This window comes from Pongo abelii, chromosome 7 (assembly GCF_028885655.2).
Source record: "Pongo abelii isolate AG06213 chromosome 7, NHGRI_mPonAbe1-v2.0_pri, whole genome shotgun sequence".
NCBI lineage: Eukaryota > Metazoa > Chordata > Mammalia > Primates > Hominidae > Pongo > Pongo abelii.
In genome coordinates, this window is record NC_071992.2 from 10520684 (window position 1) to 10575409 (window position 54726).

The 54726-nt window shown below is 46.1% G+C and overlaps 3 protein-coding genes across 4 annotated transcripts; 1 reads left to right on the forward strand and 2 right to left on the reverse strand.

Moving 5' to 3' along the window:
* Nucleotides 1-4103: 4103 nt before the first annotated feature.
* On the reverse strand, nt 4104-6524 carry DEFB135 (defensin beta 135). Its single transcript, XM_024251644.2, has 2 exons — nt 6397-6524; nt 4104-4357 (listed from the first exon to the last, which is right to left on the reverse strand). Exons 1-2 carry the CDS (start codon nt 6458-6460, stop codon nt 4188-4190), a joined length of 234 nt encoding a protein of 77 aa, XP_024107412.1. The 5' UTR covers nt 6461-6524; the 3' UTR covers nt 4104-4187.
* A 10482-nt stretch (nt 6525-17006) lies between these two features.
* On the forward strand, nt 17007-17669 carry DEFB136 (defensin beta 136). Its single transcript, XM_002818797.1, has 2 exons — nt 17007-17061; nt 17488-17669. The coding sequence occupies exons 1-2, from the start codon at nt 17007-17009 to the stop codon at nt 17667-17669; spliced, it is 237 nt and encodes a 78-aa protein (XP_002818843.1).
* A 12883-nt stretch (nt 17670-30552) lies between these two features.
* LOC112134718 (uncharacterized) lies at nt 30553-41026 on the reverse strand. 2 transcript variants are annotated; one of them, XR_008527744.1, is made up of 4 exons: nt 40861-41026; nt 35220-35527; nt 32443-32694; nt 30553-30692 (listed from the first exon to the last, which is right to left on the reverse strand). XR_008527744.1 is itself a non-coding variant. In XM_063726405.1 (3 exons), exons 1-3 carry the CDS (start codon nt 35222-35224, stop codon nt 30581-30583), a joined length of 369 nt encoding a protein of 122 aa, XP_063582475.1. In that variant the 5' UTR covers nt 35225-35564; the 3' UTR covers nt 30553-30580. The 2 variants fall into 2 exon arrangements, 1 of the variants encoding a protein (XP_063582475.1); XM_063726405.1 differs by lacking the exon at nt 40861-41026 and having other exon boundaries at nt 35220-35564.
* Nucleotides 41027-54726: the final 13700 nt, after the last annotated feature.

Genomic DNA, 54726 nt, shown 5'->3' on the forward strand with positions numbered 1-54726 from the left:
ATGTTCTACTTTATTGTAAAAACTTTCCACTGTATTTTGTAATTCCCTCAGTGTGTCTTTCATTTCCAAAAGTTCCAGTTGTTTTTTTCTTGATGATATCTATCTCTCTGGAAAATTTTTCATTCAAATCCTGAACTGCTTTTTAATTTCTTTCTAAGATGGTTTCCACCTTTCTCCAATATCTTCTTGAGTAGCTTAATAATCAATCTTCATATTTCTTATCTGGTATTTCAAAGATTTCATCTTGATTTGAGTCCATTGCTGGAGAGCTAGTGTGATCTTTTAGGTGTGTTATAGCACCTTGTTTTGTCATATTACTTGAGTTATTTTTCAGGTTCCTTCTCATTTGGATAGACTTTCGTCTCATTATTCTTGAATTTATATTTGATATGACTGTGTTTCTCTTATTTGTCTGTTTGTTTTTAAATTTCTTTTTTCCCCTTAAGGATGAGACTTTAATTCTTATAGTTAATTATAGCCTAATTCAGTTCTTGGTGCTTTAGGGGGTGAAGACCCTTGGTTATAGAGAGTCTTTGTATGATGATTTTCTTATATGCTAGTTGTAGTAGCAATGTGCTCAGTGTGTTAGCAAGTTCACCGTGTCCTACGGGGTTGGAATGGTAGAGGTCTCTTAAAGCTTATCCCATTCCCCCATAGTGTGGACTTTTTTATTTATTTATTTTCTCCCAGTATTTTATTTACTAATTTGATAGTTCAGGCTTCAGGCCAGTAGAGGAGGTGTCCCTGGGTAGGAACCAGCTGTGGCTAAAGCAGGTGGGTGAATGATGTCCCAGGCTTGACAGAGGAGGCTGGAGGAGCTCTCAGTGAGTTACGCTGGGGTCTTATTGTGGGAAGGGTTGGAGCCACCTCAGCCCCGCTGCCAGATCACCAGGAAAGTTACCCACCTCTCAGGCATGCTCCTGTCCCAGTGTTCCTGATGTCCAGGAGATGACTGACAGGACTTTTTTTCATGACCTTTTTTTCATCTGTAGGAATGTTGACGTTCCAAATAGAGAGGAATTGTGGCTCTGCTTCTCCTGCAACCTTGAACCTAGAGGGTGCTCCTCCTGTGGGGATGTGTTCCAGGAAGACTGTCTATAGTTGCACCCACACTAAGCTCCCATGGGAGAAGCCCAACTCTGCCTATGGTGGTGGACAACATGGGAAAGACTTCCTTTTCTCCAAGACCCTTCACATGCACCACAGCTGTCTGACTGTTGGGAGAGATTGGAGACTTTCCCTGCTGACCCCAGCACGTCAACTGTACATCTACTAAAGGAAGCCTTCCATCTGGTGCTCAAGGCCTGCCTCCTGGATTCTTTTGTCCCACAAGGTGTTCCCTTGATGTGGTGCACTCCTCCTTCCCCTGAAAGTGGGACTCCCTGGAAGTCCCTGGGAGCCAGGTTACTGTGAGTGTTCTTGCTCCTCTGGGTCTAGCTGCCCAGAGAAGTTGACACACTGCAGCTGGTGTTGGGGAATGTCTGCAAGGGATCCAGTTATGTGACCTGCGCTGAAGTTTCCCCGCAGTGGGTAGCAGCACCAGCTTTAATGGGGGTGGCAAGGTTGTGACATAGATTCTGCGAAATTCCTTGGTTATTGATAGCCTTAGTGTGTTAGCTTTCTTGAATGCGGGTTATAGTAGTAATGAACTGGTCATGTGGACAGACTCAGGACCTCCTGGTTAGCCAGAGTGATGCAGGCAGCAGTGATAGCTGAGATCCCATAGCGGTTTTCTCCTTCCTAGGTGCAATGTTAATCTACCGGGAGATACTGTCAGGGACTGTGTGGGTTGGCCTCCAGCTAGGAGGCAGCGCTTGCAAAAGAGCAGCAGCTGCGGTAGTAGCAGTGGGATTTTTGCTTGCCTGATGTTGCCCAGAGGGGGATACTCTGGTTTCTCCGGACATGGGCGGGGCCATGTAGCTCCCAGGGGACTCTGTCCTTTGCGTTGAGTTGCCAGGGCGGGTGGCGGGGCAAAGACAGGTAGGGGCTGGGTCGGGCGGGCTTGCACACTGGTCTCCATGTGCAGAGAAAGCAGGAGCTTCTATGGGTGTTGGGGGATAGGAGCGGGTCTCAGGCCACCGGGTTGATGTTTCAGAGGGCAGCGTTACTGCCCCTGCTGCATAGAAGAGTCTGTGCAAGGAGTAGGGAGTAGCAGGCGGTGGTAAGCTTTACAGTTCCTACCCACTTGACAAGGCAGATCCACTCCCATGGTGTTCCACTGGAAGCAGCGAGCTGAGTTCCAGTCAGCCTGTAATCAGAACTCGCGGCTGCCGGGAGTCATAAGCTTTCCCGGCAGAGATTGCAGTCCAGGCGTTCAGGCCACGCCCCTCCCTGTCCGCTGCAAAGCCGGCGTGCCCCCTTGGCTCCTGCACTTGCAGTTTCTGCACCCACGACTCCTGCACCTACGGCTCCTGCACTTGCAGCCCACTTTTCACCCTCCCCGCCCCCGGCCCTGGCCAAGGAAATTCGTCCCCACACGAGGTTGTATTGTGAACCCCGTTGGGAGGTTCTTTCAACCTGCAACCAGCGCCTGAACTTTGTAGCTGGCCGCAAGGCCTCCTGTGAGGAAGAGTAAGGAATGGCTGCACTCAGTCTACGCTGGGATCTGAAGTGCATGCAAGGGTCTCCCCCTAAAAGTATGGAATAGTTTATATTACATAAACCTCCCCAAGTCGGTTCCTGCATTAGTTCGGGTTAGGGCTTCCCCGCCAGCACCCCCACCTTTTTTCCTGGACTTTCAGGATCCCTAGTGGGGATGTGTATCCCAGAGGCAAATTCCCTCTCTCACACTCCGGGGACTCGCAGCCCTTCGACTGACTCAGTGTAGGCTGCAGTCTCCTGCTTCCTTCAAAACATCAATAGATTACTGTTTTTTTCCTGTTCAGTTATTGCGTTGCTTCTTGAAAAATAGTTCACAACCTGAATCTGTACGCACTATTTTGTCCTTCCAAGTGAGAGAGGTATGCTAGCAGTTCCTCTAATCCACCATTTTGGAAAAGCATTCCTAATTTTTCAAGCATAGAAACATTTTTATGGCCTGGTCATCCTAAATAGCACCAAACGTCTTTGTCCATTGCAAACTATAACATACTCAATATTTCAACTTAAATATTTTCAATATGACTTTCACTTCATTGTTTTCAACATCAAACCACGAGTGTTCCTTAGTAGGTTCCCAAGTTAGACAATCCGATAGAAAAGTGGACGAACGTCTTGAAGGGTCATATCACAAATATGGATATCTAAACGGCCAATAAACATCTGAAAAGGTGCTCAGCTTCATTAGTCATCCATGCAACACAAATTAAACCCCATATGTCATCACTGTATTCTCCCTAGAATATTTTTTAAAAGGCATAAAATACTAGATGTGGACAAGAATGTAAAGCGACAAGAATGCTCACACATTGTGGATGACAGCATAAATTGGTACAACCAATTTGGAAAACAATCAGATGCTATGTATTTACTAAAACTGAATGTATACGTAGCCTGTGCCCTAGCAATTTCTCTCCTAGGTATATAACCCCCACAGAAATCCCTGCACCAAAACCTATTTATAAAAGCGAAAACTGGAAACTACAAATAAGACCATCTTCACTTAGAATATTCCAATAAATTGTAATATCTTTCCCAATGTATTACAATATGCCATTGAGAAGGATAAACTACAATTACATGAAACAGATTAATAAACTTCACAAAAGTAATGTAGTGTGGAAGACGCCAGACACAAAGGAATACCTACAATTCCATTTATATAAAGTTCAAAAATAGATGTCAGGACCTTCCTATTAAAAGTCAGGCTAGGAATTATTTTGTGTGGAGTAGTGACTGGTACTGCCTGGGATGTTGTAATATTCTTTTGTGGGGGCAGGGTGCTGTTTACACAGGTGTGTGAAATTTGTGCAGTTCATCAGGATGATGTTTACTCTTGATTTGTACATTTTGTAATTGTATGTTATACTTCAAAAAGTTCTTAAGAGACTTTTAAGAAGCGATAAATTAATAAAAAGAAAAATACTAAATACAAGGAATTTGAGTATTTCTGTAGGAGAGACAATAAAGAGAAATACAGCAGACAAAGGAACACTGATAGACTAAAGCCATTGTTTTAATCGAATGGTGCAACCGAGAGGGATCTGGGTTCCCAGAGGAAATCAGCAACAGCTTTCAGGTACTCACAACTATTTCCCAGTCAGTATAGGTAAATATTTTGGGTTTACACAGCACAAACGTGTAGTATCACAAAAAATATGATATTGTTCGTTTTTTAAACATTTTGTCCGGCAAGTACCGTGCAGTCGCCAACATGAAGCAAAGATTTTTTGTATGTAGACATTGGGTCCACTTCTACCTGCCAAGAGAAACAAAGGTTAATACACAGTTAGTGTCCTGAAGTGTCATGTTGTCATGGATAAAATTAGACCTCAGACCACACTTTTCACTTTTTAATAATGAATTAGACACAATCAAAGATACGCAAGACATTTTATAGCTGAATGCCCCTTTTCAGTTGCTCTTACCTTGTTTTCCAGGGGCCCTATTATAAGCCATTATATGAATCCACAATTAGTTACATGAATTACTGATCAACTACGTGGAGTTAACAGGACCCAGCATATTCAGCTTGAGACTATTTGCTTCAGAAAGAATATTCAGACATCAAAGTCATCCCAGGAGCCTGCAGAGGTCCCATACCAGGAGGCATGCAGGGTCTGGAACAGCTACCTGAGGCAGTTTGTGATTATCAAAGTGTCAGCATAAAGAAAGAAAAATCACTGAACTGGAATTTTAGAAGCCTACAGTTCTACCCCTGTATTCCCCAATAACAATCTGCATGACTTTTTGTCAAGTGCTTAATCACAAGGTACTTAAGAAGTACCCATTCTCCCATGGGTACTTTGCACCCATGGGAGAATGAGTGTGAAATGGTTTGAAATACCTGAGACAAATATGGAAATTTATTGCTAGTAATTTTTCTACACCTTAAGAACTGGGAGCCTCTGGAAACCAGAGGGTGGAGGAGGGGTAATAGGAAGGCAGTTTAAGAGGGCAAGGGTGGCCCTGAGTTGCCCCTACTGAATCATCTGCTCTTGCATGCTGAGTCTTATCAGTTTCTCCACCCAGGTGCCCCCACGAGTCCATGGATTGAAACTTTGTGGTGTGAAAATAATCAATGTGGTATGGTCAAGGGCCATTAGCAGGCAAACTTGCCCACCATGTGCTCACTAGACCTCAGGCACCTTTCTGGGGACAAAGGAGTCCAGTAGAGACACATTGCAGAGTATCAGAGGTCCCACCATGCAGGACATCAGCCATCATCTCAACATGGTCCTCATTCATATCTGTCTTCGTTTTCTTTTTTTTTACTTAATTTTTTTTTTTTTGAGATGGAGTTTCACTCTTGTTGCCCAGGCTGGAGTGCAATGGCACCATCTCAGCTCACTGCAACCTCCGCCTCCTGGGTTCAAGTGATCCTCTTGTCTCAGCTTCCCAAGTAGCTGGGATAGGCATGCGCCACCATGCCCGGCTAATTTTGTATTTTTAGTAGAGACGGGGTTTCACCATGTTGGCTAGAATGGTCTCGAACTCCTGACCTCAGGTGATCCACTCGACTCCGCCTCCCAAAGTGCTTGGATTGTAGGCGTGAGCCACCGTGCCCAGCCTCATATCTGTCTTTTAAACACTTCACACTTGGTCCTTGAGTGATATACTTTATATATGAAGGTTTGAGGCAAAGGGTAGGGGCTCCCTGCTGACCTCGGAAAACCACAAGCAAAACAGTTTTGAGAACCTCCACTTTAGTGACTGAAGTAGACTCTTCTCATTACCACCAAGTTGCTGGCTTCTGTCCAGAGAATGTAAATTCTGACCTCTCAAACTGATGTTTCATAGGACCTCATCATGCTATAAGTTAGTGTAATACATCTTACCCAGCTGTGTCTGTGGATTCTGCTCAGCATAAAATTTACCTTGGCTTCTAAATGAGTGAAAAATAACATGGGTGGCTGACTGTGGAAGGCAAGTTCTAAGAGTCCTCAAAGAACAGTCTCCTTCTTATCCCCAAGTCCTCCCTGTTCTTTGAAAGTCTCATCTTTTTGCTGTGCCCTACTTCTGCCAGTACCAACAGTCCAGCCTTCCCTTCAAACTTCACCAACTCCCCAAACCAAAATCTATAACCAGTTTCTTTTCTGAAGAGAGCCACCTCCTGTTCTATGTCCTTTGGATCTTTTCTGCATTCTCTGGACCAGCCCAGCATGTCCATCTCTGCTCACCTTCCTCCCTGTTGGAGCTTCCTTTGTCCAAGTCCTGCCTTTTTCTCACTCTTGTAGAACCTCACACCTTTTTTCCCTTTACTATTCCTAATTCTACAAGGAGGGGACTCCATTTTACCTGGTGGAATATAGAAGAGTAAGTCAAGGACCACGAGGGCCAAGAGGACGCTCCTTGTGGCCATACAAATCAGCAAAGAAGCAGCTGCGATGCACGGGAGAGTCACTCTCTATGCAGCTTTGAAGAGATGGGGAGCTGCATGGCTAGTGAACCTTTTGGAACAAGAACATCTGCCTGCTCCACTGAGCAATCCAATCAGCAAAATGTCTGTTTGAACATGACATCCCTTCATTAAAGCACATTTCCTGGGTGCCACATGCATGCTAGCAACTGCATGAACACTGTGTAGGCAGCCCTATTCTAGGCCCTGGTAGAGTGCTGTGTAGGTGTCTGTGTATCTCCATTGTACATCCACTTAACAAATGCCTATAGTGTGCAGAGAACCATAAGGCTGCCTTATATAGTTGACAAAGAGTTTTTTTTTTTCAATCTTACACACACACAAAATCCAGGTAGGCATGATTCTCTCCATTTTAAAAACAAAAATAAAGAGTCTCAGGTAGAAGAAATGACTTTCCCAAGCTCACATAGATCCTAAATAGCAGCAACACGACTTATAAGCAGGCTTCCCTGACTCCTATATACAGAAGTACTAAAGTATGGCCTTGCCCAATTCTGGTACAGCTGCAATGTCTTTAGGAAAATAAGAGCTCCTCAAAAACAGCATGGAAAAAGCAAGTCCCCATAACACCCGCAACATGACCCGGGGAAAAACACTGAGTCTATGGATCCCCATTGAGCATATGCTGTGTGCCAGGTAATGGGGGGCATACAAAGAATTTATGACAAAATTCTCGCTTGGAGGGACTAAAGTCGACAGTGTTTGACAGCTTTTGAAGTGTTTTAAGTTTTTCAACAACTTTATCTGATACTGTATGAAGAACACAAAACCCAGAATCAGAAAGTCTTTCTGGTCTGGACTTTGCATGCAGTAGCTTGACAAGCTTTTAATAAAGCACTTACTTTACCTCACTGACCATCAGTTTTCTCACTTGTAAAGAAGGTTGTACACCTGGCTGGGTGCGGTTGCTCATGCCTGTAATTCTAACGTTTTGGGAGGCCAAGGAGGATGGATTGCTTGAGCTCAGGAGTTCAAGACCAGCCTGGGCAGCATGGCAAAACCCCGTCTCTACAAAAAATGCAAAAATTAGCCAGGCATGATAGTGAGTGCCTGTACTCCTAGCTACTCAGGAGGCTGAGGTGGGAGAATCACCTGAACCCAGGAAGTCAAGGCTGCAGTGAGCCATTATTGCACCACTGCACTCCAGCCTGGGTGACACAGTGAGACTCTGTCTCAAAAAAAAAAAAAAAAAAAAAAAAAAAAAGGGTTGTACTCCATGAGTCCCACCTGTCAGGAAGGCTTGTCACAAGGCCAAATGAAGTAACTCTTAAGGACAGTCCTTTATAGAACATATATTTAAGGAACTGTTAGAGCCATGTAACAGAAGAAGACATTTAAAACTATAGATATTGGCCAGGTGTGGTGGCATGTGCCTGTAATCCCAGCACTTTGGGAGGCCGAGGTGAGAAGATCGCTTGAGGCCAGGCATTCAAGATCATCATGGGCAACATAGTGAGACCCCCTTCTCTATTTAAATAAATAAAACTAGAGATGTTGCTTCTCCAGCTAGAGAGTGAAATAGCCGGGACTAGGAACACATGCTTCTCTCTCTCTGTCCTTGTTTTATTCACAAGAATGCATCAAATATATGCCACTTCAATGGACTCTTGTTTTCCAACTTCAGGATGTTTGTGATGTGGTTGAGATTGCACATCTGTGAAAGACTCATAAAGAACTGCAGAGCAGAAAATCAGTAAATAGAGAAAGAATAGAGGACCTGAGTTTTGAGGAGCACAAAGAGAAAAGATCAAGCAAGCACAAATGCATTAAGGGACTCTCCTGAGACCCACTTTCCAACCTGCAGCATTAGGCACAGCCTGATTTGCACTCTCTCAGCTGCCATGGTCCTGATCTTCTGTTCTCCAACAAACTCCCTCTGTCTCCATCTCAACCCTTCCCACTGTGCCATCCAGAACCACAGTTCTACTACAAACACACCTTCTACTTTATGTCTTCCCCAAGAACACTCTTCCATCTCTGTGTCTTGGCAAAATGCTAGGTCCTTCTCTAAGGACACTGCTTCCTGGCAGCCTTGGCGACTGGAAGCTGTTCATTGACCCAGGCTCCACACACCAGAGGACAAGTAAGCCCCACTTCACAATCTCCTGAACGATACCTGACATGATCCTGACACCACCTTTCCCTCACTCTGTCCACATTTAATTGCTCATCGACATTCCAAGTTGTGCCTCTAACATACAGTTCACACTCGCCCATTTCTGTCTCCACCGCTGCCACTGTGTCCATGTCATCACTGTCTGTCACTAAACTCAGTAAATGGCCTCTTAAATGGCTCCCGTATCATTTTAAATATTTACCATTTATCCTATTTATCCTCCACTTGGTAACCAAAATGACCTTTTTATAAAAACTGAAATTCATTCTTGCATTTGCCCTGTGGAAAACTCTTCAGGATGGCTTCCTTTTGGGTTAAAGTAGAAAGTTCTTAGTGTGGATACTGGCCTGGCCCCTGGCTTATCCCCCACCCAAGTCTTCTCATTTTTTCTGTCTCTCACTGCATTGCACCATACTGGCCTTCACTATTCTCAAACATGTCGACCTCAAAGCTTTCACATGTGCTCTTTGCACAGCCTGGAAATCTGTGCAACTCACCTTCTCATCCTCACCTAACATTTAGTCTTATTTAGAGGGACAGTATCCATCTGTTCCACAGAACGGAAGAAACCCAAAAATAATTAGGTTCTGTCTTGTAAATCTCTCTCAAAGGACGCTTTCTCATCCTGAGCATGTAGAATATTAGAATTTTATATTTGTGCATTTGTTTTTCTTCGACATTTGCTTCCTCCACTTGACTACAAGCTCAATAAGAGTATGGACCTTGTTCTCACACATATGTGATATCAGGTCAACAAAATCCAATTTTTTTGTTAAAAAAAAATGTGAGTTTTCTAGGACTGCCATAACAAAGTACTACAAGCCAAGTGGCTTAAACAACAGAAATGTGTTGTCTCATCATTTTGGAGGTTGGAAATCTGAGATCATGTTGTTGGTAGGGTTGATTCCTTCAGAGGGTTCTCAGAAAACGAACTGTTCCAGGCCTCCTGCCTTCTGATAGCCACTGCATTCCTTCGTTCTGGGTGGTATTCTCCTGTGTCTTCAATCGTCTTCTCTCTGTATATCTGTGTTTGTGTCCAACTTTGCCCTTCTTATAAGGACATAGTCATATTGGATTAGAGTCCACCCTAATGACCTCATCTTAACTTGATCTATGTAAAGACCCTATTTTCAACTAAGGTTGCATTCACAGGTGATGAAGGTTAGGACTTCAACATCTTTTGTGGGGTTACAATTCAACCCCTAACAAGTGTTAGTCTTTGATCTTCCTGAGTAATCTCTATGACCCAAATGACATCAAAGCAACCAAGTCTTTTTCTAGAACACTGATTAGTTTTCATTTTTCTTTCACCACATTTACCCAGAAGAAAAGCCATCTATAGAACTGCTTCTGCTCTCAGGCTTTTAAAAGCCACTAGAACATATCACATGACTCCACAGGAAAGCTGAGTTTAGAAATTTGGTTGTCCTTTTTTTTATACATTCTAGTCAACCTCAGATGCTATTTGCCCTCATCGCTCCCCACCCCCATCCTACTCTCAGCAGAACCTCTGGCTTCCTATTTCACAGAGAAAATTGATGTCAGAGAATTTAAATTCACTTAACTTTGCACACAATTCCCATCAAAATGCCACCATCATTCTTCACAGAACTAGAAAAAGCAATCCTAAAATGTATATGGAACCAAAAAAGAGCGCACATAGCTAAAGAAAGACTAAGCAAAAAGAACAAATCTGGAGGCTCCACACACCAGGGGACAAGTAAACCCCACTTCACAATCACCTGCCAGCCCCATGCCGTTTCCAGAACGATACCTGACATGATCCGGACACCGCCTTTCCCTCACCCTGTCCACATTGAATTGCTCATCAAACGTTCCCAGTTCTGCCTTCAACATACGGTTCACACTCGCCCATTTCCATCTCCACTGCTGCCACTGCGTCCATGCCGTCACCTCTGTCACCAAACTCAGTAAATGGCCTCTTAAATGGCTCCCATATCATTTTTAGATATTTACCATTTATCCTCCACTTGGTAACCAAAATGACCTTTTATAAAACTGAAATTGATTTATGCATTTGCCCCGTGGAAAATCCTTCAGGATGGCTTCCACCTGGCCCCACCCTTGACACGTCATTACTATTACAATTCAAGGTGAGTTTTAGGTAGGGACATAGCCAAACCATATCAGCATCCTCTCCAAGTATTTGCTTCTTAAGATGATGTTCTTGTTCTGTATCACATCACAATCTTCCTGGATTGCTTTGTACCTTTCAGGCACATTGTCAGAGTCTTTTCCACAATTCTACCTCCCTTTTCTTGCCATAAACGCTGATGTGAGATTTGCTCCTCAATCTTATTTTCTTCTTACTCTTCTAAATCTCTCTTGTTGAATTCATCCATTTTTATGACTCTTTGACTATTGATTCTAAAATTTATATATGCAATCTCAGTTCCTCTTTTAAACTTCCAGGCTGCCTACTTGGCTGCTCCACCTAGACATCCTACAGGAAGCTCAAACTCAACCTATCCAAAACATTACTAATTGTTTTCTCATCCTTCCTCCCAAAACCTCTGGTGTTTCCAGTGAACTTCACCACTGAACCCACAAACTTAAATCAGAAACATGGAAATTATCCTAACTACCTTTCTCTTTCTAAATTCCACAGATAATAAAAATCAAATATTTATTTATTTTTATTTCTTATTGCTGTTGAGATGAATATTCTCCTTTTTACACTACTGCCAATACTCTTACTTTACTTCTCACTTGATCTTGGAGTCATAACGCCTTGTAATGGGTCTCCATGACTTTGATTTTACAACACCATAAACCCATCTTAAAACAAGTGTGGACTTGATTCCCCTAGCTTAAACTCCTAAGCACAGCACTAAAATACCCTTAGTGACATTATGCTAAGTGAAATAAGTCAAGCACAGAAAGACAAATACTGCATAATCTTACTTATATGTGGAATCTAGAAAAGTCAAACTCAGAAGCAGGGAGAAGAATGGTGGTTACCAGAGGCTAGGGCCAGGAGTGCAGAGAGGGGAGATATTGGTCAAAGGGTACAAAGTTTCATTTTGTCAAGGCGCCTGAGTAAAGACATGGGACACTCTCCCTCTCCAGAAAAAAAGAACCAAAATTGTGAATTACACCTAGGATAGAACATCTGTGAGAAAATTCCAGAGTTCAACAGAGAAGTCACAGGAAACACTGGAGGCATAGAAGGAGAAGGATGTGGGTTGGCTAGGAGCCTGGAGTGGCTCCCATTTGCTGGGAAAAGGTAAGTGAGAGCCTCTCAGTGGTTCACATCTCCATCTCAGGCTACTGTAACCCTAGCAATGGGAGGGCTTTTTTCCCACGTGGGTCCTGAGATTAGCGTGGGTGGTGATCAGGATACCTCTCAAGGGCATTGCTCCACACAGGGAAGTCATGTTGAGTTATACACATCCCCTGAGATCTAAGCAGCTGCAGCACAGTGCTATTGCAAGAGCCCAGCCTCCACCAGACTGAATCCTGTCCTGGGAACCAACAGGCCCCACATCTCCACAGAGGAGAACCCCCACTGATATCCCCTGATGTCCACCCAGATGGCTGCAGTGGCTCGGCACTGGCTGAACCCAGTGATGCTACAGAGTCCCCAGCATTCTAGCCCAAGTGGAGTACTACTCCCTGGGGAAAGGATGGTGCAGTGCACCCAGGAGACTCTCGCAGGGACAAAGGGGGCCCTACTGTGAGCTTTCCAGAGCCTGACAGCTCCCGTCTGGGACTGTGAGAAGCAACCCTGCCCCCACCAGTAGAATGACATCTATGCTTGTGCTCACCCCCTAGGCCACTGCAGCAGCTGCTGGTACTGCCAGGAGTCAAAACAAGTTGGCCTGAGAGCTGCCTCTCTGGGTCTGTGAATAACACCCTGCCCTCACTAGCAGCACAGCCCCTGTGCTCAAGCCCATACACAGAAGGTGGGGTCTCTTCCTTCACTCCCATGCACAACACTACAGCGGCTGCTGCTGCTACTGGCAGCCAGTGTGAGGGAACCCAGGAGCTGCTTGTCTGCATCTGTGAATAGCGACCACTCCCTGACCAGTAGCAAGGCCTTTGTGCTTGAGCTCACATGCAGAAGGCAGGATCCCTCCGCTGCCCTGGACAACACTGCAGCCAGGAGCTGAAGCAAGCACTACTCAGAGCCTGAGAATTTTCTGCTTAGGGCTGTGATCACCAACCTCATCCCTATCAGAAGCACATCCTCTGTGCTTTCGTGTGTGTTCTAAATACAGGCTTCCTCCCCATATACACCATGGCAGCTACTGCTACTGCTGGAAATGAAATGTGAACTCCCAGAGCCTGAGAGCTCCTTGAAAGAGACAGTTGATAGCAACCTTACCCATACCAGCAGCAGGATTGCTGTGCACTAGCACAGCCTCTGAGGTCAGGCTCTCCACTCACCACCACAGATCGCTCAGCCCCACCTGCTACAGCCTACACTCCTGCATGCCACCAAAGCCTTGACATCATGCCCCCAGATACTGAGCACCCCATCTGAGGATTAGGAATTACCCGATCCCTTCCACCATCTCTGGTCCTTGTATACTCCTCCTAGGGACCTGAAGATGGGCCCACCTAGCCTGCTGCCAACACCACCAACCACAGCCACCCACATGTGTTACCTAGGAGCCTAGAGAGTAGCCTGCCAAGCCCATCACAACCACCACTAACATTAGGAAGTGCACCTGGGAGCCTGAGTGTCATCCTGCACCACTGCTACCCTCACTCTCACCATTCATGCTGCCCAGGGACCTGAGAACCTACCCACCCATCCAGCCCTCCACTGCCACTTCCAGTACCAAGAAATCTGCCTGGAGTTGGCCCACCTGGACCTGCTAACACTGGTGCCCACATACACCATCCAGTGACCCAAGGTCAAGTATGCGTGGTCCGTCATTTTCACCACAAGGGCTTGAGGACTGGCCAACCTGGCATCCCGACCTCCAGCAAAGCCTGACCATAGCTTCCATTAGCAACTTCAGCCAAGCCACTGAGGAAATTACAGATACCACTGATGCTATTCACAGCCAAAGAAATCATGCAGAGACTATACTGCTGCATGCACCAAGAATCAAACACAATCAAATCCTACTAAAGCTAATAAATTGATTCACCTGGCTACACAGTCCCTTCCAGGCAGGTGTGTCTCTTGATCACTTGGGACAACCAGATCTTATTCTTCTCTCTGAACCGTTCCAGGTGCAGAAAGTAATTCCTTTGTTAATCTCTTGTCTAATTAGCTGGTATGTGAAGCCAGACGGACTCTTCCTGCTTTGGTTTGGGCTTGGGTTTTGGTCTGAAGTCATCTCTCAGAGCTTTAACCCTCACTCTAAGTCCTATCCCAATATACAGTTAGAGGAACATGCTGAATGAGTGGAGATACCTGAAGCAAGCCTCAGAAGAGCCAGAATTTAAGTCCAGCATTGCCAGTAGCCTGAAGAACCAGAGGAATGTTATGTTCAGGCCCTTTATTCTTCTGGGTTGAAATCCTCCAGTTTTTAAGTAGTGGGAAGCAATATAGGAAGCCATTCTTACTTTCACCCTATAACTTCCCTCGGTTCTCCCATCAGTTCTATATGGCAAAGTAAAGCCACACTACAGCCCCAATCACTCCCCAGATCAATGGAGAGGTGTCCCCACCTCCTTCTGGAAATTATCCAGATCAATGGGACAGGTGTCCCCACCTCCTTCTGGAAATTATAGGCTCTGGGATCCCCTCATCAGACATGAGATGCTACCTCTTTGCACTGAGTCTGATCTTCTTTTTGACATAAGTGATTCCACCTGAAGGGATAGGCGTGAGTTAAGCAGGGCCATGGGAAGGTATCCCTGTCCTTCAGTAAGGCTGGCATCTTCAAGAACTCTCCAGGAATGAGCTGGGTATTAGGATAAAGATCCTCTAAAACGAGGATTGTCTAGGAAAAGGCAGTGAGTCATCTTTAAATCATCTGCCTTGTGTTACTATGCTCTGTTATGAAACTTGGAGCTCTTGGTCAGAGCCCCGGACACTACCCCTCTCCACTTCCAGACTCCCTAAGCCCCAGAGATTAACCAGGGAAGTTAAGGTACAGGAGCTCTGTGTACCCACTGGTATCTTCTGGGATTCATGGGATGGGGAGACAGGTCCTTGGGATTTTACTGTTCTCTAGGAAGCAGAATCTTTTCCTACTTTATTTCATGTAAAGTGTTCATTACAGCATGAATACAAGATGTATTCAATCCACAAATACAACAGCCCACAGGCATTCAGGAGGTTGTACATCACAAAAGAGAAAAATCAAGACTAACAGCATAATGAACTGTTGTTTGGGGGAACTTGACCATCTGATTCTAAAATCTCTATGGAAATGAAAAGAACCAAAAATAGCCAAGACACTCACACACACAAAAAAAGATAAGTGGGAAGAATTGGCTCTGTTGGAGACAGACTCATAAATAGATAGAAGGACAGATAAATAGATAGATAGATAGATAGATCTTATTTAAAAGTTTATTAACATTATAAAGCTATAGCAGTAAGACAGCATGGCATTAGTGCAAGTATAGACAAATAGAACAATAGAACAGATTGTTTTCCAGCATCAGACTCACGCATATGTGGAGCCTGATTTAAAACAAAGGTGGCACAGCTAGACAGTAGAGAAACAACAATCTTTTCAATAATTTTTGGTCTTGAAAGAATTGGTTTTCCATAGGGGAAAAGAAAACTAAATAGGACCCCTAATTTACACCATACACAGAAATCATCACAGGTGGTTATAGAGCTAAATGAGAAAGAAAAATAATAAAGAAAAAAGAAAGATAATATAGGAAATAGTTTTATAACCTGGGAGTAGGGAAAGATTAGTAAGCAAGAACCACAAAATTAAGAATATGTGTGCTTATTGTATTGGCTGGGTGGGGTGGCTCATGTCTGTAATCCCAGCACTTTGGGAGGCTGAGGCAAGTGGATCCCCTGGGGTCAGGAGTTCCAGACCAGCCTGGCCAACATGGCAAAACCCCATCTCTACTAAAAATACAAAAATTAGCCAGGTGTGGTGGTGGGCACCTGTAGTCCCAGCTACTTCGGAGGCTGAGGCAGGAGAATCGTTCCAACCCAGGAGGTGGAGGTTGCAGTAAGCCGAGTTTGGGCCACTGCACTCCAGCCTGGGTGATGAGCGAGACTCTGTCTCAAAAAATAATAATAATAATAATATTGAGTACCTACTGTATGGCAGTGTGCGTGCAAAGCATTTTATAAGCTGTATCTCATTTCATCCTCAAAAAAATAAAACACGCAAAACCTTCCAATGCACTTTTTGAGGAGATCTTGAGGCTGAGATGCTAAATAATGCATCTGAGGGTGTAGGCCTGCAAAGCAGAGTGTAGCCAGGAACGCCATGCTCCACTGCCACACCACACACTCACAGCCCAGTGGTCGTTGGCTGCCTGGGTACAAGCCTGCCTTAAGGATCAGAACAAAATCAAAGTTAGTGTTATCTTCACTCTCAGACATCCCTCATTACCCCAAGAGAGACAGGCCTAAGGGCCCTTCCCCAGGGCTGAGTCTCTGTCACTCCAGAGAAGCCCTGTCTGGCTCCATCTGGACGCTGTGCGTCTGACCTTGAACACAGCACTGAACCGACTCTTCTAAGGGAGAGTTTCAACTCCTCAACTCCAAAAAAGAAATCTCTCCTAGAACCTTCAGAGTCCCCTAATCCTAGCCAACATTTCATACCAGCCATTTGGAGAACAAAGTCCATCAGTGAACTTTTCCAGGACTTTTTTTTTTTTTTTTTTTTTTTTTTGCAGTATCTGTCTTCAGCCAGGTAAACAAGTCAGCGGCCAGATAAGGAAGCTGTCCCTTCTGCACTAGTTCTGAGCCCCTACCTTCTCTTGGTCAGGCCACTGGCTGACAACTTGAGAGACTCCGTGTGTTGGAACTGTCTTTCTAGGCTTAAATTCAGCCTGTGTTTCATAACACCCTTTCTCTGCGCTCCTGAGCTTTCAGTGGTGCTCCAGAGGAAAGGAGAGACAGAGCAGACATTTTCACTGCCATGTTTATATCAAAGTACATTTGAAGGGAGAGGGAAAGTGCTCAGGCCTAGGCATGGGGATCCTGGTCTTTTCTCCTGTTCTGCTGTCAGGAAACATGAGAGCCTTAGCTGAGTCTCTTCTTTTCCTGCGGTTTGTAGAAAAGGAAGTAGCACTGAAAGGCCCGGGGCCTTTTCTTCCTCGAATTCTGCAGAACCCTGTGATCTCCTCAGTCTGCCCCTCCAGGAAGAGTGAGGCTAGTGTCCAGCCCCACCCAGCCCAGCCCAGCTCTATAAAGGAGCCTCTCAGGCAGCCACCACTGGGAGTTCCAGCTCTGTGCCCTCTTCAGCCATGAACCTCTATCTTTCTGCATTACTCTTCTTCCTGGCGATCTTACTGCCTTCAGGTAAGACAGTGGGTGTGGGTCTGAACATAAAAGTGGGGGTTCCCAAAGATTGAGATGCTTAAAAACCCCTCTAACTATAAGCCCAGCAACAGGACACCAATATCAGATGGGCCAGCACGTTAGGGGTATGGTGAGTGGAGCCCAGCTCCTGCCCTGCTCTGCTGTTGCTGCAGCTGGAAGATCTGTCAGGGCACCGGGGAGGGGGGTGGATGTCATTGTGCACACAGATCGTGCAGCCACCCAGATTCCTATCTCCCCTCCAATGCCTCTGGCTACCCTGAGCTTTATCTGCCTTGCTGAGATGTAATAAGAGGTGAGGTAAATCACAACTAACAAGCCATCCACCAGGAGGTGATGGCAAGCCTAGGATTTCTCCCAGCCTCATGAAGATTGATTTTTCTTTTCTGTGGTCTCTCCCCGCTTCAGGAAAAGGTATGTTTGGGAATGATGGAGTCAAAGTTCGCACCTGCACTAGCCAGAAAGCCATATGTTTCTTCGGGTGTCCGCCAGGATACAGGTGGATTGCGTTCTGCCACAATATTCTGTCTTGCTGTAAAAATATGACACGTTTTCAACCCCCGCAAGCCAAAGATCCATGGCTTCATTAAAATGATATGTGAATGGCTCAAAGTACTAAACTCCTAATCTGTGTGTAAGGACCTTAGAGCTCGTAAGTGAACCATGGGCAGCAAAGGAGGACCACATTCTGACAATTTACTGGCAAAATTCCAGAAGCATTTTGTAAAGGGAACACTGCCATGAAATGCATCCCCTGTTATTTTTCCTACCCTCCCATCTCCAATCACTCATTCCTCTTTCAAATGCAAATTCAGGCCAGGCACAGTGGCTCACGCCCGCCCACCTGTAATCTCAATACTTTGGGAGGCTAAGATGAGCGGATCACTTGAGGTCAGGAGTTTGTGACCAGCCTGGCCAACATGGTGAAACCTCATGTCTACTAAAAATACAAAAATCTGCCGGGTGTGGTGGGCACCTGTAATCCTAGCTACTCAGGAGGCTGAGGCAGGAGAATTGATTGAACCCAGGAGATGGAGGTTGCATTGAGATGAGATCACAACACTGCGCTCCAGCCTGGACAACAGAGTGAGATTGCATCTCAAAAAATAATAAAAAAAAATTCAAATTTTGTTGATTAATACAAGTTCACAGGCCCAAGCGATGATATATTCTGGGCATAGAAACAAGAGCTAACCACGTACCAGTCACACATTTGAGTGGTTTACACCTATTAGGGAACTTACTCCACACAATAAAATCTAAAATTTCTCCCATTTTGCAGATGAAGAATATTTTCCAAGGTCACATGACAAGAGTTAGTCCCAGGTTTAAACCCAGAGAGTCTGCACGCAGTGTCTTGAGTGTAAAGTTGCACCACCTCTCCATTAGTAAGTATGGGAATCAAGCTAGATTGTGGTTCCAATGAGGAGGCAAGAATCCAACTAGACCCCCCAAATGGCAAGACCCTCAATGCTCATCCTGTGGTTTAAAGCCATCATGCTTCTGGTTGCCAAGTTGCTTTCATGGCTCTGTACTCAGTGGCTTTCATGAGTTACGATCAGTGTCACCCTAAAATCCCACACACCGAACATGCTACTTTCACCACTGTGGTGACACACTGGACCATACACCCATTCCAAACCTGCAGCTGTCTGAAGGCAGCACTGTGCAACAGCACGTCCTCACCATCCACTCCAGGGTTCCCACCTGGAGGCAGAGGCCTCAGGTCTGCATTGAGACCCTCCTCATTCTCTACTAAGAAAAGAGAAGGGTAGCTGAGTTTCAGGATCTCCCTCCTCCATGAACGTGCCTGGCAGGCACACTCTGAAAGTCTGCACTGGATGCTAAGCAGGGGTGAGCTGACTGCTCAGAGCCCAGCCTCAACATCAATCACCCAAATTCCAGCAAAGAAGAAAAATCAGAGATCATCATGGTCCATGACGTGAGTCTCCGAGGGCATCATGCTTCAGCTGATCCCTTGGGGTCTGTGAGTCTACAGTGGTCCTGTGGCATCAGACCACCTGCACGTGCTCATTTCAAACCACCCCCTTATCAAAAAAAAAAAAAAAAACATGGAAGGACATTGCAAAAGTTCACAAAACAATATAAATGCAATGAAATTAACATAAAAATAGAAAATAAAAGAGAAAACTGGGTGAAGGGAAAAAGCAGATATTCTTTCACCAGATGTCAAAATGATCTAATGCTCAAAAAAGCTAAAAACCCCAACGCTTTTCTTGCAGATTCTAAGGCCATGGTCACTCCAGCCTGGTGGAGATGCTGCTGTAACTTTGACAGTGGGGTGCAGAAAAGACACAACTCTCTCCAGCAGCATTCAGAGAGGACTGAAACATTTACAATTACTTTTGCTGAAAACCCACACAAGAAACAAGAATACTAAATTATCACACACAAACAGCATAATGTATTGACCCTGTAGCCCACTGGGTGTGGACTTTGAGTCAGTGGGCAGCATCTCTGAGGGGGCCACAGGTGTCAATCTCACTCTCCAAGTCCCAGGACAGCCATGAGGAGGGTCCACAATTTAGGCTTAGAGACCTATATCCCCAGAAATTTCACTGGGGTGAATGACAGAATCACATGGGTGCCATTGAGATATCGGTTCATCCCGGTGCAGCAAACTGTTTCAGGACCATGATTCAACAGAACATCCCTGCAAAGCCCCCTTGGTTTATAGGCACATCTCACATCTATTCTGTGGGGGTAAGATATATTCCCAGTACACTCTCTGTATGCTTAAGATATCCAGAGTTAATGTCTGGTACTTGAAAGCAAGAAATCTGGCCAGGTGCAGTGGCTCACACCTGTAATCCCAGAACTTTGGGAAGCCGAGGTGGGCAGATCATCTGAGGTCAGGAGTTCGATACTAGCCTGGCCAACATGGTGAAACTCCATCTCTATAAAAATACAAAAACTAGCCGGGCTGGTCTCGAACACCTGGCCTCAGGTGATCCATCCACCTCGATCTCCCAAAGTGCTGGGATTACAGGTAGACCCACCGCAACTGGCCAAATCACATTTTTTCAAAAGTACTCAGCTGTCAAATAATAATCACTGAGGACTCCCCATCCTGTGTCTGTCAAGTTACATTAAAGTGTTCATATCTGGAGCCATGGCACTTTTCCAAAAGCCAGCATCTCTGCCTTTCAAGATCCAGGTATGCAGAAGCTCAGCTTTTGTTCAACAAATGTCAGACTCCTCTTACCACCCAGTTCCTGATGTTGCATCTCAAGAACTCCAAAAACCATGCTGGAAACAACCATTTTTAGTGGAATGAGCAAGTGGGATGAGAGGAGTGAAAAGGAGAGGGCACTGTTGTATTATTGCCTCTGTGGGGCCCTTCTAGAAACCAGTTCAAGTTCTCCCTCTGGTCATTGGTCTGGGAGTGAGGGGACCTGAGAAGAGCAATCAACTTCTGCACAACAGAACCAGGTCATGTTGTGTCCCCTGAGATCATTATGATGTCCACCATCACTGAGACGGTGTCAGACCCTAAGAAAGGCAGGATTCTGTTAGCGACTAGCTGTCCCTACCATTGGATGTTCAGAGATCCCAAATAAGAGCAGAGGTCTCATCAGTTTCCTGAAACTGGCCTTTGGCAGGGAGCACACGTCTGCCATCTCCACAATAACTGCCCACTGTGCTGGGCTCTTGCCCAGACATCCCAGCAGATGGGACTGAGCATGGCATGGCTGGTGGGTCACAGGCAGAACCTGAGGTTCAGGCCTGGCCTATTGGAAAGTACGGTCAGCCACAGCAGTATAGAAGCTAAATTCCCTGCCTTCTTTCCCCCGGCCATCGAGCAATAGTGAGCTCCACCTGTCAGATCCAGGTGGTGTGTTATCCCCACAAAATCTAGGCAGAAGCCTCTGCTGCTCAGTCCTTCTCCGCTAGCACCAGCAGAAAGCTTCTGACCCGATCAGGCAGAAAAGCCTGGAGTCAACCTGTTGGGACAACAGTGCCTTCTTTATCTGCTGATGCTTTGGTTTGGGGACACAGACAGCTTTTTTCTCAAATTATGAGATATCCCAGCTCTTCTTAGCCCACTTATCTGCTTCTGAGGACAAAAGCAATTCCATCGCACAGTGTTGATGGGAGTAGCAGTTCCTTAAGCTCCCTCCAAAAGATACCTGATTGCTTCATATTGCAGCATATTTCACAAGCCGTGCGAACCCTCACAGTTTGGGGTTTAAGCAGGCAATGCCAATGGCCATATGCTGAAGGGACAATGACTTAGTATTCTAGACTTCAGTCGTGGCTTCTTCTTTTTTTCTTCTTTTTTGAGATGGAGTCTCGCTCTGTCGCCAGGCTGGAGTGCAGTGGTGCGATCTTGGCTCACTGCAACCTCCATCTCCCAGGTTCAAGCAATTTTCCTGTCTCAGCCTCCTGAGTAGCTGGGACTACCGGCAAGTGCTACCACACTCAACTAATTTTTTTGTATTTTTAGTAGAGATGGGGTTTCACTGTGTTGGCCAGGCTGGTCTTGAGCCCCTGACCTCAGGTGATCCACCAGCCTCGACCTCCCAAAGTGCTGGGATTACAGGCATTAGCCACCGTGCCCAGCCTACGTCATGGCTTCTTAACTCAGGCTGGAACCAGGACCAGTGCACAATACAGGAGCAACTGACTGTGAGCATGAGGTGTTCAGACGGATTCCTCTCCCTGATTCCTGAGGTTCTATGTGAGGAAGTCTTCCAATCTTGTTCTCTAAAATTGAAGCAAATTGTCCGGGCGCAGTGGCTCATGCCTATAATCCCAGCACTTTGGGAGGCCAAGGCGGGCAGATCACGAGGTCAGGAAATCGAGACCATCCTGGCTAACACGGTGAAACCCCATCTCTACTAAAAATACAAAAAAAATAGCCAGGTGCGGTGGTGGGCACCTGTAGTCCCAGCTACTCCGGAGGCTGAGGCAGGAGAATGGCGTGAACCTGGGAGGTGGAGCTTGCAGTGAGCAAAGATCGCACCACTGCACTCCATCCAGCCTGGGTGACAGAGCGAGACTCTGTCTCAAAAAAAAAAAAAAAAAAAAAAAAATTGGAGCAAATTGGCTGGGTGCAGTGGCTCATGCCTGTAATCCCAGCACTTTAGGAGGCCAAGGTGGGCAGATCACGAGGTCAGGAATTCAAGACCACCCTGGCCAACATGGTGAAACCCCGTCTCTACTAAAAATACAAAAATTAGCCAGGCGTGGTGGCAGGTGCCTGTAATCCCAGCTACTCAGGAGGCTGAAGCAGGAGAATTGCTTGAACCCGGGAAGCAGAGGTTGCAGTGAGCCGAGATGGCACTGCTGCACTCTAGCCTGGGTGACAAAGCAAGACTCTGTCTTGAAAAAAATATATTGAAGCAGATTACTCAACTAATTGCCAACCCATCGGGGACCTGATAGTGTAGAATCTTTCATAACTAAAGTACAGGTGTAAAACCTAACATTCAGAGCAGGCAAGACATTTTCCCAGGACCACACAACTCATCAGTGTGCAAAACTGGGATTCAAACACAGATCTAGCCACTCCCTTTCTGCTTCCTGATCTGTAACATGAAGCCTCGGTCTCTCTGAGAGCACTGCTGGAACAGGAAGGGGAAGAGGTGAACTGCAACTTTCTGGAGATGCGGAGTCAGGTTAGAAAAGCATGGGTCAGGATGTCAGGAGAAATCCGCCCTTCAAACCAGACCATGAGGCAGGGATCCTTAAGCTCACAGCCTGGGACTTTGACAGGACCTTACAGGTTGAACCTCGTCTGAGAAATTCCCTTCCCAGTATCTGGGCAGGAGATTTCTAGCTTCTGGCTGGTTTTCCCCACGGTTAGCACTGCTCAGCTCTGCTCAACTGGGGAGCTAGACAAGAGAGGAATTGAGAAGAAGGAGATGCTGCAGAAGAAACTGAACTTTCCTTCAACTTCCCTGGAGTTAGCTCACTCCCAGAGGGATAAAATACCTTGAATCAAAGTCTTTGGGCTGCACTTGATGGTGCTTTTCCTCCCACAACCTCAGGGGCAGGCTGACTCTCGGGTGCCTGGCCGGCTCCAGCCTGAGTCCTGACAGGTGCAACCTGTATCTTGATGGCCTTCAATGGGCCTGGAAAAGGGCAGAAGGAGTACAAATGTTGCTGGTGTCCCAGGTCTCTATCACAGACCAAAAACTCCCTGGAGTGGGGAAAGGCATTTATTGGATTTGGCAGAACATCGAAAGCCTTACACTCTCTCCGTGTACACTCATGAGGCCCTGTCATCTGCAGCTGGCCTCCTGACACTGACCAGGTGTTCTGTATAGGATGTGCCCTTCACACACACCAGAAATAAGTGGCTTTCTGACTTTACAAGCAGATGTCTTGTGGGCTTGGTAACCACAACCTAAATTGCTTCTAGGGAACCCAGCCAAATCAACTTTCTGAACTTCTATTTGCTGGGTTTGTTTCATCTCAAATGCTGAGAACTGTGAGCCAGGCCCAAATGTAAAAGCCCCTTGGGGCTGAGTGCAATGGTTCATGCCTGCAATCCCAGCACTTTGGAACTCCAAAGTGGGGTGGATTGCTTGAGCACAGGTGTTTAAGGCCAGCCTGGGCAACATGGAGAAACCCCGTATCTACAAAAAATACAAAACTTAGCCAGGTGTGGTGGCTCGCACTGGTACTCCCAGCTACTCAGGAGGCTGAGGTTGGGGGATCGCTTGAGCCTGGGGAGATTGAGGCTGTGGTGAGCCATGATCGCACCACTGCACACAGCCTGGGTGAGACACCAAGACCCTGTCCCAAAAATTAAAATTAAAAAAGCCCCTCAGGAGACCCAGCCTAATATTACTGAACATACTTGTGCTTTTCTTCACCTTTGGTCTAGGGGAATCTAAAATCCCTCCCAGTTCTGCAATTCCCTACTGTGGGCTCAGAAGCCTTAGTTATTCTGGAAGCAGCAAGAGGTTCATTTTAGGCCAAAATCTATTTATTCTTCTCTCAATGTCTCAAAGGAAAATGGAAAGTAATGCAACGCTCCACGTCTTCATTGAGGAAGAACATGATGTTTCCCCTTCATTTCTCTAAAGGAAAGGCTGCTTAGGCGAGTGTCTAAGCCATGAAGATCCCCCACCCTCACTCTCGCTCTCCTTCTCTTAGTCCTCTCTGTCTCAGGTAAAGCAGAATCTTTGGAGGATACATAGAGTAATTACAAATAAATACTGGGTTGTGCTGGCCCAGAGTATGCTGACTTTCTGCTCAGCCCATGGCAAACCACCATGGCTAAGAACTTGTTCTCCACACCCCTCTACCCGCTTAGCCCAGGCAGCATCCTGACCTGTGCCTGCAGGACACTGGTGTGGGACTCAAGAAATATCTGATGACAGAGTGCATGAGAGGCAGTAGGGACAGGGCAAGCGGGGAGCACATGCTGCTCCCAGGGCTGCTGGCTGCCTGTCCTGGGAACAGGGGCCTGGGATGCCACCCAAATCTCATCTGTGGCCACAGGGCCATGGGCTGGTTTTGAGTGGGCTTTAGTATTGAACAGCTGGATCTCAAACCTGATTCTTCCTGAGCCACTTATTAGCTGGATAATCATGAACGAGTCATTTAACCTCTATCAGCTTCAATGTGCTCTTCTCTAAAACAGCATTAAGAGAAGTTAATTCACAGGACTGTTGGGAGGATTAAGTGAGATTAAAAAGTACTGAGCATGGCGGTTGGCAAATAGCAAGTGGTCAATGAGTATTAACCAGTAAGTAAGCACTCAGCAGGTAGTAGCTGTTGCTGCTGCTGCTGCTGCTGCTGTTATTTGGAAGTGGTTTTTGCCTTCTAATTCTTGCCGAATTATCTTCTCACTGCACCACATCAATGGCACAACGGGTCAGGGCAGCCACCTCCAGTGCCCCGTAGGCTCAGATTCACTAACAGTTAGAAGGACATGTTCCTAGATGTACCCATTAATGGACAGGAATGTCCGCAGCCCACCCATTAGGGAGAGAGTTCCCACAGCCATCCTGTCTTCCCAGCCACAGCAGCACCCCTCCCCCAGAAGCACCCTTCCCTTAGCAGCCTCACACCTGCCTGCTAGGAGGTCGCATGGCTCATGAGCAAAGCCCAGGTCTGGGAGCCGGAGGTTTCCTCACCCATGCACTGACTGTCTCTATGACTCTAGGCACGTCACCTCAACTGCCTGCAATGAGAAGAGTTGGACTGAGGTACCATGGTGCTCCCTACTGAAGAAGAAAGAGGGCACCAGTCTAGAAAACATCTGGAGACCGTAGACAGTACGCAGGAAGCACCAGCTCATGACTAGAGTGGAGGCATTGCAGAAATACGCAGTGCAGGGCCAGGTGCAGTAATCCCAGCACTTTGGGTTGCTGAGATGGGAGGATTGCTGGAGCCCAGAAGTTCAAGACCAGCCTGGGCAACATAGTGAGACCCTATCTTTACAAAAAATATACAAAATTAGCTGGGCGTGGTGGTGTGCGCCTACAATCCCAGCTATTTGGGGGTCTGAGGTGAGAGGATCACTTGAGCACTGGAGGTCGAGGCTGCAGTGAGTCATGATCATACCATCACACCAACTGGGCAACAGAGCGAGACCCTGTCTCTTAAGAAAAGAAGAAGAAAGAGGAATATGCAGTGCCCCATGGTCAGTTTCCCACCAAGGGTGAAGGGAAGCGGCATTGTCACAAGAGAATTTCAAAACAATCATAAAAGTGACTAAGAATCAGTCTATTATTTATTATCACCATGCTCCAGCAGTTCTAGAAAAGGTCAGTGATAACACTCCTGGGGGTTGGCGAGGGCAATCAGTCCCACTGTCCTCCACCTTGGTGTGCCATCGCCCGGGGGCCACAGCCTCCCACCTCTCTGATTCATGCATTCCCTAAAATGCTCCATGCCAGGGCCCAGCCCCCTTTGCCAGAATCATATTATTTTTCTCTCTGCTCTGGCTGCTGAATGCTCCCCACCCTATCTCACTAAGATCACCTCTAGCTGGGAGCCCTCAACCCTCTTGGGCTCCTGGTGTTCCTTTCACCTTTACTTCCTGACTGCCCACTCCCTGCTCTGGACCTGGCACGGAAACTGGGAAAGTTTCTGGCATCAAAATGGAGTCACTTGTGTTAAAAAACCTTAACAAGGCCGGGTGTGGGGGCTCAAGCCTGTAATCCCAGCATTTTGGGAGGCCAAGGCGGGTGGATCACCTGAGGTCAGGAGTTCAAGATCAGCCTGGCCAACATGGTGAAACCCCGTCCACTAAAAATGCAAGAAAAAATTAGCCAAGCATGGTGGCACATGCCTGTAATCCCAGCTACTCAGGAGGCTGAGTCAAGAGAACCGCTTGAAACCAGGACGTGCAGGTTGCAGTGAGCTGAGATTCTGCCACTACACTCCAGCCTGAGTGACTCTATCTCAAAAAAAAAAAAAAAAAAAAAAAAAACACCTTAACAAATAGAGCCAGGGCAGGTTGAGAAGGGAGGGTTCTCTTGCACAAATGCCCAATCAGAACTATCAAAAAACACTGTAAAAACCGCAACCTTGCACAAAAGCCATCACAACCTTATACACACACACACACACACACACACACATATTTTTGTGAGGGCATCTGCCCAGCAGCTTCCTGTTCAGCCTCAGACAGGTGCCACCCCTGTTACTGATCCTTGTAGCCAAGGATCATTATCTGAAAACAATTATGTGATCTTCCTCATTTTTCCTTTAACAACATTTGTCCCCCTTTTCCCAATATGCACATAGTTTACTAGGACACATGTAGACATGTAGCCCCATTGCAATGCTCTATTCCCCCCACATAAACATGATTTTTCTAGAAAAAAAAAAAAGGAGAGAAAAAACATTGTTTCCCAAACCTGCATTACACTTCTCAGTTGCATGTATTCCCATTGCAATTCCCATTCCTGAATAAACATCATTTTCCTTCCGTCTGTTATCTAGGTTGAAAAAACATAGCCAACAAAAGACAATATAGGCTTGAATATTCATTGCACCAGCTCTGAAATCATGAGCTATTCAAATAGACTCTCTGAACCTCGATTTTCTCATCTATAAGTGGAGATGGTTTATGCCATACCCACTTGTGAAGATCTACTGAGGTACTATATATATGAGTCTTTGAAAGAGTTACACAAGTATGAGTTGCTTTTTGATTTGTTTATCACCATTTTCATTATCTTGCTCAGCTCAAGCCCAGCGCTGGGACCCTGACAAGTGCTGGACCAGGCAAGGCCAGGGCCAAAGATCTGCTTGGAAAATAAGTGGGAGGAGTTGCTGGAGGAATGCTTCCTCTTCTCTCTTTATCTATGTGCTTTCTGCTGTCCAGGTCCTCCTCCCTGAGCTGCCCAAGAGCTTCTGGGACCCAGGAGGTTTGGAGTCACCTTCACACATATACTTAGGCCTCCCTGCGTCACCCACCTGCAGAGTCAATCTCAATTCTCTAAGAGTTGCTGGAACCAGGAAGAGGGGCTGCCCAATGTTCCCGGGTGGAACAGCCCTGAGGACATTTCTATGGGAATTTCCCGGGTACCCTGGAGGGAGATGATACCCTTTCTCACTGAGAGAAGAGGTTTGGGAAGGAAATGAGGGGGATGGGAAAGGTTCCAAAGTGGAATCATGGGTGAGATCTCAAGGGAACAGGCTCAGATGTAAATTTCATCATCAGCTGATCATCTAGAGCCTGCCTGGAGTCAGGGGCAAGGCTGTTTCTCCAGATGCTGGGAGAGGGGATGCTGATATTGAACATCTGCATCCCTGCTGTGAGTGGCCCCAACAGAGAGCCCCCAAGGGCCTTGGCCATCACTGCCCCCTGCATCTGGAGCCCTCCCCAGAACCCCTGAGCCCCCAGCTGAGTGTCCAGGGAGCTGAGGAACTGCACCTAAAGGCTTCTTCCAACAGCACTCTTGAGCGAGGCCCTCACCCACAAAGCACGGCAGGATTCATGAGCTGCTTTCACATAACGTGGACAGAGTTCATTATTCCATTTTCTTTTAGAGAAGGAAACTGCAGCTCAGACAGTAAAATGATCTATAAAAAGCCATATAGCTAGTGAGTAGGGGAGCTGGGGAGTCCAGGCAGCTGTCCTGACTCACAGTCTAGTGCTCTTTCCATTTGAATGCTGTGAAAAAAGAAGAACCAGGTTGATTATTTTGGCCTAAGCTTTATCACCTACTAAAAGCTAATTCCAACCCCATCTCCCCAAACTCTCTTGCTGCCCAGAATGTGTCCAGAAAGTACTCGTGGGCTCAAAGATCGAACTTCCAGGGAAGAGAGATGGACATTGCAATTTCTGCCCAGAACTTCAGGACACATATTCCACATCCAATCCTGGGGACCTCCCAAGACAAGTGAGCTCACTCCTCTTCTCAGCCCTCACTCTGCTCCGATCTCCAGGCTAAAGCACCCAGCTGCTTTGATTCCCAGGACACTGCTCAGAGCTGTGTCTGAGCGGCCCCCACTCCTGCTGGGCTCCCATTTGTTTCAAGCAGGATATTTCACATCTGGTCCAGCCTGAAGACAGAGAAAGAATGCGATGCTCTTGTCTCTAATCTCAGATTCCAAAATTCCGTGAATACAGCTTGAAACCAAACTCATTTTGTGGGAGTCACACCACCGACTACTAATATGAATTTTCCATCTACAAAAGCCAGTCATGCTTTGTCTCAAAGATGGTAATTAAGTTTTATCTTCCCAAAATGGATGCTTATGTTACTGATTTCGGTTTTACCTGAGGGCACAACCTTCCATTTATCCCCGTTTGACTTCATTTTATTAGACTTCTAGGTTTCAGATTCTGCCATCCTCTGGTATGGCAAGAAACTCATTTTAGGGATGGGAGAGATGGACAGCACCTCTCCCAGGATTTTTTTCTTTAAGAGACAGAGTCTTGTTCTGTCACCCAGGCTGGAGTGCAGTGGCACCATCATGGCTCACTGCAGCCTCAATCCTCTGGGCTCAAGCAATCCTCCCATCTCAGCCTCCTGAGTAGCTAGCACTATAGGTGCGCAAGACCATGCCTGGTTAACTTTTTAATTTTTTATAGAGATGGAATGGAGGGTCCTACTATGTTGCCCAAGATGGTCTCAAACTCCTGGCCTCAAGCGATCCTTCTGCCTCAGCCTCATGAAATGCTGCATTTGGATTATTATTATTTTGGTAGAGAGGTGCTACCAGCTAGGCTTAGGGAACGCCTGTACCCCGGGACTTCATCCTGGGATTCCTGTCTTGAGTTGTGTAAGTTTGGGGCAACAATGAGTAAACTATGAGGTGGGGGAGGTCAAGCTTTATAGGCTTCTGCCCTTGTCTACTGCTGGTTACTTCCTCCTTCAGCAGAGCACCTGCCACCCCACTCTCAGCAACGTTCATCTCAAAGAGGCTGAGACAAGCTGAATCCACAAAGGGAATCTCAATTGTAAGGATCAACAAACTTTTTCTGTGAAGGCCAGAGAGTAAATATTGTAGGCTTTGCAGGGCATGCGGTCCACATCACAACTACTCAACTCTGTGATGGAGTGAAAGTAGCCATAGACAATATATGAGTGAAGCCGTGTTTCAACAAAACTTTATTTATACAAACAGACAGTTGTCAGATTTATCCCACAGGGTGCAGTTTGACAACTCCTACTCCAATGGGACATTTCAGGTGCTGTGGCCTACCACAGAGCGCCATACAGAGAAGCTTGCACCAAGACTCTGCCCTCAAGCAGCTTCTAATCTACACGTTTGTGAAAGATGAGTAAGTATAGGAAGGGGGAACATGTAATAATATTCTTTCATATCATCACAGCTTTTCCATTCACTCCCAGAGGGTTTGCCCTGCACTCGCTGTGTGCCAGGCACTGTGCTCGGCATGTGGGAAGGTAGAGATGAAGTCCCCACGCTGCCCCAGGGAGTGCCCCACTCCCATTGGAGCTCTGTGAACAAGGCTCTGGTCTTCTCTCCAGGAATACCAAAGGGAGCACAGCGACCAGAGGGCAAAGGAGGAACAGCAAGAAGAGAGTGCCTGAATCACCCGCACACCTTCCATCCTCAGCCCTCCAGTATGACTTTGGATGAGTTAGGAACTCTAAATCTCAGCTTCTCCTCCTATTTGAGGAAACAATGCTTATCCCCAAGGACTGTTATGAAGCTTAAACGACACATTTGCAAAGCACAGGGCCTGACACATGTTGGATGCTTACTAATTGATATTTTTGTTTCCTTATCTATGAAAGAATAAAAAACACTTCCCAATGGGGCCGTGCAAGATGGATCAAGCTTGTAATCCCAGCATTTGGGAGGCCAGGGTGGGAGGACCACTTGAACCTAGGAGGTCAAAACCAGCCTAGGCAACATAGCAAGACCCTGTCTCAAAAAAATTTTTTTTAATTTAAAAATAATTTTAAAATTTTTCAAAAAGCTTTCCGATGAACACTACTCCTGACCATTCCATGCAATTCTGAGTAGTGTTATTCCCTCTAGAGCAAGAATAAAGCATCCCAAAATGCCAAAATTCATTCGTTTATTCGTTCATTCAGGTATTCATCTTACAAACATATAATTCACGCCTGCTATGTAAGCAGACACCCTCCAAAAAGCCTGGAGGTCTATCCTCTTTGAGTTTACAGCATAGTAGAGATGATAAACTAAAAAATAAATAAAAATAAACAAGTTAATAATTACAAAAATGGCAATTGTTTTGAAGGAAGAGTGCAGGGAAAGATTTATATATGTACATGTGCAAACATGTATACATACATACACACGTGTAATGTGCTGCACAACATAAGTACCACACTCAGATCAAGGTATCAGATGTTCCCACCACCCCAGAAAAGTCCCTCATGCCATTCTCTGGCATTAACCCTACCAGAGACAACTACTACTCTAAATTCTGTGACCATCAGTGAATTTTGTCTGTGGCTGAACTTGGTGTTAACGGAATCACACTGTGTGCAGTCTCGTGTGACTGGTTTCTTTTGGTCAAGGTTATGTTTATTAGGTTCATTCTGTTTGTGAAAGAGCAGTTCATTCTTTTTTATTACTGTCTATACCACAGTGTGTCTGTTCTCCTATTGATGAGCATTTGACTTGCCCCCACTTTTTCGTTATTAAAAATAGAGCTATTGGCAGGGGGCGGTGGCTCATGCCTGTAATCCCAGCACTTTAGGAGCCCAAAGTGGGCAGGTCCCCTGAGGTCAGGGGTTCGAGACCAGCCTGGCCAACATGGTGAAATGCCGTCTCTACTAAAAATACAAAAAATTAGCTGGGTGTGGTGGCGGGTGCCTGTAGTCCCAGCTACTTGGGAGGCTGAGGCAGGAGGATTGCTTGAACCAAGGAAGTGGAGGCTGCAGTGAGCCAAGATCATGCCATTGCACTCCAGCCTGGGCAACAAGAGTGAAACTCTGTCAGAAAAAAAAAAAAAAAAAAAGCTACTATAAACCTTTTTATACACATATTTTTTTAAAATATATGCACTGATTTCTTAGTAAATACCTGAAGTTTCCAAGTTGTTCGCACCAATTTAATTCTCATCAGCAAAGAGGGAGAGCTCCAGTTGCCACACATCTTCACAAACACTCAGCATTGTCTGTATTCTACATTTTCACCTTCTGGTGGGTGTGTAGTGGTAGCTCATTGTTTTGTTTTCATGGGTTTTGTTTTGTCTTGTTTGCGACAGAGGTTCCCTTTGTCACCCAGACTGGAGTGCAGTGGTGCGATCTTGGCTTGCTGCAACCTCAGCCTCCCAGCTCAAATGATTCTCATGCCTCAGCCTTTTAAAATTATTTTTTGTTTGGCAGGGCACGGTGGCACATGCCTGTGATTCCAGCATGAGTAGCATGCCACTACACCCGGTTAATTTTTGCATATTTTATAGAGACAAGATTTCTCCATGTTAGCCAGGCTGCTTTCAAACTCCTGACCTCAGGTGATCCACGTGTCTCGGCCTCCCAAAGTGCTGGAATTACAGGCATGAGCCACCGTGCCCTGCCAAACAAAAAATAATTTTAAAATTATCCAAATGTGTCTCTTTAAAAATTTTTGTTGTTGTTGTTTTGAGACAGAGTCTCCCTCTGTCGCCCAGGCTGGAGTGCAGTGGTGCGATCTTGGCTCACTGCAACCTCCACCTTCTGGGTTCAAGCGATTCTCCTGCCTCAGCCTCCCTGAGTAGCTGGGGCTACAGGCATGCGCCACCACGCCCAGCTAAATTTTTTTGTATTTTTAGTACAGACGAGGTTTCACCATGTTGGCCAGGCTGGTCTTGAACTCTTGCCGTCAGGTGATCCACCTGCCTCGGCCTCCCAAAGTGCTGGGATTACAGGCGTGAGCCACCGTGCCTGGCCAAAAATGTTTTTTCACTTCCATTTATCCAACAGTTCCTGCTGTTTTGCATACCTGGCACTAAATGTCTTCTTCCGCTTTCCTGTTCCCCTTCTCTTCTGGGATCCACTTGAAGCCTCCCTTGTGGGCTGTGACTCTTTCCTGCCACCAGGTGGCAGACTTTGCCTGCTCTGCCACCTCTCCTGCCTGCTTAGTGTCCGTGGGAGTTGGGGGAGGACAAGCTGATTGAGTCCTGTATCTTTTCTGAAGTTCTGCTTGGCGATCAATTGCTTCCTTTTCTTTTTGGTCCTGGTGGTCAGCACAATGCTTTGGATAGAGTCAGCATTCAATAACAAGCAAAGCAGACACAGTTTTTAAATTAAAGTTCTAGAGGCCTATTGCATAACAATGTGTGTCTATGTAACACGACTGAACCGTACTCTCAAAAGTGGTTATGAAGATAAATTTCATGTTATATGTTTTGCAGCACTATTAAAAGTAAAAAACAAAAAAATAGGCCGGGCGCAGTGGCTCATGCCTGAAATCTCAGCATTTTGGGAGGCCGAGGTGGGCACATCACCTGAGGTTGGGAGTTCGAGACCAGCCTGACCAATATGGAGAAACCCCGTCTCCACTAAAAATACAAAATTAGCCAGGCGTGGTGGCACATGCCTGTAATCTCAGCTACTCGGGAGGCTGAAGCAGGAGAATCGCTTGAACCTGGGAGGCGGAGGTTGCAGTGAGCTGAGATCACGCAATTGCACTCCAGCCTGGGCAACATGAGCGAAACTGCGACTAAATAAATAAATAAATCAGGCCTTTCTTTACCCAACCCCAACCCCAAGGTGGCGCTCATCATCATGTGCTTACACCTCCTGTTAGCATTTCTATCAAAAATAATAACAATAACACAAAATTTAAAAGCAAAGTAGATTAATGGGTTGGGCACAGTGGCTTGTGCCTGTAATCTCAGCATTTTGGGAGGCTGAGGCAGGTGGATCACCTGAGGTCAGGAGTTCGAGACCAGCCTGGCCAACATGGTGAAACCCTGTCTCTACTAAAAATACAAAAATTAGCCAGGCATGGTGGCCTACACCTGTAATCCCAGCTACTTGGTTGGGAGGTTGAGGCAGGAGAATCGCTTGAACCCAGCAGGCGAAGGTTGCAGTGAGCCGAGATCATACCATTGCACTCCAGCCTGGGCAACACAGCGAGGCTCGTCTCAAATAAATAAATAAATAAATGCAAAGTAGATTAATAAAGGCAAAGCCTCTCTTTGCATAATTTCTCTACAAGAATGTCCACTCTCCAAATTGTCTGTGACCTGTTTGCAGAACGTGACAGTTTACAACAATAAAGGCACAAGAGATTACAGCTGTGGCCTTCCTCTCGCAGCAAGGGAGAGCTAGGGCCCAAATAAACATTCAAACCAAGGAGCGCAGCAGTGAGTGTCCTAATGGTGGGATAGCGGGAGGCTGAGCACTGGGTGAGGCCTTACCAGGGGGGACCATCCTGCCACTGCTGGGTCTGACCCAGGAAAGCCGCCCCTGCCGTGGGCCCATGAGACAGCTGCCAGAAGGCCAAGCTGCCCATGACAGCTCCCTCGCCTGCAAACACACACACACATGCCTGGAGACGGATCTGGCAAGGCCCTTGGAAATCACCTCTGAAGATGAGTAAACTGAGGCTCAGAGAGGTGAAGGAACATTGCCAGGACCACACTGTGAGGGAGACCAGAAACCTCACTGGATCCCAGGTCTGCGGAGGGGTAGCCCAGTGCCCCATGCACCACACCATGTGCATTTAAGGAAGGAAGTTGGCAAAAACAATTGGTGGAAATCAATTTCTGACCACTTAGAAAGTGGAAATCCTTAGCAAAGATAAGTTGATAAGATGTATCAATTGGGTTTAATTCTGTAAAAAGTTGTACATTCAAAATGTATATAAAAGGAAAGACACAAATTTGGAAAACAAGGCAGGTGGAGGCAAAACAAAAATATTAATAATAATCAGTGAAGAGAACAGCACCGTGCTGGCCCGGTGGCTCATGGCTGTAATCCAAGCAATTTGGGAGGCTGAGGCGAGCAGATCACTTGAATCTAGGAGTTCGAGGCCAGCCTGGGCAACATAGAGAGACCCCCCCCCACCACCGCCCATCTCTTCAAAAAATAAAAACACAGCTGGGGCCAGGTGCAGTGGCTCACACCTGTAATCCCAGCACTTTGGGAGGCAGAGGTGGGCAGATCACTTGAGGTCAGGAGTTCAAGACCAGCTTGGCCAACATGGTGAAACCCCACACTAAAAATACAAAAATCAGCCAGGTGTGGTGATGCATGCCTGTAATCTCAGCTACTTGGGAGACTGAGGCAGGAGAATTGCTTGAACCTGGGAGGCAGAGGTTGCAGTGACCCGGGATCGCACCACTGCACTCCAGCCTGGGTGACAGTGAGACCCTGTCTCAAAAAAAAAAAAAAATGTAGCCAGATGTGGTGGTGCACACCTGTGGTCCCAGCTACTCCAGAGGCTGACATGGGAGGATCACTTGACCCCAGGAAGTAGAGGCTGCAGTGAGCCGAGACTGGACCATTGCACTCCAGCCTGGGTGAGAGTGAGACCCTCTCAAAAAAAAAAAAAAAAAAAAAAAACAAGAGTACCAAGAGAGCAGCACTGAAAGATGTTAGAGACTTGGATGCAGTCAGCCTGGGCTCTGCTCAGTGTGTCACTTACTAGCTACGTGACATTCTGGAAGGTATTGAACTTTCTGAACTTCAGTTACTCACTGCTAAACAGAAAAATAATAATTGCACAGTACAGCATGAGGAAGTTAATGCAGTTAGCACAATATCTGGTACCTCATGTGAGTTCAATAGATGTTGAGTGCATCTGATTCTATTCATTGATGATAAGAATTGATAGCACATGTCAGACCTACACCCAGATTCCTTTTGACAAGATAGAATTTATCAAAAATCCAAGCTTTGCTGAGGTCTAGATAGAAAATTTGCAAACTGCGTAGGGCTTCCCTCAAAGAGCAACAAATCACAGAAGCGCCTGAGAGCAGAGCCAAGTGTTTACAGTGCTGAATGCCCTTTCAGTCCTTTTCATCTTCCATAGACTGTAGGACAGTGTGTCTTCCAAGATGCGTGCTCACATCCGATCACTGAGGAAATCATTCAAAACATTAGCTAGACAACATTAGCGAGAAGCCTACAGACCGCCCCGCCCCCCGCCAACGCCCCACCGCCCCGCTGACATTTCAACCAAGCTCCTGTTCTCCCTTCCTGATTTTCTAACAATGCCCAGGCCCCACCCTCAAGCCACCCACCCACTGCCTCCCAAGCGATGGGCACTCCCAGACAAGACCCAGGCTTTCCTCCCTGCGGCGCCAGCCTGGGAAAAGCAGACAGAGCACGGGCCCTGATGGCCCCTCCGCCGGCTCCCCCAGCCCTTCCCTTCCCTGGCACCAAAACAGATGACTTCATCTGAGGGATACAGCTCCTATCAGCCAGCCAGGCCTCCGGAACGGGAGCGGAAGGGAGCACCAAGGCTGGCCTCTGCTCTGGTTACTTTGGCACAGGACGAGGCTCTGTGGAGTGTCAGCCACAGCCTTCAAATCAGAGGAGCCACAGCCTTGCTCCAGGATCCCTGCCACCCGGGGCCAGCACTGCCCCTGCACGTGGCCGCCTCTCCCAGCCTGACCTCCTCCCTCCTCCACACTGCGCTGGGGTGCACAGCAGCTGAGTTAGGAACAGGTAACAGAGGAGCCTCCCTTTCTGAGTCCTTGCTCCCGGTCCTGAGCCCCCAGGCTGCTGACCACAGTCCATTCATTTGGTCCACGTTGGAAGTCTCAGTGCAGTCCAGTCGTTTTTAATCCAGAGCAGGAATTAAAGCCTCGATCACTGTCTAGATCCGGGTGTCCACTCTCCTGCTCCTCAGCCCCCTTCCTTGATGGCACCATACGTGACTATGGAGGGGCCCACAGGGAGTGTGGGGAGAGTTGCTCAGGCAGGCAGTGGCCCCAGGGAAAGGGCTACATCCCACCTCGGCATGTCACTGCACTGGTGGCTTTACTGTTGGTCTTTTTCCAGCCGGTCCAATGCTTTATAAGTACCGGTTGCAGCCCTGGATGGAATGGAGCATGTGCTGTCACCCCTAAGCGGGCACCCGCTGGAGCTGGACTTGGGTTTCCCACAGCCATGTGAGCTTGTGCCAAGTAAGTTACCTAACCTTGCTGGACCTCAGTGGTCTCATCTGTAAAATGGGGACATAACTGTTACCATCTCAGCACATTGTTGTAATAATTACTACTTTGTGCCCAGTGCGTAGTGAGCACTCAATAAATCCGAGTTTTTTTGTTTTGTTTTGTTCTAAATAGAGTCAGGGTCTCCTTCTATTGCCCAGGCTGGAGTGCAGTGACACGATCATAGCTCACTGCAGCCTTGACCTCCATGAGTTACTTTTATTACCTGGGTCTCTCTGGTGGTGAGGGTTTCTATGATATACGATGGCCTTGGTGGGGTAGTCAGCTTCAGCCTGACTTTCTCAGTTTGACTACACCACCGTTTGAGTGTATAAGTGGGGGCTCTGGACCCCCAAGGTAGCCCCGGACTCCCACATGCTGGATCGTGGGTTTCAGGTGTCCCTCTCTGTTTCAGCCTGGGATGGGACACACTGCAATTCCTGGTGCCCAGACACATCAGAATCACTAGATGGAGAAGCAGGCCTTGCCCAACATCAGAAGAGAACTGGGCCTGTCATGGTGGCTCACACCTGTAATCCCAGTACTTAGGGAGGCCGAGGTGGGTAGATCACTTGAGACCAGGAGTTTGAGACCAGCCTGGCCAAAATGGCGAAACCCCATCTCTATTAAAATTACAAAAAATTAGCCAGGCATGGTGGCACATGCCTGTAGTCCCAGCTGCTTGGGAGGCTGAGGCATGAGAATTGCTTGAACCAGGGAGGTGGAGGTTGCAGTGAGCCAAGATTGTGCCATCCTGGGTGACAGAGTGAGACTGCGTCTCTAAAAACAAACCAAAAAACAGAAGAGAACTGTGTCATGCCTCTTCTGCACCCGGAGGGGCAGATGCCAATGGATGGAGAATGCCCTCCCCTTCTCGAATCTCCCCAAGTCAATGTTCTCACCCAGACGCCACTCCCTGGGGAGCTACTTCCTATGCATCTCAGGGCACCAGAGGCCAGTTTACTCTGTTGAGCCTTTGTGCAGACTCTGAGTGACTCTCGTTCACCTCTTTGTGGCTGGGAATCATCTCCATGGTAGAGCCTGCTCCTGTCTCTTAAAGGGTGGATGTGGGACAGGGTCAGGGAGTAACCCCAGGAGCAGGAAGGGCCGTGGACACTGTTTCTCATCAGATTTCACGTTTTTACCCATCTTCTGCCTGCCTCTGAGGGATCCTTGCATGCGCATTAGGCTCTTCTGTCTCTCTACCTGACTAGCGTGCGTTCCCTGCCCCACAACACCTCCGTAGATTGGGAGGGTGTTTACGGGTCTCCATCTTGTGCTTGTGAACACAGAAAGGAGAGAGCCGGTGACCACCCCACCAAGCAGCTTGTTCCAAAATCAGATCAGGGTCTCCTGGTTCTGGTTTTGGAGAGGAGCCTCGATGTCCAGCCAGTTACCCCAAGAGAGGATGCTCACTCTGTCCCTAGAGTGACAGTTGAGTGAGGTCCCAGAGGGCTGACCTCTGCGCCTCCCTCTGCACAGCCCGGGAGTCATGGTCAGTGATGACCTGCAGAGATTCCTGCTGAGGCCATGGAGGCCCTGCCACGCGCTGAGCACTGGGAAAGCCCCAGGCACCTACATGCCCCTAGACGGGAAGACCCTTCAGGCCCACGGTCTTCATGAGATGCCATTTTTTAATGGTGAGAATGAGTGTTGGTGAAAGTGCCCATCAACAGACACTGCCACACTTCACGGGGAATAGCAAACCCAAAACAAACCTTTTGGGACACAAGTGGACTCTGCAGCTCAAAACACTTAAAAACCAGGTCCCAAAGGCACTTCCAGTGTTCTCCTTGACCCTCCCCTCTCATTTCAAACCTCATGTGCAACTCAAATCTCCTCTCAACACAACTCCAAATCCCTGGCTGCTCTCCTCAGCTTCATTCCTGCCCTGACCCCAGTGTTTGCGTTTGGTTTTCTGTGCACCTGACATTAACCCTGAATTGTCTTTTTTTTTTTTTTTAAGATGGAGTCTCACTCTGTTGCACAGGCTGGAGTGCAGTGGCGCGATCTCGGCTCACTGCAACCTCCGCCTCCTGGTTTCAAGGGGTTCTCGTGCCTCAGCCTCCCACGTAGCTGGAATTACAGACACGTGCCACCATGCCTGGCTAATTTTTGTATTTTTAGTAGAGATGGGGTTTCACCATGTTGGCCAGGCTGGTCTCGAACTCCTGATCTCGTGATCTGCCCACCTCGGCCTCCCAAAGTGCTGGGATTACAGGCATGAGCCACCGCTCCCAGCCTAACCCTTAATTCTTTTACAAAATTTTGGCTTGGATTCATCTGACTCTTCCCAGGACAGATGGACCCTGGTAGGATGCTTCCAATGGCCCCTCATGCCTGAGCACATGGCACCAGGGATGTGACTGCTACTGAGATGAGGGTATCAGCTATTCAGTAAATAAGAAAGTAGGCCAGGTGCGGCAGCTCACGCCTGTAATCCCAGCACATAGGGAGGCCGAGGTGGGGGGATCACTTGTATTCAGGAGTTTGAGACCAGCCTGGCCAACATGGAGAAACCCCATCTCTACTAAAAATACAAAAATTAGCCAGGTGTAGTGGTGTACACCTGTACTCCCAGCTACTCGGGAGGCTGAGGCAGGATAATTGCTTGAATCCAGGAAGCGGAGGCTGCAGTGAGCTGAGACTGCACCACTGCACTCCTGCCTGGGCGTCAGAGTGAGACTCTGTCTCAAAAAAAGAAAGGGATGGAAGGAAAGAAGGAAGGAAGGAAGGAAAGAAGGAAGGAAGGAAGGAAGGAAGGAAGGAAGGAAGGAAGGAAGGAAGGAAGGAAGGAAGGAAGGAGGGAAGGAAGGAAGGAAGGGTGGGTCTAGGTTGAGCACAATAGCTCACACCTGTAATCCCAGCACTTTGAGAGACTGAGGTGGGAGGATTGCTTGAGCCCAGAGGTTCGAGACCAGCGTGGGTAAAGTGAGTCCCGGTCTCTACTAAAAATTTAAAAATTAGCCCAGCCCAATGTGGTGGTGTGCATAGTCCCAGCTACTTGGGGGGCTGACGCAGAAGGATCTCTGGAGTGTGGGAGGTTGAGGCTGCGATGAGCTGTGATTGCACCACTGCACTCCTGCCTGGGTGATAAAGCAAGACCCTGTTGGAGAGGGAAGGGAAGGGAAGGAAAGGGGAGGGGAGGGGAGGGAGGAAGGGAGGAAGGGAGGAAGGGAGGAAGGAAAGGAGAAAATAAAAAGTAAAATGTCAGGCCAGGCGTAGTGGCTCATGCCTGTAATCCCAGCACTTTGGGAGACTGAGGCAGGTGATCACCTGAGGTCAGGAGTTCAAGACCAGTCTGGCCAACATGGCAAAACTCCATCTACTAAAAATACAAAAAATTAGCCGGGCGTTGTGGCTTGGTGGTAGGTGCCTGTAATCTCAGCTACTTGGGAAGCGGGAGAATTGTTTGAACCCGGCAGATGGAGGTCGCAGTGAGCCAAGATCACACCATTGCACTCCAGCTGGGTGACAGAGCAAGACTCAGTCTCAAAAAAAAAAAAAAAAAAAAAAATCTGAGGGTTTGGGGTTTCAATCAGACTGGAGAGAAAATGACTCAGGCTGTGTGTAAGAAAAAGGCCAGTAACTTCATCAACTAGAGCTGAAAATATTAGGCATATTTTCAGGCAGCCCATAACCAACTTCCAGACAGGCTGCCCCTCAAGTCCACCCTTAATGTTTCTTTCCCCCTTTTTAACAATGTGATATCTACTACCGGTGTTAGGGGCTGCGTAGCACATAAGTTTAACTTTCTCTGTCCACCCCTCACTAAGGGTGTCCACAGGGGTCTAAGTCCTGAGAGCACGCCCTCCGGAGCAGCTGGCCTCCCTCTCCTCCCTCTCCTCCCTCTCCTCCTTCTAGGGCGCTGCCATGTGGTGCAAGTTTCCAAGAACATGGCCCATGGCTAGGACCCCAGATTTCAAGTCCAGAGACCTAGGATCTTTCCTTCCTGGCTGTGCAACCTTGAGTGAGTCATTTAACCTTTGCAGGCTACAGTTTCCTCATCTGTGACAGATACAAGAAGTCTTGCTCTTTATCCCTTCCAGGTGGTAGGAATCAAACAAGACCACCAATGTGGGCGACTCCACATTCTGCAATGCCTGCCACAGTCTCCAGGTTTCCAAGCAGACTCTCCCGGGCTCCAGCCTCTCCTCCCAACCCTGGATATGAGGACAAGGAGCAACCTGATCCCCGGCCTCAGATCAAGATAGAACTTCCCGCCATCCTGAGGAAGTGAGAGCCCCACTCACCACTCCGGACACCCTTCCCCATGACTTCACTTGACATGCAGAGGAAATGACGGCTGGGCACAGTGGCTGATGCCTGTAATACCAGCACTTTTGGAGGCCAGAGCAGGAGGATCACTTGAGGCCAGGAGTTTGAGACCAGCCTGAGCGACACAGCAAGACCCTGTCTCTACAAAAATAAAAATTTGTTTTAAAAGAACTTTTAAAAAGAAGACAAAATGACTTAAAATGGATAACAAAAGCAACCTGAATCAGTGGGACCAAGACCATAAATATCAGGCAGAGCTGCAAAGGGCTGTGTGCAACTCTTGCACCACAAGAAGCGGGAGAGACCGTCTAGAGTTGCAGTGGCAGATGGGCCCTGGAGAGCCCCCGAGATCGTGAGGTCCTCGGATGCAGGAATGGGGCTTATTCTTTGTATTCTCCAGAACTAGCAGAGTACCAGGAACCTCCTAAACTGCTGAAGAAGCGGCACAGCATAGAGCCTGAGAGGTGTGGGAGAGGAGGGATGCAGCGGAGGAAGTGGGAGGCCTTGTTTTCAGGCACCATCCTGCCCGTGTGCCCTGGGAATGGAAGAAAGCGAGGAAAGATGTTTGCAAAGCTGCTGTGGCCACCCATAAGCTGAGCCACCTCACATCCCTGCTTCCTAGTATGATTCATTGGGCCCCCCAGTTACTCTAATGACTCTGATTTGCCCCGCCATCACACTCCGGGTGATTCTGGGCACCGGTCTGGCTCCTGTGTATCCCCTGCGCTGCCGGGCCACGAGCTGCATCCCCCTCCCAGGCCCCAAGAACGCCTCTTGCCATCACTGTCTGCCCATTGGGTCTGCTCAGAGCTGTGCACCCCCTGCTGGACCCCACCCCAGAACAGTCATCATTGCAGAGGCTTCTCCGGAGGGGCGGGAGAGGCCGCAGACAAGCTGTCGGGCTGGGTATTATTGTCCAGACCTGAGAGGCCACTTATCTGGGCCGCCCACACAGGGAAATGAGATAGTCCAGCACGATTTTTCCCACTAATATTCTTATCTTGACTGGAAAGAATACTGTGTTTGTGTGTGAAGACGTGCGCGTGTGATTTTGCAAACTCCTGTGTGTGTCTATTTGAGTGTTTTCATCCCATGACTTCTGACCACATGGCTATACATTGGGACCATTTTCTGTGAATCATGTCTGCCTGGGGCATGCTGTATGAGAAGGAGATGGCAAGAAGGGAGACAAGACGTGGAAGATGCTAAGGAGAAAGACAACAATCAGAGGGAAAAAACATTTTAAAAATGGAAAACAACTAGTTTTGGTAAAAGGTTGAAGCAATGGGTATTTTCATACACTGATTATGAGGGTGTGTATTGATACAGCACTTATGGAGAGCAATCTCTAAATGCTAAAATGTTGAAATGTTAAATGTGTCTTCTCTTGGTTGGAAGTGTACCTTCCATATCTTCCCAAGAGAAATGCTTGCATCTAGACACACAGAAATATGTACAAGAATGCTCATGCAGAATTTAGTAGCAAAAATTATAAACAACCTAAATGTTAATTGACAAGGGAGTGGTTATAGTATTTTGTTGTTGCTTTTATATCTTTCCTTTAGTTTTTTTCTTTCTTTCTTATATCTGATGTTTCCTTAGATAAATTATATTATAGCACAGTATAACAATGCTCTGGAATACTATGTACCAGTCAGAGAGAAGAAGAAAAGTCTTTATACCAGAATGAAAAGATTCCCCAAATATGTAAGTTTTTAAAAATTGTAAAATGTATATGGATTATGCCATATAAGCAACAAAAGGGAAAAATCACATATATGTGTGTGTGTATGTGTGTATATATATCTCTAGAGAGAGAGAGAGAGCTGGAAGAAGTATACACTAAAATGACAGTGGTGGTCACCTCTAAAAGGAAGGACTAGAATTGAAGGTGGGAAAAGTATCTTTTGCTTTCTGTGCATTATCTGAATTATTCTACAATGGAAGTAAGTTTCTATATTGCTTATAAAATTATAAACACTTTTTGATTTTTTAAAATCTGCAAGAATAGAATCCAGTCACTGTAGATACTACGATCTAAACAAAAGCCAAGAAAGAAAATAAATGCCTTATTTTCTGTGGCAACTGTGATCGAGCCTGATTCCCATTCTCCAGATGAGGTGGAGAGGGACACAGGAGCAGAGGCAGGCGGGAAGAAGGCAGCCCCAATGCCAGGACATCGTGGAAAAATAGCTACCACTGCAAAGAACTTGGGGTGGGGGGGTGGCTGGAAGTGTTCCTCAGTGTTAAATTCAGGAAAGGGTTTAATTTGGGTCAACATTGTGTCTTTATCAATGGCGAAACTGAGGCTTGGACTGAGAAAAATGAGGTAGAGTATCACACCCAAAGTAAAAATTAATTTCTGCAAGTCTAAATTATTTCTCTTTCTCTCTGTGTAAGTGGAGGAGGAGAGGGAAATTCAATCTGTAGACACCAATGAGTGTTCATTCCTCCTCCCAAGGAGAAATTCTGGCAAAGTTCTTGAATGTGAGCAGACCCACAGATACTGAGTGCCAGCACAATCCAAAATCTAACTCTATGAGGAGAGAGGGGAACCAGGAAGCCTAGAACCAGAAGCTGAAGACTAAAGCTCCCAGTGCCTACTGAACCACCCCGTCCCAAATCTCCTTGTCAAGATGGCAACTTTATTCCGAAGGGGGCTGCCAAGGTTAAACAAAGCTATTGAAGAAGAAATCATCCCTCACTCCTCCACCACAGGCCCAAAGAACTGTAAGAGGATCCTTTGGAAAATGAGATTGAATTTTGCTCTTGTGGCCACAAGGAATAGAACCAGCATCAAGGGTACATAATGTAATAGTTCTTTCAACTAGTGTCTGTGAATAGATAAACTCCATCTTTGTATGAACATATTTTTGGTTTTTTGGGTTTATTTTCCCCCCCGTTATTCTCAAGCTGTACCCAGTTTCGTTGGGTATAAAATTCCGGGTCACCAGTCATTTTCCTTCAGTGCTTATTCCATTGTGTTCTGGTTTTTTATAACTGTTTAAATGTCTATTAACCACCAGAATGCTGTGCCTTGGCATGCTAATCCATTCTTTCTCTCTAGTTGCTTTAGAAATTTTCCCCCTATCTTTGGTATTCTACAATGCATATGGAAATCAATTTTTTAAAACCTTTTTAGGACTTGTGTTTCCTGAATCTAAGGATATCCGTCCTTCATCAATTCTGAAAAGCTGTCAAGTATTATCACTTCAAATATTGCCTTTCCCTAATTCTTTGCATTTCCCCCTTTTGCCTTAGTTTAACTTCCTATGAAAGCAGAACCTGAAAGGAAGACTTGAGTTAATTTAAGAGGTGATCACGGTGAACAGAAGTGATGGAATCAGAAGAGTAAAACAGAAAATCCAATAAAGTTGTATTATGAGCTGGCTACCACCGAGATTCACTGGGGGTTCAGTCCTGCCGAGGATTCTTTGAATAAATTAATAGAGAATGCCTTAGATTGTCTCACCAAAGGACAATTGAGTTGATATATTTATCTACTTATTCTCATCCCTCATTAGTTGAGGGCTGCTGCCAGCTGTGTCAACACCTTCAAACGTCTGAACTATTTGTGCATAAGCTAAATGGGCTCTTGCAGTGTTGGGAAAAGCCCAGAGTCAGAAGAACAGAGAGACACTGTGGTCTGCAGTTGGTAAGGGATGCCGGCATTGCCCATGAAATGTGCATGAAATGTTGGCATTGAACTACGGCTGCACAAAATCAGGTGGGTCAAGCAAATTAGCACAATGCGTGACCAGCATCATCTTCAAATTTATAGTGAAACTTCTCATTTGATCTTTCATGTCTCTTGGCTTCATTTCTATATTTTTCATTGCTTTTTAGCTCTGAGCCTCATGTGGCAGTTTCCTCAGATCTCTATTCTCATTTGTTGATTTTCTATTTAGCTGTATGTAAATAGCTCATCTTTCTCATAATAGCATTTTCTTATAGTTTCATCTCTCACATGTTTATTTGCTTTCAGATTGTACCATTATCTCAGTATTTTTGGCAGTAATCCTGCTATTCATTGTGCCTACTGACTATCATGGCAGGCTATTTTTCTATGTGTTTTGTGATGTATTTTCAGTGTGGATTTATTGAACTTTAATTTACTGAACTTTAATTTATTGAACTCTAATTTATTAATTTATTGAACTCTAATTTACTGAACTTATTTTCAGTGAGGATTTACCACCCCACTCCCTGCCATTCTATTGTAGAAATTTACTGAACTATTAATTTATTGAACTTTAATTTACTGAACTTATTTTCAGTGAGGATTTACTTATTCACTTATTCACTTATTTCTGTAAGGATTTACCACCCCACTCCCTGCCATTCTGTTGTAGAAATTCTACACACTGGGAAGAGAATCATGTACTTTACTATTTGATTCTTCCAGATGCTCCATGAAGGGTATCATAAACTTGGGATTATTTTTGTCTATTGTGATAAAATACACATAGCATAAATTGACCATTTTAAACATTTTTAAGTGTACAGTTCAGTGGCATCAAGCATATTTGCATCGTTGGACAACCATCACCACCATCCATTTCCACAACTTTTTCATCATCCCAAACTGAAACTCTGTGCCCATGAAACACTAACTCCCCATTCCACTCTTTCCCAGCCCTGATAACCACAATTCTACCTTCTGTCTCTATTAATATGACTACTTTAGGTACCTCATGTAAGTAGAATTATACAGTATTTGTCCTTCTGCATCTGGCTTCTTTCACTTGGCATAATGTCCTCAAGGTTCATCCATGTTATGGTATGTATCAGAATTTCCTTTCTTTTTTAAGGCAGAATAATATTCCATTGTACGTATATTCCACGTTTAGTCTGTCCATTCATCCATGGATGGATATTTGAGTTGTTTGGACCAACGTTTAAGTGAATTTCTCAGCTTAGATTTCAGTTTATTACATGAGAGAGATTTTTTCCCCACTGAGAGCCTAAGCAACTGAAGTCTGCCTCATCAGCAGGTAGGATTTGTCTGGTCCCCCATTCACTGAGCAGGCAGCTTTTCAAGGGTCCTGACTTTTGCACAAATCTCAGATCCAGCTCCCCTTTCTAAGGCCTCATCACCTGTCCCCGCGAGCGTGCATCAGAATGTGCCCCACCCAGGCTCCAGCTCCCCCACATCAGCTCTCACACTTGCCACTCTACCTTTCTTTTTGTTTTTTGTTTTTTCATTTGTTTGTTTGTTTATTTGTTTTGAGACAGAGTCTCACTCTGTCACCCAGGCTGGAGTGCAGTGGCGTGATCTCCACTCACTGCAAGCTCCACCTCCTGGGTTCACGCCATTCTCCTGCTTCAGCCTCTCCCAGTAGCTAGGATTACAGGCGCATGCCACCACGCCTGGCTAATTTTTTGTATTTTTAGTAGAGACAGGGTTTCACTGTGGTCTCGATCTCCTGACCTCGTGATCTGCCCACCTCGGCCTCCCAAAGGGCTGGGATTACAAGCGTGAGCCACCACACCCCACCACCACTCTACCTTTCCATGTCCTCTTCATTTCTGGCATCTGGGACTCCCCTTTCTTGATTTGAGGAAATGGTTTTCAATCTTGGCTTATATTTACAATCAACTGGGGACATTTTTTAAAATCCCAAGACACAACCCAGACCGATTACATTCAAACCTCTGGCATAAAAAGTGAGGTTTTAAAAATATATTATACAAATAATAGTACAATAGGTACCTGGATATGTAAAAACTCATAAAGGTATAACTTGAGTTATCAAAATATTGTGAGCCCTGCTCTAGTAATGCTGCCTGTGTTAGGTGCTTCTGGACTCTGGTTCTAACAGTGGGAGGTTGTGTTTGTGATCATTTCTAGGCACAACTTTAATCTGGAAATAAAATAGTCATTTTGGCTTTCTCTTTCAGCCTCCTACTTGAGAGTTTCCCAATTCTAAGAACATTCTGATGTTCTATGCCACATCTTCCTATGGGGTATGAACAATTTTTCAATAATAGCAAATAAATGAGTCTTCTCAGTGTATCTTCATCTTGTCACCGCTGCTGAAGAGCGTGATTCTCCTCTAGCCTATACATGAGCTTCGACTGCTGTTCAGTTACTCCAGTAAACTCCAGGATACTTATTAATGATGATAACAGCAGCCAACAAGTATTAAGAACTTTTGCTATTAAACTGCCCTGCTACCATTGGGACCAAGAATCTGGACCACAAATTTTCCATTTTTATTTTTTATTTTCCTTCCATAAATGTAAGTATACAATACATGACGAATATAAAATGTATACAATGTAATAAACATATAGTATAATAAATATATATCGTATATTATTACTATTAATATAAACTACATGTTTATTATGAACTATTTTAACATAGAGATAAGCACAGAAAAACAGACCTCAGTAGGACCACCTGAAAGATTTAATAGATGTCAATACTTTGGCACACTGGTATCGGATGTTTTGAAAGAGAAAGCAAGTTGTGGCCAGGCATGGTGGCTCACGCCTGTAATCCCAGCATTTCGGGAAGCCAAGGTGGGAAGATTGCTTGAGACCAGGACTACCCTGGGCAACATAGTGAGACTCCCATCTCTACCAATAAATCACTGAAAAAAGAAATGGTTACAGATAAAACTAAAACCCTTACCACTCCTTCACCCCTACCCAACCCAAAGGTAACTACTATCTTGAAGTTATGTTTACCATTTCCAAGCGCATTTTTCCTCTTTCTACGTGTGCATGTATTCATAAATAGCCTATGATGCATGTAAATTTTCTACATAAATTCGATTGTGTTGGAATGACGGAGTGACTGAATGGCTGCCTGCTCACATGCAGCTCCTGCTTGCTCCAGTAGATGTCACTCGGGTCCCAGTCGGCAAGGGCACAGCTGTTCTGTTCTCAGCAGCGAGTTTGGGATTCCCTCTGTGGTAGTGCTGACTTGCTTTGCAGTCTGAGACTGTTCATCTGCAAAATGCAGTAGCTTTATTTTTCAAAATGTAAAGTAACATCAGAAACAATGACCCCTCAAATGATTTCAGTCGTGACTGGGTGCGGTGGCTCACGCCTGTAATCCCAGTACTTTGGGAGGATGAGGCAGGTGGATCACTTGAGGCCAAGAGTTCGAGATCAGCCTGGGCAACATAGCAAGGCCCGTATCTCCAGCAAAAATACAAAAATTAGCCAGTCTCATAACCCGGTCTCAAAATAAATAATAAAAATTTGAAAATAAAATTTAAAAAAAAATTAACTAAAAGAATGATTTCTTTACCTAGAGAGAAAGCTCAAGAGAATGCAAGCACAGGGCAGAGGATGAAGAACTGCGTTCATGTTCCTCTTGCTCAGCCGAGCAGCAGACAGGGCTTGGGCTGGCCAGGCCCCTCCCTGCCTCAGTTCCCTCCTCTGAGAATGGGAGAGTTGGCCTGATTCGGGGTGGCAAATCATCCCATGTCATATGCCGCCTCTTGTCTACTGACAGTGGCTCCCTGGAGGCTGCTCTGGGCCGAGAAAGAAAAGGTTCAGTCCTGGATCAGCAATACAGGGGCATGAGAGGGATGGGGCAGCATGCATGCTGCTAACCCAGGAGGCCACGTGAGGCCCTCCCAGCATAAAACCCACCTCCTGCCCTCCCCTGTGTGCTGGGGAGCAGCCCAGAGATGCAGACCCACGGCCAGGACCATGCTCCCATCTGGGTTGCACACAGGTGTCATTATTTTGGAAGTCATGTGGCTTACTTTCAGGCCCAGGAAGGCTTAGGAAGCTTGACTTCTCAGGTGACAGGCTCAGGACCAGGGAGCGCAGAGGCTGAGAAATATCCCCAGGTACTGTGTGTGCTGTGATCAAGCACTGGTCTTTCCCTCCTGAAACTGCCAGCAGATTAACCCTGGCCCCCAGGTCCATGGCACAGCCTGAACACACATCCACAACTTCCCCACTCACTCAAATTTGCCAACAGATCCAGCAAATTTGATGAAACAAAAACAAGTCCAGAGAAGTAAGTGCTGCCAGTTTGATATGGTTCCAGGATGCAGTCGTGGCCGGTGTCTTCCTTGGGACATCTGTTGGTCCTAGTGATTGGCCTGGAGGCAGGGGCATGGACAAACTGGTCCCCAGGGCACACTCCAGAGGGCTGAGAGCCCCACTGGCTGAGCCAAAGGCACCAGCAGCCTCCCTGCGTGCTCCTCCTCCTGGCCCCTCCCTGACCTGCCCTCTTGCTGGCCTCAGGGCCCCAGGGGAGGCCTAAAGAGGCCGTGGGAGTTTGGCTACCATTATCCGGCCCTTATCACCACTAACGTTCAAGCTGACACTGAGCCCACTTAGTTCAATGACAAGGAGCCGACCTGGGGGTCACGCCTGTCTCCAGAGAGCCGGTGCTATCTCAGTGACCTACAGAAACCTTGGCATGAGCTCATGTTTTCTGACGACAGAGGACCCCAGCCGTATCACAGGCCCGCACCCCCACCCTCCGCGTATGGCATGAGCCCGGTGAAGGCTTTACAATTACTCACTGAAATAGCAACACTGATAACCACAGCAGGCAGAAGCGCATTGATGAATTTCCATTCAGAAAAGCACCTACTCCGGCCCTGCCCATTGCCTGCATGTGTCCAACGTGGTGGACAGCCAGGCACAGGCAGAGCCATTCTTGGGCACAGCCCCAAAACTCACCACCCCCAACCCAGCCCCCGTTGTTCGGGAACTGGCCTCAAAATCTGGCCATAAACTGCCCCAAGACTGGCCATAAACAAAATCTCTGCAGCACTGTGACATGTTCGTGAGGGCCATGACACCCACGCTGGAAGGTTGTGGGTTTACCGGTATGAGGGCAAGGAACACCTGGCCCACCCAGGGCAGAAAACTGCTTAAAGGCGTTCTTAAACCACAAACAATAGCATGAGGGATCTGTGCCTTAAGGACATGTTCGTGCTACAGATAACGAGCCAGACCCATCCCTTTACTTTTGCCCATCCCTTTATTTTCCATAAGGAATACTTTTAGTTAATGTATAATCTATAGAAACAATGCTTATCACTGGCTTGCTGTCAATAAATACATGGGTAAATCTCTGTTCCAGGCTCTCAGCTCTGAAGGCTGTGAGACCCCTGATTTCCCACTCCACACTATATTTCTGTGTGGGTGTCTTTAATTCCTCTAGTGCCACTGGGTTAGGGTCTCCATGACCGAGCTGTTTTCGGCACCCCGTGAAGATATGATGTGTCCATATGCCGTTAGAGGAATATGTATCCCGAGAATTCATGCTACAGTGTACTTTCTCCTCACTTGGGAAAATGCCTTTAGGATAGAAACCTTGTTTGATACATTTGTATGTTCCGAAATTGTCCCCGGCCTCACCAGCACAGGCTGTTCAACCTAAACAAGCTGGGTTGAATTGAATTGGGCAGAGTTGACAGAACACAGGACCAGGAAGCAGGTCACCCGAGCTACTGGCCCTGCCATGGCTCCTGGTGGACCTGAGGGAGGTGAGTTTCCTCTCTATGGTCCAGGTGGAGTTACCTTCTATGGTCTTAAGATCTGTCTATTAAGAAGAGCACTTAGTGCATTTACATTTAATGTCATTACTGACATATTTGAGTTAAATCTACCACTTCTTTTGTCATTTTCTTTTTTTAATTAATTTATTTATTTATTTATTTATGTATTTTTGAGATGGAGTCTCACTCTCTCACCAGGCTGGAGTGCAGTGGTTCGATCTCTCCTCTGCCTGCCAGGTTCAAGCGATTCTACTGCCTCAGCCTCCCAAGTAGCTGGGACTACAGGTGTGTGCCACCATGCCCATCTTATATTTGTATTTTTAGTAGAGACGGAGTTTCACCATGTTGGCCAGGATGGTCTCGATCTCTTGACTTCGTGATCCACTTGCTTCAGCCTCCCAAAGTGCTGGGATTACGGGCATGAGCCACTGCGCCCGCCTCTTTTGTAATTTTCTATTTGTCCTGACTGTTCTATGTTTGTTTTTCTCTCTCTTCTTACCATCACTTTTTTTATTTTTTATTTATTTATTTATTTTTTTTTTTGAGACAGGATCTCGCTCTGTTGCCTAAGGCTGTAGTGCAGTGGCATGATCACTGCTCACTATGGCTTCAACCTCCTGTGTTTAAGCAATTCTCCTGCCTCAGCCTCCTGCATAGCTAGAATTACAGGTGGAAGCCACTACACCCAGCCAATTTTAAAATTTTTTGTTGAGACGGTTTCACCATGTTGACCAGCCTGATCTCAAACTCCTGGGCTCAAACAGTCCACCTGCCTCAGCCTCCCAAAGTGCTGGGATTACAGGCATGAGCCACCACACCTGGCTCTTCATCACTTTATTTAATTTTATCATTCCATTCTTTCCCTCTACTAATTTGAAAAGTATATGTGCTATTTTATCATGATCACCCTAGCAATTAAACATAGAGAGTTAACTTCTCATCAAAGTGTAAATTTGAGTGCTATTGACTATGAGTGGTGGCACTTGCCTCTAATCCCAACATATTGGGAGGCCAAGGTGGGAGGATCATTCTATCTCAGGAGATCGAGACCCGCCTGGGCAACATAGCAAGACTTCATCTCTACTCAAAATAAAAAGTTAAAAAAATAAATAAGTAAAAATTAAAAATTAGTAGGGTGTGGTGGTAGTGCACATGTGTGGTCCCAGCTACTATGGAGGCTGAGGCAGAAAAATCACTTGAGCCTGAAAGGTTGAGGCTGCATTGGGCCGTGATCATGCCACTGCACTGTGGCCTGAGTGACGGAGCAAAACTCTGTCTCAAGAAAAAATAGGTTTGGCTCATTGGCTCACATCTTTAATCCTAGCACTTTGGGAGGCCAAGGTGGGCAGATCATCTGAGGTCAATTCAAGACCAGCCTGGCCAACATAGTGAAACCCCATCTCTACTAAAAATACAAAAATTAGTCAGGCATGGTGGCACGCACCTGTAATCCCAGCTACCCAGGAGGCTGAGGAAGGAGAATCACTGGAACCCAGGAGGTGGAGGCTACAGTGAACCAAGATTGTGCCATTTGACTCCAACCTGGGTGACAGAGCAAGACTGTTTCTCAAAAAAAAAAAAAGAAAGAAAGAATTTGATTACCTTCGGAATTCTATTATTACCTTTTTTGTCTGGCTACTTTAAGATTTTTTTCTTTGTCTTTGGTTTTCTTCAGTTTTATTAAGATGTGTGGAAGTATGTTTTATTAATTCAGGTAGCAATTTATTCTATTAGACTTGAGTTGTGGATTTGGGCCTTTTATCAATTCTAGAAAATAATTAACTATTATCACTTCAAGTATTGCCTCTATTCTATTCTCTCTTCTGGGATTCAACTGAACTTATTCTGTCTTCTATATATCTTATCCTTTCTTCTCTGTTTTCCAATTGTCTCGTTTCTTCATGTCGCATTCTGGTTAATTTCTTCTGGATAACTTCCTACTCACTAATTCTCTCTTTAATTGTGTCCAATCTGCTGTTACGCCCATTCATTACTGAACTTTTAATTTTCAGTTATTGTATTTTTCATTTGTACAAGTTCTTTTTGCTTCCTTTTAAAATCTGCTGTGTTTCAAAGTCATTGAAAGAGAAGGAAAAAAAATTCTGCTATATCGCTCTTGAAAGTTTCCTGCAGATATTTCCTAGCTTCTTCTATACTTCCTTAAGCATGCTAATTATATTTTTGGTGGGTTTTATTTTTGTGTGTGTCAGTGGGAGGGTCCCTCTCTGACTATTCCAGCAGTCAAAGCATTTGTAGATCTGATTCTCTTGCCTGTTCTTTCTCCTAGTTCTCCTCACAGTACCTTATTTTCTTTTGGTGTCAGGTTACCTTTCATTGTGTGCTGCTCATCGCACTAAAAATATATTTATAGTAACCATTTCAGGTCCAGGATGACACTACCTTGTCCAAAAACGATTTTGCTTGCTTCTGCAGGGTGCCTAGAGGCTCCCAGTAATATCGGTATTCCTCCAGATATTAGGAACAATATCACAGAAGAGGTGTACACTTCCTGCGATACTGGGAGTAATAGCATTCTCTTCTTCCGTGAATTTGAGGAGCAATATCACCGGGTGGATGTACACCCACTGCAATATTGGGAGTAACGTCATACTCCACCCCCTGGAGATTATATTCGGATCAATATCACTGGGTGGGTGTACACCTAACTGTGATATTGAATGTAATATCATGCTCTCTCCCTCCCTGGACATTAGGAACATTATCACAGGTGGGTGTACACTCACTGAGGTATTAGGTGTAATATTATTATTCATTATTACTCATTTATTATTCACATGAATATGAATTACCAATATTAATATTTAGAAATAATTGCTAATAAAAAGTTTTCAGGTTACTAATATTAATTATTAGGAGCTAATATTACTGTTTTCTAATGAATAAGATCAGTATCAGTTATTAATATGAGGTGTTATTAATCATTAATATCAATGATTTATTGTTATTGTTAGTATAACTATTTAATATTCAATATCATTATTATCGGCATTGATTTTAAAAATTATATTATCAGTTATTAATATTGATAATTCTTAGTGTCAACTAATAATTGATATTATTAATTGCGATAAGTAATATTGCAACATTCCTCACAATATCGCAGAAAATGTACACCCCCCCTGTGATGTTGTTCTTAATAGCCAGGGGTAGAAGATGACATTACTCCAAATATCACACTGGGTGTACATCCCTTCTGTGATCTTGTTGCTCGTATACAGGCGGGGAGAGGACGGTATTAATCCCAATAATCCAGAAGGTGTAGACCTCCCCTGTGATATTGTCCCTAATATCCAAACGTGGAGAGGAAGATATATCTCACAATTTCTCAGGGGTTGTACACCACCCCTGTGATATTGTTCCTAATGTCCAGGGGTAGAGAAAATGACGTGACTCACAATATGGCAGGGGGTGAACACCCTCTCCATAATATTGTTCCTAATATTCAGGGAGGAAGAGTATGATATTCCTCCCAATATGACAGGGGGTGTTCTCCCCATATCCCAGGTTGTGGATAGTATCCCGGTCTGTGATAGACTCCGCCACGAGGCGGGGAGTAATGTCATCCCCCTCTCCTTCCCTGGACATTATGATACACATCAGAAGGGGGCGGGCGACCCCCACGATGCAGGGAGAAATATCACCCCCCACCCCTGATATGATGAGCCACATCGCAGGGGGGTGGACAACCTCCACTGATGCACAGAGTAATATCAATCCCCCTCCCTCCCTGCATGTTAGCAGTCACTGTGGACACACAGTGTATTTACGATATTTCTAGTAAGATCATCTTTTCTATTGAACCTTATGAACAAGATCACAGAGGGGTGTACCCCTCCCGCGATATTGGGGGTAATATCATTCTCTCCTCCACTGCATACTGGGAACAATATCACAGGGGCGTGTATTCCGCCTTGCATCCTGAGAGTCATATCATACTTGCCTTCCATATATGAAAAACAATGTCAAAGCGGGGGTGGACACTTTGACGATATTGGGAGTAACATCATTCTCTCTACCCCTGGATATTAGTAGCAATATCACAGGGGGATGTACATTTCTTGTGATATTGAGAGTAGTATTATTGCCTTTCCCACTGGATGTTAAAAACAATACCACAAGGGGCGTCAAACCACCTGACAAATTTGAGGGAGTGTTATCCTCTCCGCCCCACCGCCCACGGATATTACAGACAATAACACAGGGGTAATGTACACCCACAGCTTTATTGGGAGAAGTATCATCCTCTCCTCTCTTGGATATTAGGAACAATATCACAGCAGGGGTGTACTGCCTCTGTGATATTGGGAGTAAAATTATCCTCTCTTCCCCTGGATA

Bases quoted from the DNA above. Each gene is read 5' to 3' on its own strand.
- DEFB135 (XM_024251644.2), bottom strand. From the start codon at position 6,460: ATGGCCACAAGGAGCGTCCTCTTGGCCCTCGTGGTCCTTGACTTACTC. The intron at 4,358-6,396 runs GTAAAATGGAGT...TTCTCTTGGCAG, and splicing joins ACTCTTCTATATTCCACCAG to GTAGAAGTGGACCCAATGTC.
- DEFB136 (XM_002818797.1), top strand. From the start codon at position 17,007: ATGAACCTCTATCTTTCTGCATTACTCTTCTTCCTGGCGATCTTACTG. The intron at 17,062-17,487 runs GTAAGACAGTGG...TCCCCGCTTCAG, and splicing joins GGCGATCTTACTGCCTTCAG to GAAAAGGTATGTTTGGGAAT.
- LOC112134718 (XM_063726405.1), bottom strand. The intron at 30,693-32,442 runs GTATGCAAAACA...TTTATTTTTTAG, and splicing joins AAGAAGACATTTAGTGCCAG to TTTATCATCTCTACTATGCT.